This window comes from Labeo rohita, chromosome 23 (genome assembly GCF_022985175.1).
Source record: "Labeo rohita strain BAU-BD-2019 chromosome 23, IGBB_LRoh.1.0, whole genome shotgun sequence".
Classification (NCBI taxonomy): domain Eukaryota; kingdom Metazoa; phylum Chordata; class Actinopteri; order Cypriniformes; family Cyprinidae; genus Labeo; species Labeo rohita.
The window spans coordinates 25,402,405-25,474,493 of NC_066891.1; the positions used below are offsets into that span (position 1 = coordinate 25,402,405).

General features: G+C 33.9%; 3 protein-coding genes across 3 annotated transcripts in view; 2 read left to right on the forward strand and 1 right to left on the reverse strand.

The window, feature by feature from the left end:
* The first annotated feature begins 13,935 nt into the window (after positions 1-13,935).
* Positions 13,936-41,346, forward strand: prpf6 (PRP6 pre-mRNA processing factor 6 homolog (S. cerevisiae)). The gene is made up of 21 exons (XM_051096859.1): positions 13,936-14,169; positions 14,994-15,156; positions 15,387-15,505; positions 15,585-15,663; positions 16,279-16,455; positions 16,620-16,760; positions 16,847-16,941; positions 18,223-18,379; positions 21,451-21,613; positions 26,211-26,329; positions 26,434-26,652; positions 26,898-27,020; positions 29,239-29,360; positions 29,660-29,798; positions 32,730-32,849; positions 34,682-34,858; positions 34,990-35,123; positions 37,816-37,907; positions 37,995-38,109; positions 38,242-38,368; positions 40,809-41,346. Exons 1-21 carry the CDS (start codon positions 13,979-13,981, stop codon positions 40,959-40,961), a joined length of 2,925 nt encoding a protein of 974 aa, XP_050952816.1. The 5' UTR covers positions 13,936-13,978; the 3' UTR covers positions 40,962-41,346.
* An 11,346-nt stretch (positions 41,347-52,692) lies between these two features.
* edem2 (ER degradation enhancer, mannosidase alpha-like 2) lies at positions 52,693-65,274 on the forward strand. Its single transcript, XM_051097374.1, is given in 13 exon segments — positions 52,693-52,908; positions 53,189-53,299; positions 54,542-54,581; positions 55,432-55,537; positions 55,848-55,973; positions 57,728-57,777; positions 57,779-57,940; positions 60,715-60,771; positions 60,773-60,857; positions 61,747-61,871; positions 62,013-62,157; positions 63,236-63,357; positions 64,733-65,274. Coding segments are annotated over 13 exon segments (1,692 nt in total). The 5' UTR covers positions 52,693-52,801; the 3' UTR covers positions 65,189-65,274.
* A 2,555-nt stretch (positions 65,275-67,829) lies between these two features.
* LOC127154978 (NUAK family SNF1-like kinase 1) overlaps positions 67,830-72,089 on the reverse strand; it is a 12,740-nt gene continuing 8,480 nt past the window's right edge. Inside the window, exons 5-7 of the mRNA XM_051096868.1 lie at positions 70,888-71,007; positions 69,654-69,786; positions 67,830-68,467 (exon numbers count right to left, since the gene is read on the reverse strand). Coding sequence (XP_050952825.1) covers positions 67,887-68,467; positions 69,654-69,786; positions 70,888-71,007 — 834 coding nt within the window. The 3' untranslated portion in view covers positions 67,830-67,886. The remainder of the gene's footprint in view (positions 68,468-69,653; positions 69,787-70,887; positions 71,008-72,089) is intronic.

Sequence of the window (72,089 nt, forward strand, 5' to 3'; positions counted from 1 at the left end):
AGGGGGGGAGTAGAATAACCTATAAATTTTTGTTCTGAAAATGGACTTCACCTTTAATCGCTGTTAATGCAGTGGATGACCAATGGCTCTTTGGATTCACATTGTTTGAAGGAAGGAAAACCCTCCCGACCACCAGAGTCCTGCACAAGTCCTGTTTGATAAACTGACGCCACAGTAATTAACAGATCACCCGACCCGGTATCCGACAGTAACACTAATTTAATTCTGTACCCAGCCTGACCTGTTTGACATAAAAACTGACCCGAACCGCACTTATATTAAATCTCCTACATAAGGTAAGCAAAACTCATTTATTTTCTCTTGTAACACAAGCAATAAACCATGAGACATTCTGCATTAATGCATTTAAGAAAAATTAACAGACATGCAGCCCAAAAGAGAGAGGGAGAGCGTGACATCTATTGTGTAAACAATATAAAACTATTGCATACATCATGTGAACAATCTATTTTGAGCAAGTTGTGTATATTATGTATATTTGACTGTCCTCTTTTAGCAGCATGAAAAATAGGCTAAAACTTTTATTCAAATTATGAATAGATTAAATACAGAAAGAGAGCAAAGAGGCTCCCTTTAATATCAATACTACAGCTGTCAATCAGTGGCAGTGCGATTGGCCTCAATGCTCAGTGCTGCAAATCGCACTGTAATTAGAAGCCGGTCTTCAGACAGAGCATGGGACAATTTGAAAACAGCTGCCTATCAGCGTGTACCAGATTGAGTCAAAGTAGTCTTGTCTATTGGACCCGCAATCCACCCGTGCCCATCACATAAAAAATGAAGAAAGACCTACTGTGTGATCCATGGATATTTATCTATATAGGATGAATATTAGTAGAATGAAATTCAGATCTACTACATCCAAGTTGTTTACCAGCATCAGCTGAGTCATTTCATAAATCCTCTCCCATGGCCTCATGGGATAGTAAAGTGTCCATCGTATGCACACTTCAGAATCCTCTCAGAAGTAGTAGGTCTTCCGGGTACTTTTCGCCAACTGTTTTTCAAATACTATGTATTCGGATATATCACTCTTTTGGTGTAAGCTATGCATTAAGGTAGTATTTGAATTCAGTAGCAGTGCCAGACTCAGCTTTGCAGTAATAATAATCATAACTAGATGAGTAAAGTTCGCAAACAAACTTTGAAGTTGGCTTGTAAAAGCCTTGATTGAAAGTTTGTTGTAAAAGTTTGAAGTTTTAAAGTTTAGACAGATAGATTAGACAGTTTCTAGCTTGTTTAGATAGCATGTTTCAAGCAAGATTAACATGTATTTGGGATGCTGCTAGCATAATTAACATGTTGCTAGCATATTTCTAGCATGAGAAGCATGTTGTTACCACGTTTTAGCATGATTAGCATGTTGCTAGCATGTTTTACCATGTTCAGCATGTTGCTAGAATGTTCTCGCATGATTAATATGTTGTTAACATGTTGCTAGCATGTTGCTAACATGTTTTAGCACAATTAGCATTTTGCTAACTTGTAGCATGATTAGCATGTTTTTAACATTACTAGCATGTTAACACGTTTCTTGCCTAATTAACATGATGCTAGGCATGTTTGTAGCATGATTACCATGTTATTAGCATTTTTTTACATGTTTTACATTTTTTAACATGCTTAACATATTGTTAGCATGTTGGTAACATGTTTTAACATGATTAACATGTTGCTAGTATTAACGGTTTTAACATCATTAACATGTTGCGAGTATGATTGGCATGTTTTTAACATCATTAACATGTTCTTATCATGTTTCTAGCATGATTAGCCGTTTTTAACATTAGCATGTTGTTAACATGTTTCTAGCATGATTAACGTGTTGCTAGCATGTTTTAGCCTAACATGTTGTTAGCATGTTTTTAGCATTTTTAACATGTTTTAGACTAATATGATTAACATGCTTTTAACATGATTAACATGCTGCTACATGTTAATATTGCTATATGTTTAGCATGATTAATGTGTTGCTAATATGTTTCTAACCTAATTAAAGTGTTGCTAACATGTTTCTAGCATGATTAACATGTTGGTAGTATGATTAACATGTTTCTTAACATGATTAAGATGTTGTTAACCTGTTTCTAACATCATTAACGTGTTGCTAGCCTGTGTCTAGCATGATTAGCATGTTTTAGCATAATTAGCATGTTGCTAGCATGTTTTTAACATGATTACTATGTTGTTGGAATGTTGTTTGGCACGGTTAGCATGTCGGTAATCATGATAAAAACATGATAAAAACATGTTAACATGTTAATCATGCTAACACGTTCTTATCATTATTAACATTATCATTGTTATTAATATGTTTCTAGCATGATATATGTTGTTAGCTTGTTTTAGCGTATTTTAACATGTTCCTAGCCTGTTGCTATCATGATTAGCATGTTGCTAACATGTTTAAAGTTGTTTGTGTGCTTCGATTTTGAGTGTTGATGTGTACAAATTTTTTAATATCTGTGCACTAATAGAATTACAAACATCCCCATCACACTTATCTGTAAGAAAATACTTTTGTTCTCTAAAAATAGTATTTGTGCAACATCATTACATTACATTTTATTTGTGCTCTGCTGTCCAGTAGTACATGCTTTACTCACCCTCACACTTCATCAAGTCTCAATTTAAGGTGATTGAAAGTTTGTTGTAAAAGTTTGAAGTTTTAAAGTTTAGACAGATAGATTAGACAGTTTCTAGCTTGTTTAGATAGCATGTTTCAAGCAAGATTAACATGTTTGCGGGATGCTGCTAGCATAATTAGCATGTTGCTAGCATATTTCTAGCATGAGAAGCATATTGTTACCACGTTTTAGCATGATTAGCATGTTGCTAGCATGTTTTATCATGATCAGCATGTTGCTAGAATGTTTTCGCATGATTAATATGTTGTTAACATGTTGCTAACATGTTTTAGCACAATTAGCATTTTGCTAACTTGTAGCATGATTAGCATGTTTTTAACATTATTAGCATGTTAACACGTTTCTTGCCTAATTAACATGATGCTAGGCATGTTTGTAGCATGATTACCATGTTGTTAGCACGTTGTAACATGATTAGCATGTTTTTAGAATGTTTCTAGTATGATTAGCTGTTTTAGCATTGGCATGTTGTTAACATGTTCTTAACATGATTAACGCTAGCATGTTTTTAGCCTAATTAACATGTTATTAGCATTTTTTACATGTTTTACATTTTTTAACATGCTTAACATATTGTTAGCATGTTGGTAACATGTTTTAACATGATTAACATGTTGCTAGTATTAACGGTTTTAACATCATTAACATGTTGCGAGTATGATTGGCATGTTTTTAACATCATTAACATGTTCTTATCATGTTTCTAGCATGATTAGCCGTTTTTAACATTAGCATGTTGTTAACATGTTTTTAGCATTTTTAACATGTTTTAGACTAGTATGATTAACACGCTTTTAACATGATTAACATGTTGCTATATGTTAATATTGCTATATGTTTAGCATGATTAATGTGTTGCTAATATGTTTCTAACCTAATTAAAGTGTTGCTAACATGTTTCTAGCATGATTACTATGTTGTTAGCATGTTGCTAACATGTTTTTAACATGATTAACATGTTGGTAGTATGATTAACATGTTTCTTAACATGATTAAGATGTTGTTAACCTGTTTCTAACATAATTAACGTGTTGCTAGCCTGTGTCCAGCATGATTAGCATGTTTTAGCATAATTAGCATGTTGCTAGCATGTTTGATAGCATGATGTTAATCATGCTAACACGTTCTTATCATTATTAACATGTTATTAATATGTTTCTAGCATGATATATGTTGTTAGCTTGTTTTAGCGTATTTAACATGTTCCTAGCCTGCTGCTATCATGGTTAGCATGTTGCTAGTTTAAAGTTTGTTGTTTAAATGTTTAAAGTTGTTCGTGTGCTTCGATTTTGAGTGTTCATGTGTACAAAATTTTTAATATCTGTGCACTAATAGAATTACAAACATCCATTGATGCAACACTCTCTTTAGTTTACGTATTATAGTCTGATGTGCTTTTCATGAGCTCATGTCTTTCCAGTCTTTCTCTCTTCTTTTTTCTGTGGTCCAGTTCTCTCTAATCTCTCAGTGTCATTTCCAAGGCCTGGTTATGGCCACTGTTTTTACACATCTGTCAAACACTGTCTGATAAAAGCACAAAACCTCACCGAGGTAGGTCCGGAAAATAAGACGAAGGGCTCCATGCATGGTTGAGAAGATCTATTACGTTGGAAATTATGTTCAGAGTCTCCTGTAGGCATTACTCCCTGAAAATGCATTTGTCAATAGACTCAATTGATAGCCTCTGTGTTTCTCACCCATCAAAATTAGACGAGAACTTGATAGAAAACACGAAAAGGATCAGAATAAAACTCAGTTTCGAACTTAAAATCGATATTATTCTGAAGCATGTTTACTAGAAATGAAAGAAGCCATTAATCTTTGAATTGACGCATTATGTAACCTATCATTCATTCATGCATTGAATGCTCAGTGGGAACCGGGTCTTGTGTGTCATGCCTCATTCAAACACCCACACACAAACCTACCGGCCATGGATTTTTATTTTTATTTTTTTGACCTGTTTTACTCTTCCTCTTGCTGTCACTTCACATATTGAATTGCTCTTTCTCCGTCTGTGTGCTGAAATTTGCTTCCGTACTATTCTGACATCAGTCTTTTTTAGTTTTTGTCTGTGCATACAAGCTGTTTCAGGATCAGTGCTAGCTGTTGCCCTCTTAAATGTCTCCAGACTATTTCATTTTCCCAAGAGTTCGTGCCAGTGATAAAGACAGCTTGTCGTTCAGCTGGCACAGTTGTTGGTTGCCCAAGGCCTTGCCATTATTAGAACAATGTCACCAGTATTTACAGTTGCCTTCAGAGCGCTCGGCTTTGCCAGACTGACCTCAATGCTGTCTTCATAAAATAAAATGTTGTTTATAAGCCTTCAGAGACATTACGACCTTTTCCCCATTTAATTTTAAATGATTTGTCTAACTACTTGTCAGAGGCGGTTAACATGAGATGGTTGTCTTGTTTTTCAAGAAAAATATCTGCAACATTCTTTAAGAAAATTCAAGATAAATTAATTAAATATCAAAACAGAATAAGATAATAATACATATTTTCAAAGTATATATGCCTAAACTTAGAATTTCATAAATATATATAGCATAAAAAGCATGTTATTGGTTATTTAGTACTGATCTGAATAAGATATTTCACATAAAAATGTTTACATACAACCCACTAGAGAAAATAATAGTTGAATTTATAAAAATGACCCACTTCAAAAGTTTACATACGCTTGATTCTTAATACTGTGTTGTTCCCTGAATGATCCACAGCGGTGTTTTTATGTTTAGTGATAGTTGTTCATGAGTCCCTTGTTTGTCCTGAACAGTTAAACTACCTGATGTTCCTTCAGGTCCCACAAATTCTTCGGTTTTCCAGCATTTCTGTGTATCTGAACCCTTTCCAGCAATGACTGTATGATTTTGAGACAACTGAGGACAACTGAGGGACTCATATGCAACTGTTACAGAAGGTTCAAATGCTCACTGTTGCTCTTAATGCATTGTGTTTCCTTCGGGAGTATCAGTGATCATTTGAACCTTCTGTAATAGTTGCATGAGCCCCCAATAACATGCATTTTTAACATTTTACAGTTGTAAACACGACGGCTTTCTTCTTTCGTGAGGAGGTTTGGCATCACGGCATCTTTGTTTCCAGGCGGAACATTAAAGAATGCGACACACACATCTCCTGGAAATCCTGTATAATTCAACCAATCCGATGAAGACTTTGAAACTCCTGAAGTATTACCATTTTTGTGTGTCGTATACAGGGCCTAAAAATTAACACTTGCCAAGCGCCAAATGCGAGAAAAAATCTGCGTTGGTGAGTATATGTTACAGTGTCAGTTGGCAGTTGGTGGGATGTAGCCAGTAGGCGGGATGTTTGCAATGTAGTGAAAACAATAGCCAGTTTTTAAAGAGATTCGTTGTTTCTGACGTATGCGAATAAAATAATATTTTCCGAACACAAGATCATCATTATTAGCTGTTCTGTCATAAGCAACAAGAGCGAATCAAATAATGGAATACAAACGAGCTGATGTGAGAACAGTGTGATGGCCAGCTTGTCCCTAAACACAGTTCTAATAACTTTTACCTGAGAAGATACTGCTGCTTCATTTCAGAAGAATAACTTTTCCCTTCTTTATTCATCATAAACCGAGAACACATACCAGGGGTTACGCCGCCTAAATGGTGCAGTAAAATACAGTTTGAAAGTTTGCACTTTCGGCTGTATGCAAACACTGAGCCACTTTAGACAGCGCACCAGTAGTGCTTCAAATGACGAAAACACACACAATTATGTCAAAATGCACGATTTTGTTGAGTTGCCTCATAAACGTATTCTTTAATGAGTTATGAGAGTGGCGGAATTTGATATGTGCCAGATCCGCATCATGTGCATCAGGTTTTAAATAGACCGTGCTGATTTTAGTGAAACCAAACCTGCTAAAGATTGTCACTGATGTAAATCAAAGAATAAAAGAAAAAGAGAAGTCACTCAACTGCTCTAGTCGCTGATTAACTTTTCTAGCTTGAATAAAGATTTATCTGTATAGTTTATGCATACACAATTTATAGTTTATGTGAAGATTGTTTTAAAATCACTTAAATTAAAAGTTGTTATATATTTCCTATAAAAGCCTAAAAATATCAAATAATAGCTTTAAATTACACTGTAATGTTGAATGGCTATAATTAATAGGTAAAATTGAGGGAGAATGCATTTAATACAGACACCAGTAGCAGGACAAATTAAAAACATTGTAAATATATTTAATCATTGTAGTAGTAATAACTGCCTGTTTTTGCAAAAAGCATTTCACGGACGTTAAAAAGAAAATTTGGCTGGTAAATTTTATCACATCATCGGCCACAGGCAGGTAAAGATAGGTTTAGGCCCTGGTTGTATACATCAGACGTTTAACCAGCGGTCCGTGGGTGTGACGTCTGAGGCTGAGACTACTGCCCAACCATGAAGCAATGCAAATAGCAATCATAGTATAAAATTTTACATCTTTTAATATTTTGCAATAAACTTCAAATAGCTATTTTGTACTTAAAATTAATGATTTGACTACAAGTCATTCATTGAAAGTATAAATAATAGCATTTTATATAATATAATTTCTGTAGTTTGTATTAGGGCTGTCACAATTCCTCAATTCTATTTTAGTATTCGATTTTAAAAAAAAAATCCTCAACTGCATTTTGCCCGTGTCGAGTAATCGGCAAAATACCGGAAGTGGCATATTCCACAGAGGAGAACCCATAAATAGCATTATTAAATGTTTCTAAGACCTGCATTAAATATTAAACCCATTAAAAAATAACAATCAAGCATAATGCTATTGTGAATTCACAAATTAAATATATGCAGGTTTAATAGCTGTAATTATTTACATGCGTGTAGGTTACATATTTGCATCTCAGAGTGGCTCCACAGTAAATAGTGCTCTACACGAATTGTTATCATTTCTGTGTGGAATATCTCAGTCTCCATCTCAGCATATATTAATGTTCATCTGGGAACGCAATGCTCGCATTTCATTATATTCGTAAAGTAAATAATTTATAAACATATGCAAACACAGGATTCATTATCTTTCTCAATATACTAACTGCTCATCGCAGTTTCAAAATAAAAACTCATACGCTCACTCTGAGTTTACATATTTTAATGTCCACATATTCAAGGAAATACAGTGGCTGTAGCATTTCTATCATAAAGAAATGATTAAATATTAAAAATTAAGTGGACATTTAAATGAAATGTTGTTTAGTCAATATTAAACAAGGATTACACCACGCAGTAAAGAGTAAAAACAGTTGACAGGCTGTTGGCATCTCTGCAGTCATTTGATATAATGCGTAATGTATTAGTTCTATTGTTTATAATACTTTATGTATTTTCACAGTTTTGTTTAATACAACCACATGATTACTTGCTTTTGATACTTTATTTCAACCAATTATTTCTTCATTGCTATTATGTATTTTAAGTCATTTTAAAGGCTATAGTTGGCTTACGTCTATTTTTATTACCTCAAAAAAGTCATTATAATTATCTGATTACTTGATTCATTGTCAGAATGATCAACCGATTACCAAAATAATCATTAGCGACAGCCCTAGTTTGTACAGATAAGTATTTGTGTATTTCTTGAAGCTGGCTGGTGAACAGGAAATATTTTTCAGGGATCAAGGCTGCTGAAAATATGGCAGTCACTATTGCACCCTATTGCAATATATCCGGTCTTGGAGAAAAAGAAAATAAGAACGTCTCTAGAAAAAGATTTACTCTACGCTACACTTGCACCCGGCACAAAAATATGGGCCGCTCACAGCGCTGCTACAAGGCTGTCTGCGAGCGTGACATGAGAACACCGTAAATGAAGAAGAGCTGGGAAGACGGCTGTTCCAGATGGAGAAATGTCCTGCAGCTACAGATGAAGAGTGGAGGAGGAAACTCATTAGCCAGGCAGAGGACAAAAAGCCCTGCCGTAAGGACTGCTGCCACACTGGCGACGGCACAGGTACAGGATCTGGCACAGCCAGTCACGATCACATCAGTCTGATTATTCATGGTTGACATCATTTCCTAGAGCGCCCAAGGAAATTCAGCTTTTGTACATCATTTGCTACAACGTTTCAGCAAAACGAGAATAGTGGGAATTACACAAAACTCTAAATGAATGTGTCTGGATTCAGTTAAAAGAATATGGGGGGAAAGTTCTTAAAGAAATAGTACACCCAAAAATGACAATTTGTGACAAAATGACAGTTTGCTTCTCCATCAGAACAGATTTGGAGAAATCTAGCATTACATCACTTGCTCTCTGGATCCTCTGCAGTGAATGGGTGCCGTCAGAATGAGAGTCCAAACAGCTGATAAATACATAACAATAATCCACAAGTAATAGACACCACTCCAGTCCCTCAGTTAACATCTTGAGAAGTAAAAACCTCCATGTTTGTAAAGAAAAGACGTTTTTATCTACAATAACTCTTCCTCCATTGAGAAAGTCTGTTCCCCGTTGTCCTCTCACATTGAAATCCAGTCTTTTCATTATTAATCAAATTCTCTTTCTTCTTTGTTCTCATCTGCCATAACAAAGGATTCTCTATCGATCACCCTTTCTTCACCTCTCTGATGCGTTTCTCAGGTCATCTGGGTCAACTAATTGCTGGTTTGTCCTTATTCGAACCCTGGATATCAGCCAGCGTTTTGTAAATCAATGAAACTTCAATTGGCTGTTTGTTACCTGGGAAAGATCTGTGCAGCTGTTTTAATGGAGTAGCCGTAATGGCATTTGCCGCCGTCCCCTGCAAGGACAAAGCGCATTTCTGAGAGTACAAATGCAAATCATTTTGAAAAGAACTTTTATGTAGTAATGCGCTGCATGCATTTTTTTATTATTCTAAACTATAATGGATGGTTACATTTCAATGTCAGTTTCAAGTACAGTGTTCTGGCATGCTCTCCATCTCTCTCTCTCTCTCTCTCTCTCTCTCTCTCTCTCTGTCTGTTTTAGGTTGGTACATGAGCTGTTTGCTTTGTGATGATGAGTTGATGGGGATGAGGGCTGCTGTTTGTTTCCTGCTCTTTGCATTCTGGTTTTGTCAATAGTAAATGGACATTCAAGTAAAGACAATGAACACTGTGTCAATAAGGATGCAAATTACAAGGGTCCGCATAAGGTTAGGGGGCTGAATGTACATACAACATTGGCTGACTTTCACTGCATGAGCTGGAATTTAAATGGGAATAATAGGAAGTAAAAATCACTGAATTGCAATTTAAAGAAATTGAAAATAGTTTCACAATGGAGAAATAAGAAATAAGATGACCATAATTTAAATAAAAGTTATTACTATAATATAACTATAAAATGATCTGTAATTTATGATGCAGTATAATAAAATAGTAATAATGTACAATAAATATTCATTTAAAATAAGTTCAATACAGTCAAATTAACAGACAGTGCCATACAATTTTAAAAATGTCGACCTTTTTTTTTTTTTACAAGTAACGATAAAGTGTGTGAAATATAAAATTAATACTGCTTGTTTTAGTAACTTTTTATGTTTTTTAAGCAGTCTCATCATCCTCACTAAGGATGTATTTATTTTATGAAATATACCGTAAAAACAGTAATATTGTGAAATATTATTACAATTTCAAATAACTGTTTTTGATTTATATATATTTTAAAATGTAATTTATTCCTGTGATGTAAAGATGAATTTTCAGCATCATTACTCCAGTCTTCAGTGTCTAATATGCTGATTTACTGCATTTTGTATTATTATCAATCTCAAAAACAGATGTGCAGCTTGATATTTTTGTGGAAACTATGATATATTTTTAAGGATTCTTTGATGAATACAATAGGAACAGCATTTTTTTGAAAAATAAAAATCTTTGTAACATTATAAATGTCATTTTTGATCAATTTAATTTATCACAATTTAACACATCTTGCTGAGAAATTATTATAAGTAATAAAAATATTTATTCAAAAAACCTGACTCCAAACTTTTGCCGAAAGTGCATTACTTTTAATATTTTTATTTTAAAATATTTATATCTATATGTATATAGTATATTATATACTGGGAGTTTGATAACATTTTACTGGGACACTATTACAAAAATCTATTAAAAACCACACTTATGCCAGTTTATTTATTTGTTGGTAATGCTTTACAATATGCTGTCATTTGTTAACATTAGTTAATGTATGTAACATGAACAAACAATGAGCAATACATTTATTACACTATTTATTCATCTTTGTTAATGTTAGAAAATAAAAACACAGTCGTTCACTGTTTGCTCATGTTAGTTCACAGTGCATTAACTAATGTTAACAAACACAACTTGTGATTTTAATAATGCATTAGTAAATGCTAAGATTAATAAATGCTGTGTAATTATTGTTCATTCTTAGCTCATGTTAACTAACGTAGTTACCAATTTGTTTTACTGTTTTCATCATTGTAAATTAAATAATTATATATCTACACTCATGAGCTTCCACTTGAGGTTTTGCCATACCATGGAAATGTGGATTTCACACAATAAATCTCTCTCAGGTATAATCTGCCTCTGACCCTCGTTCACCTGTTTTTTCCACTGCTGTCCTCTCCCTCTTCCTCCCAGGCGTTTTTTTCTCTCTCTCTTCCTGCTTCATTGTTCAGGGTTATGTGTGGAGGAAAACCAAAGCCAAATGCTCCATGGGAACAGATCAAAGAGAATAATTCCTTTCCTGTTCCTCTCCTCTTTACCTCCTCCAGAGGCTCAATCCTTGGGCTCCACTCGCATCATGTGTTTCAGTCCTGGCCTGCGCATTCACAATACAGAAGCGATGATAACAGGATTACGTTTTAGTCCTGATTATCACAGGGTGGCATACAAAGGACACGTCTGAAAGAATCCCAGGCAGAAATCTTTACGTCTCAATCATGAAAAACACAGACTGCAGAACTGTAAATGTTCTGTAAAGCGTCTGGTCTGGATTGGCAAAACATGAAATTTGACTTCAGTGCATTTCTGTTTGTAACACTTCAGAACAATCTGTGCTAATGGTAAAAAAATCTCCTGACTTTTCTGAAATGTTACGTATATTGAGACTGGCAGTTGAGCTTTATGCCAGCCAATTCTTTTGACATTGACTTCATACCAGTAAGGGCAATAGAGAAGAATGGAGAAAACTTTAATTCATATTCAAGTCTGTACTTCCAGGTCTTAGGCAATTTCATTTAGCCAGGCCACTGAAAGCAATGGATTTCATATTGTATTTGAATAAGTTGCGTGTTAAATGCAGGCATTTAGGTTTAAATCTATAAGCTTTCAAGAACGGTCTTCTCAGCCCAGCTGATTTTTCTGATGTTGTAGGCACATTTATTAAATTGACCTGCCGAAAGCCCTCGAGTCTGATGTGACAGTGTCTGCTTTCATTATCGTCCATACAGAGAAAATATATAGCTGGAGCACTGAGGTAGTGTGAAGATGCTTGATAGATCCCATTTGATGAAATATGAGCTTAAAATTAGCTATTTACTTGCACTGGTTCAACAGAGTGATTTTATTTAACAATCACAAGCACAGATTGAGCTTTAAAATATGAACTGTACTGATCAATGTATGACACCAATAATGGAACCTTGAAGCTCCATCAAAAACTCCATTAAAAACCATAAAATTGCATTAAACCACTTTTTACACGTTCACAAAGTTTTAATATTAAAATTTAAGACTTTTACTTTAGTATTTGAAAGTACTTAAGGAACAACTTATAAGAGTGAGTTTATTTATTTATTTATTATTTTGCAATTATGTACATATTAATACAAATATATACATCTCACAACAGAAGTAGAAAAAGGGTATACAGAGAGAATAATAAAAAAAAAAAGACAAGTGCATGTTCAAGTGAGATTATTATTTATGCGCCACTCCTGTGACTAAACAGAATCGCAGGTTTCCAAACACTCCCCTCGTCTCCCATTGGTCGGAATAACCGAAAGCCCTCACCATTGGTTGAGCCGACATCACAGTAATGGAGCAAGAGTGGTTACACTTTTCAGGGCAATCAGACTACAAATGGTTCAAATTTAATTGTCTAGGCATATTGGGCTAGAATAAAAGTAAGTATTCTAGTACTAAAAACATAGACTGTAAAAACTATGGACGTAGTGTCCGTGACGTCACCCGTAGGTTTCTGAAGCGCATTTTTGAATCTGTTAGTGGGCGGGAATCGGCCGTCGCCATTTTGTAATGACGTCACTGTACGTCACTCCCGGATAATCGAAAATGGGCAAAGAGGCGGGGCGTGGGTGGAGCTGGTTGCTGAAACCACGCCCGCCTAGCGCGACTGTAGTGACAGCAGCGGCAATCCACCTGTCACTCAAGTGGCCACGCCCTAAATTATGCAGAACTTTAAGGCTTAATATAATTTAAACGGATGAGTTACAAAAAAATTCACCACTCCTCACAGTTGACAAGAAGGGCACAATTAGCTAGACCAAAACCACTTTTTGTACCAGGCTGTAAACATATTTTTTTCTGCTGTAAATTTGGCCATTTTAACATGCGGAGACTACTGAGCCAGTCTCTAGCGGCCCGTCGATTAATTGCAATTTAAGTCACTTCCGTGTTGCACTTTAAGTGCTGTTCTGAAATAATTGTCACCACAGAAATCAAGCCTCTGCTGCCCTCTGTAGATAAAACTCAAATTGGTGAGGTATTCTGTCTACAAATGACATTAAGCTTTAAGATACTTTAAGATACTATTTTAGCCAAAAATAACTATTTTTATTTTTTTATTTAAAAAAAAAAACAACAACAAAAAAAAAAAAAAACTCAATAAAAATCCTAAAGGATATGTACAGATCAGGATAGATATTTCAGGATCGATTGGAATTCCATCATAATTTTAAACCAAAAGGATCCTAGTAGCATCAAATAATACTTATCAAATTCCATAAATCTAACAATATAAAATTAAAACAATGCTTTTTTACTCTTTCGTGATTCTTTGATTATTTGATTCTACAGTAAATTTGAAATCGAGTAAGTTACACATGCTTTAAGATAAAGTCCACCAAAATACACAATATTTCTAGGTATTTTTTTCGTGTCATGTCATCCTATTTCTGGGTATGACAGAAACAGTCAACAACAAAAGCACAAAGAGCAGGTGAATTTAGGTCAAGCTACTTCACACCGCCCGTCCTGTGAGAGCGCTATAGGACCGCGAACAGATTTTAAAAGCAGACTTTTATGTCACAGGAAGCGCGACTGTTGTTGTTCCGGAAGTGAAGCGTGTTGTCGGCAGCGCAACGATGGCGAGCGCTACAGCGAAACAACCCGCGAAATCTGCAAGCAAAGCCCAGTCCGGAGGGGCTGGCGGGGCCGCAGGTGGAGCACCGGCAATGCCGCTCGCGTCTCCGCTCATGGGGGGCTTGAATAAGAAGAAGAAGCCGTTTCTCGGCATGCCTGCGCCGCTGGGTTACGTGCCCGGTCTGGGTAGAGGGTGAGAGACCAATATATACATACAATAATTATGACAGTCCAAAGAGTGTGAGACGCCTCATTCACTGCATAAATTAATAATTATAATAGCACTTTCTGATTTTCAGACAGCTATATCAAGTTATAAACGCAGTGCTGTTTGTTGTGATGTCTCGTTAATACGTAATTTGTTTTTATTGATGTTGTTGTAATGTTACGTATTGTGTTGTGCTGTGTTAATGTGCTATTTTAAGATGTATTATAATATGTTATGATGCTTTGCGTTGTTCTATGTTATAAGATCTCTTGTAATTTCACACTACTTTGAAACTTAGGCTCTCTTATGCTCACCATGGCTGCATTTATTTGGTCAAAAGTATAGTAAAAGCAGTAATATTGTGAAATAATTCTACAATATAAAATAATTGCTTCATATTTTAATGCTTATTAAAATGTAATTTATTCCTGCGATGCAAAGCTGAATTTTCAGCAGCCATTACACCAGTATTTTCAACAATAATTATAAGAAATGTTTCTTGTGCATCAAATCAGCATATTATAATGATTTCTAAAGAATTATGTGACAATGTAAGCTTGAGTCATGATGCTGAAAATTCAGCTTTGCGTCACAGGAATGAATTACATTTTAAAACATATTCAAATAAAGAAGCAGTTATGTCAAATTGTAATATTTCACAATACTCTAGCCTTTGTGAGCATAAGAGCCTTATTTCAATTACATTAAATATGTAAAAAAAAATCATAATTAGTCCAAAATTTTCACAGGTATTACATGTTGTAATATTTTATGATATACACTGAACGGTGATGTATTGTGCTCCTCAGTGCCACGGGTTTCACCACGCGATCTGATATCGGTCCCGCTCGTGATGCAAACGACCCAGTGGACGATCGGCACGCACCCCCTGGGAAGAGGACGGTGGGCGATCAGATGAAGAAAAACCAAGACGATGATGACGAGGATCTGAATGACACCAACTACGATGAGGTACACCTGCAGTTTATCATGAATTGTGTTGACCCCCGTGTAATTGCATGCAAAAAAATGCAATAGAATATGCAAAATTATGTTTAATAAATATTAAGATTCATTGATACCACATGTGTCTGACTGTGAAAGGAAAAGCACTTAATTTGTATTTAACTTCATTGGTATATTTGTAAGATATGACACTAGTTTGTACTATTAGTCTGAATCTGTTTCTCTTTATACTTTAGTTCAACGGCTATGCAGGCAGTCTGTTCTCTAGTGGGCCGTATGAGAAAGACGATGAGGAGGCGGACGCCATCTACGCTGCACTGGATAAGCGCATGGATGAAAGGCGCAAAGAAAGAAGGTGTGCAGACTTTCTTTTCTCATCTACACTTGTTTGTTTTTGTATGATGTCTCTTATCTCATTTTGATCGTGTCTTTAGGGAGCTGAGAGAGAAAGAAGAGATCGAGAAATACCGTATGGAGCGGCCCAAAATTCAGCAACAGTTCTCAGACCTAAAGGTTTGTGTGTAACCTAGTGTCCAAAATTGTGTAAATTTTTTTTTTTTTTTACTTATGCACTACTGTTCAAAATTTGGGGGTTAGAAAGATTTATTTTTTGAAAGAAAATATGCTTTTATTCAGGAAAGATGCATTTAATTGATCAACAGTGACAATTAAGAAATTTATATTATGTTACAAAAGATTTGTGTTTCAAATAAATGCTTTCTTTGTGAACTTTTTTTTTATCAAGCAATCCTGTAAAAAAAAATCATAGTTTACACAAAAATATAAAGCAGCAAAAATGTTTTTGACATTTTTGATAATAATAGATGATTCTTGAGCAGCAAATCAGCATATTAGAATGATTTCTGAAGGATCACGTGAAACTGAGGAGTGGAGTAATGATGCTGAAAATTTACCTTTAATCAATTAAATAAATTACATTTTGAAATATATTCAAATAGAAAACAGTTCTTCTAATTTGTAATAATATTTGACAGTATTATTGTTTTTACTGCATTTTTGCTCAAATTCTTGTAGACTTTGTGAGCAGAAGAGACATTTCTCAAACCCCAAAGTTTTGAACAGTAGTGTAGATGCTAACAATAATGTTGTATTATTTCTGCCTTCCAGAGGAAGTTAGCTGAGGTTACAGAGGATGAATGGTTGAGTATTCCTGAGGTTGGCGATGCCAGGAACAAACGTCAGAGGAATCCCCGCCATGAGAAGCTCACACCAGTGCCGGACAGCTTCTTTGCCAAGCACCTTCAGACTGGAGATAACCACACTTCTGTTGACCCTTTGCAAGGGGTGAGTAACATCTCGTCAGCTTTCGCAGTGCATCATTATCTGTCAGGAAAATATGAATATAATCAGAGCACAATGCATTGCATCGCAGGATCCTGTGCACTTTAATGTTTAATTGCAAAATACAAAGCAATGCAATTTCTAATTGAGCCTGTTTCCTTTTTCAGCAATTTGGTGGGCTAACGACACCTTTTCCGGGGGGCCTGAACACACCCTACCCCGGTGGCATGACGCCGGGTGCTGGAGAGCTGGACATGAGGAAAATTGGACAGGCCAGAAACACTCTGATGGACATGAGGCTCAGTCAGGTGACACACCACAGCATTTTAATTGCGAACTTAATTACCTTAAAGAAATCCAAAAGTTTCTGCAGTGTTTTTGTTGGTGTCTACAGGTGTCTGACTCTGTGAGTGGACAGACAGTTGTTGATCCTAAAGGTTATCTCACTGATCTCAACTCTATGATCCCCACACATGGAGGAGACATCAGGTACTGAGTGTTTTACCTAGGGCTGGGTGATAATTCGATAACGATAATTATCACGCCATAATTTTCCTCGATAAAACGATATGAAGAGTTCGATAAACGTATACTATAATTTTTATGTGCCAAAAGTGGAACGAAACAGCACGACTCATTTGAATTGCGCCACACAGACCGTTTGTCCGCTTGGACCAAAGTTCAAATTGCCACGCTGCGCGAGCACGCTAGAGAAAAAGCATTTATTATCTCGATGCGGCGTGGACGCGCCTGGAATGCGCATTAACAATAATAGCGCAGCTGCCACGCGCCGACATTTGAAATAACGAACTTGAGCGAGCAAAAGAAGATATGTGAATGGCTCCATGACGCGAGCACTAAACAGCGCTGTGAGATCCAGTGTGAAACACTTGAATTCAGCATGAACACATGGCTGTGATTCAAACTAGTTTAAAGCTGTGTGCAACGAGACATTCAGAAGGCTTTTCAGTCTACACATTGCCATCATTTACCATGAATTTACTGTAGTAATACTCACTGCACCATGGTATTGTGGCAGCAATGTGGGATATTCACATTTTTTACAGGAATAATGGTATATAATTATAGTATGTATTTGTGATTAAGCATGTGTGCATTTATACTGAATGTTATTAGACTACCGTTTTTCATACAAATAGGCTACCTATAAAACCATGTAGTTATATTTTTACCATGGTATTGAGGTACCATTATGTGTGGTTTTAACTGTGTTTATCATGATTTAAAATGTATGCTTGCTACTATGGGAGACCAATGCTTAATTAAAAAAAAAAAAACTGGGTCAGAATAAATTTAACCATGTAAAACTGAAGTTGCTACAATTTTTACTAATGTTACTGATTGATAATGAACAAAAACGTACCTCTGAATCCTCAAGCTACTATCAAATGTGCATTTCTAAGAGACAAAAAAGTGATATTATTATTATTATTATTATTATTATTATTATTATTATTATTATTATTATCATTATCAGACAACCCAAACCTGTTTCTTGATTTGAAACAATATAACTCATTAGCACATGCAGAAATTATTTTTTCTGTTTAGATATTTATTTTAAGGAAAATTAATGATCTGGTTTCTACAACTTTCACTTTATAGTGATAATTCTCAATATCGACTGATATGAAAAAATTGTCGTGATAATTTTTTGCCCATATCGCCCAGCCCTAGTTTTACCATTATGAGCTCTATATCTGGACTGTTTGTGTTGCATTTTTTTAATGTCATTCTGTATGTGTGCAGTGATATTAAGAAGGCTCGTCTCCTACTGAAGTCAGTGAGAGAAACAAACCCTCACCACCCACCCGCATGGATTGCTTCTGCTCGTCTGGAGGAGGTGACTGGAAAGCTGCAGGTGGCCAGAAACCTGATCATGAAAGGCACTGAGATGTGTCCAAAGGTGAAGTGCAAAAAGAGTGAGGAAAGATTATGTACTAGGGATGTGACTGTACTTGTATTCATACCGAAAATTTTCAGTACGAGCCTTTAGGTTCAGTATGCATGTGTACCAAACAAGTACAGCATTTTTTCCCCCAGGAAATTCAAACAATAATGCGTTTTGACAGTCTTTGATGTGGTGTGACAGATCGCCGTATAAACATCTCGGAAAGCTGCTTCTGGGATGGTTCAGAAACGTGCTGGTTTAAACATAAGCATTGACTAGAGTGGATGCGATCAGCTCCGGTGGCCGTGTCAGTTCTGTCAACTCTTCTTAGACTTGCGCAGTATAAATGAGGTCTGTTCAAATGGCAGCGTGCGAGCGAACGTGATCATTCCTTCCTCAGTACTACTAGTATTCACAAAAATCAATCAACATCTCACACCACATGTAATCGCTCAATCAGTGTTTCAACCGTGGAAAGACGTCAACAAAACAGCATGGAAAAAAAAACATCAGGTATCATTTCGTTTACCTCAGGCAAGTCATCAGTGTCCACAGCTTGTTTGTTCACTAGAGAAATGAAGTCTAGAGAAGAGCATTTCGCAAAATATTATACTAAGTACTCATTATATTGTACATATTGTACTCTACCTGTTAGTCTTAATTAATGTATGTTTAAATTAATCTGTTAGAAAACATGTTATGACAGCCACTGTGAAACGGAATATGTTTTAAGAAATAGAATTTTTATAATTTATATGTTTAATTTCAAAAAGTAATGGTAATTAAATTTAAGTTTGGGTTAAGGCTCCCTATGGTTTAAAGCATAAGCTGAAGTAGATTTTTATCACATAAAAGAGCATTTTAATTATAATTGAATGTATTTAAAGAAAGAGCAACTTGTTCAGTAAACCACTATTTATTTAAAATAGTGGCGTACCGAAATCATACTGAACCGTGAAGAGGTACGAACTGAACCATCATATTTGTGTACCGTTACACCCCTACTATGTACAAATAAATTATGGCCCTGATATATTTAAGGTAAAGTTCATTATTCACTTAGTGGTAAACAGAAGTTTGAAATTTCTTAGCAGTGGTTCACTGTTAGTGAACATCCCTATATTCACTACCAGTTAAATGTTTTTGAACAGTAAGATTTTTAATGTTTTTAAAGAAATGCACCAAGCCTGCATTTATTTGATCCAAAGTACAGCAAAAACAGTAAAATCTTGAAGTATTTTACTATTTGAAATAGCTGTTTTCTATTTGAACATATTTTAAAATGTAATTTGTTCCTGTGATTTCAAAGCTGAATTTTTAGCATCATTACTCCAGTCACATGATCCTTCAGAAATCATTCTAATATTACGATTTACTGCTCAAAACATTATTATTATTATTATTATTATTATTATTATTATTATTATTTAGTTGAAAACAGCCGAGTAGAATTTTCAGGTTTCTTTGAATAGAAAGTTCAGAAGAACAGCATTAATCTGAAATATAAATATTTTAGCATTATAATTGTCTTTATCATCACTTTTGATCAGTTTAAAACATCCTTGCTAAATAAAAGTATTAATTTCTATAATTTCTTTCCCCCAAAAAAATTATACTGACTCCAAACTTTTGAATGGTATAGTGTATAATGTTACAAAAGCTTTTTATTTCAGATACATTTTGATTTTTTTAGATCTATTTATTCATCAAAGAATCCTGTAAAATGTACTCAACTGTTGTAAATATTGATAATAGTGATTAAAAAGTGTTTCTTAAACAGCAAATCAACATATTAGAATGATCATGTGACACTGAAGACTGGAGTAATGATGCTGAAAATGTATCTTTACATCACAAAAAAAAAAAACATTTAAAATATATTAAAATAGAAAGCAGTTATTATAAATATTTTCACAATATTACTGCTTTAGCTGTATTTTGGATCAAATAAATGCAACAAAAAAAATCTTACTGTTCAAAAACTTTTGACTGGTACTCTACATACTCTGCTGAGAGTGTGTAAATGTTGTAAGCTTTCCTCTCAGTAACAAAGAAACATATGTTCCAAACCCATAAGACCTTTGTTCATCTTTGGAACACAAATTAAGATATTTTTGATGAAATCCAGGAGCTTTTCAGACATCTTATGGGTTTAGAATGACATGAGAGTGAGTAATTAATGATAGAATTTAAAGTAAAAAGACAGTCCCTTTAAAGTAAGAAGAAATACTTTTTGTTTGTTTGACTATGTCCAGTAGGGGGCAGTATGTGTATGAGCCATTGAAGTTTTACAGCTTTAGGAATACTGCCAGTGTTGACAGGTTGTCATAGCAATACATTTACGACCTGCAAAAACCCACTTCCCAAAATGCTGTAAATATACTTCAATAACAACATGTCATGGTGAATGAATTAAGCCTGGTTTATGTAAGCTGTGTCAGTCAATTTATTAGTGCTGACTTTGGACTCTGAGAGAAAGAACTGGAAATGAAAACAGTGAGCGGAAACAATGTCAGGCCCTTTTGCTCCCAGTGTGTGCACAGCTTCATTAAGTGTTGGGAAATTTCGGCAGGCTCATTAATCAAAGTTCAGCTTCGCAGTTCAGCAGAAGAACAGTGACACACTGGCTGCGCCTCAAAGCCTAGTGAGCTGCCCACTTAGACAGGATGTTTGGGCGTGATCAGTACATTCAGTCATCCAACGCCTGTGACAAACTAAAATGCTGCTTTGGCAGCTGATTCTATAAATCATTGAGCATTCATTTTTAATAATTCACCAGCCAATTTTCAGTTATTCCCTACATGTTAACTATTGCGCATGGCTCCACACACAATTCAAAATCTAGTCACCACTTGGCAGTCATTTAGGACTTATTTGCAAGCTTTGGTGTCCAATTCATGTAAAAATGAACCAGTTCTTTTTGAGTCAGTCAAACTGCCTCATTGACTGATGATTTAGTGTTTTGCATAGTTTACTCTGCTGAAGATGTTATCTGTTCTGAGTAACTGTGTTTAAGAGTGTTTATGTGTCTGTATTATCTTCATAGAGCCATTGTGTTTATAATCTGTGCTGTTTTGTCTGTTCAGAGTGAGGATGTTTGGCTAGAAGCCGCCCGGCTCCAGCCTGGAGATACGGCGAAGGCTGTAGTTGCCCAGGCGGTGCGTCACCTCCCTCAGTCTGTGCGCATCTATATCAGAGCCGCGGAGCTAGAGACGGACATCAGGGCCAAGAAACGAGTGCTCAGGAAAGGTCAGTGCCTGTCTGTGTCTTTGTCTGTTTCTCTTCCGCCAAACCTCTTTAGGTTTCTCTTTCCACTGTCGCCTGCTTTTTTTCTGCCTGCATACCTGTGTGACAGAGACAGATGAATTGCTAGTTATGTATGAATACTCTATCAGTCTCAGCTTGTTAAAACCTCCTGAATTTCTCCTTGTAATAAAGTATGTCTTTAAAAAGGTTGGCGGTTCTACTATATCAATGTCTCTGCCTTAATTAGCTTGTTAACTCTATAAAGTAATGTGCTTTAAGCGAAATAATTAAGTTGATGTTAAAAATCTGGTGATTTTTAGTAACAGTTTGATTATTATTAATGATGTGATTTCTAAAAAGTGTTTGCACAGCTGTGGTTTTTGCATTTCCTGAAAGTTTGAGAAAGTTGAGGAAACTGATATTCGATGGGTTTTTTTATATTACTGCCTGAAAGTGGAATTTACAAGCAGAACTAGCTGTAGTCAACTGCTGTATTGCTGCTTGTCCTCACTGTACTGTCAGAGAGTGAATTAGCGTTTTCTTTAAGCCTGTCTGCAGTTTTTGTTCAAACTGATTATATATAACATGCATAAGCATTTATTAGACTGAAACCTCATTTATGAGGTTTATCATTTGATACAACTTTTTAGGGGTTCATATGCATAGCGCTAAAACCTTATTGTAATTGCTAGAATGGTCACGGATCAGCAATTTCTAAGTAAAAGTCGTATACGTCTGCACCATAAGTCGTACAGACTTGAAACTTGGAGGGGTGGTAGTACTCACACCGCTGACAACGTGACCAAGGCTTGCCTCATTCGGCCTGACTGGACGCTGCAACGATCAAAAGTACAAAATCGCTCATAACTCCTAGACCGTCAGTCGTAGGTTTAAGTGCCTAACATAGTTTGCCTAACATGGACTCATTGGCTCACGCCGGACAAAATGCATGCTGTGATCCTGGGGAAATTTTTGGGTATTTCACATTTTTTGAAAAAACTGTTGTTGCGAACTATTCCTAGGTTTTTCGCTCAATCTGGAAAAAAACACTGCAGTACAATTCACTGGACTCTCTAGGCCAATAATTATCAAAAAATGTTTACATTTGCCCTTTGGGAAGCTATAATCAGGTAATTTAGAAAATGGTCCTGTCCAAATTTACCCAAAATCCTCTAAAGCCTGAAGTAAAAAAGCTTTCAGAGAGAACGTTTCAGCTGAACGTGTCCCTGGTAAGTGGCAAACCTGGTCACCCTTTTCTATGATAAATTACCTGGATTGCCAAAAATGATTTTAGTTCAGTTTATTCATTTATAAAGCACATTTAAAAACAACAGGTGTTGAAACCAAAGTGCTGTACAACAAATACAACTTCACTTATTGCTGAAAAAGCCTCTTTAAAAATACGAGAAGGCAAAACATCAAAGTGACCTTTTAATTATTAATTTAGGTGGGTACAGCCTTGTTAAATGATATGTAATATTATTAGTCTTTTTCCATATATGCTTAAATGCCTTAAGGACTTGATCCCCGGTGTAATTGCTGCTTGCAGCTTATTAGGGCCCGAGCACTGCAGTGCGAGGACCCTATTGGAATTGCTCCGTTTATTATGTCATTTATTTTTTTGAACTCTAAAGTTGTTTAAATCTTACTTTTTACAGTCGTTTTACAGTTTAGGATGTTACCGTAGACATTGTAGGGTTGGGCGATATGACCACAATCTCATCCCATTTAATCCCACCGGTCACAATTGTGACCAGTGTTAGTCAAGTTACTTCCAAAATGTAATACATTATATATTACTAGTTACTGTCTTTTAAAAGTAATTAGTTACATTACAATATTACTTTCTCTGAATTGTAATGTGTTACACTACTTTTAAGTTACTTTTGAGTTACTTTCACCAAAATTTCCAAAGAAGTATGACTAGGCATTATAAAATACCAAAATGTAGTTTATTGCTGCTCATTATAGTGCAGGGTAATAAAGTAGGTCAATATAGCATAAAATTATAAAATCATATTTAGATACTTAGTCTACATATTTAGTCTACATTAACACTACTTGTAGTTTAGGTTAAACACAAATAAGCACAAAATTATTACATTTATAAATAACGCCGGTAAATAAAGTGAATTTTTATAATGTTCAACAGGGGCGATTCTAGGATTTTCATTTTAGAGGGGCTCAGCCCCCAATGAGGGTATAATAACAAAAATTAAATTAATAAATAAATAAAATAAAATAAAAAAATTGACTAATAGGGGTGGTATGCTATGCTTATTGCAATATTCCACTATATTGTATAGATAGGTATAACATTTGATTACTGAATAAGCCAAATACAAGTCTTTCTGATCTCACACACACGTTTACTGTACAAATACAAAATTTTACTGTTTGCATTTCTAGTACAAGCCTCTTTCCTTAGCTGAAGTGTGCAAACCTCTTTGCCACATGCACTAGAAACAATTGAAAGTTAAATTTTCAAATGAAAATGGCAACAGGATCGTTTTATAAAGTATGCGTTAATGTGCGTCATTTTAGCTGGAGGAAACTGTGGTGTGATGAGGGGTGAATACAGCGGAAAACTTAGGCTACAGTAGATGCGTCATATTCTGAGTTTGCATTTCACTGTTTTTATACTGAATCTGTTTTATGTGAGTGAGATGAATTAATGCATGTTCACATTTAGTCTAGAATATAGTAACATTATGTTTACTCCCAGTTTCCCGACAGGAGACTTATCAATCAATAAATGGGGAAAAAAGTAACTGGCGTTACTTATTTGAAAAAGTAACTCAGATATTTTCTTAGAAACTCAGAAGTGATGCGTTACTTTACTAGTTACTTGAAAAAAGTAATATTATTACGTAACTTACATTACTTGTAATGTGTTACCCCCAACACTGATTGTGACTGTAAAAAAGGTTTTCATTTATAAAGTTCTGAAAACCTTACTGACTGATGTTTTAGGTGCACTTCCTGCAAATATGGAAAAAATAAAGCGTCACAATTAAATCTGTGCAGTTTCACATAAGTGCAAATTGTCACATAACCGGAGCAGTTTATATTCTGTTTGCACCTTGAGAAGATGACTGCGTCAAAGCTCCAAAAGAAAGGCTAATAAAGTATGTTAACATGAAGAAATGTAAACTTTCGGTACTCATTATCTTTCGGGTGTCTAGTATCAATATATGAATTCACATATCTTCAGTTTTGTTGAGTGTGGTCATAGAATAAGTAAACATGTTGATGGTCACAATAGTGACCGGTGGTAACTTAGGTATATAATAAAAATCCAGTTGCAGTTGTTAGTGAAAATTACACAAAAATTTTGCAATGACAAAATATTGCACTAATTTACAAATTCAGATGTTACAAAAAATGCCAAATATTGATGTTGTAATGCTGGTAGCACTAATATTAAAATTTGATGTTATATTTTACAAAAAAGTAACAATGTTGATGGCTGTATAGTTTTTTTTTTTTTTTTTTTTTTCTTTTATCTTGGTGTTCCTATCAAAGTTTTTTTTTTTATACATAATAGTAAACCTAGAAGGTAATCAAAGAGTTTAAAATAGCTGGGCTAAGATATATAACAATTTTTATGACTGCAGAAATGTTAATTCAATACACACATTATCCCACCGGGATAATGTTAAAAACCATTTATAATTATTGATTGTTTCAAAGGGTTACTAATGACACATCATTTAGATATTTTCATGTCTAGGAAAAAAATTGGGATTAAACGGGTTAAATCACGACACAAGTAATTATATTTCATGGTAACAGTATATATCACAATATAGTTGTTTATGCTTTAAATAAGGTCTTGACGATATCATCAGTGTCAGTATTACAAAAAATTAATACTAGCCTAAATTTAAACAAATAAATAAATCAAGCTCACCAAAGACAAGTAAACAGTCAACGATTAATTGAGAAACTAATTACAATCAATAGGACAAAAAAAACTACAGTAGAACAAATAAATAAGAAATGCTACATGCATTGCAGGTAATCAAATGTATAAAAACATATTCTGCATATTCTTCACTGTGTAAATTTAGATCATTAGATGATTTAGTCAAGAGCAACGAGAGACTTTCTCTCTTTTGTTGTTTGATTTAATGTGAATGACAGACAGCAAAAATTTTAGGCTACTGTCACTTTAAGAGCTGCCTGAATCTAATATACTGTTACACATGTGTTTTCTTTCACAGCTGTTTGCTTTCACTTAAGACCTAAGTTACTGTGCATACTTGCAAGGACGGGCATTTTGACACATGCGAGTGTGTGTATTTAACCGTTCAAAGAACACCCAAAAAATGGCAAAAATAACTCTGTTCAATACTCCCACGCTCTTTGAGCACTGTCTTCATGTGCGCGTGCCTTTTTGACAATGCTCAGAAACAGTCTCTTAACCACGTTACATGAACGTGTTTAACTCTTTATATTTGTAAAAAAAAAAAAAAAAAGTTAGTTATTTAGAGAGATTGTGCGAATGATCCCCAATATGAGCAATATGAGGCTTGATACTTTTTGTTTAATCATTAAATAACCCTTCTCTCTATACTGCCTTTTGTCCAATATCCAGCTCTGGAGAATGTGTCGAAGTCAGTGCGTTTGTGGAAGATAGCTGTTGAGCTGGAGGAGCCGGAGGACGCAAGGATTATGTTGAGCCGAGCAGTAGAATGCTGTCCTACCAGTGTTGAGGTACACAAACACACACGCAAACATTCTTAATCAGCCAGAACCACAAACCTCTTCACGGGCCATAAATCAGACTGCTCTAACAGTGTTGTCCTTGTCTTCCGTAGCTCTGGCTGGCTCTGGCCCGATTAGAAACGTATGAGAATGCCCGTCGTGTTCTAAACAAAGCCCGTGAAAACATTCCCACTGACCGGCATATCTGGATCACAGCTGCCAAGCTGGAGGAGGCCAACGGCAACACACAGATGGTGGAGAAGATCATCGACAGAGCCATTACCTCCCTGAGGGCCAACGGCGTGGAGATAAACCGTGAACAATGGATTCAGGTCTAACACACTATATATTGTTTAAGAGCTCAGATGGCTCAAATGGTTTCAAATCTTTTTCTTTTTTTTTTAATTAGAGTTATGCGCAGAGGATGTTTGGTTTACGGAATGAAAAAATGTGATGTATGCGAAGACAGATTTTAGTCTTTACGTGATTAGATTTCTCAGTTAAGCTGCATTGCCGGATATATGAGAGGCGATGTTAAATCTGGATTGTGTTTGTTTAAACCTGATGTCTGTTTCAGGATGCAGAGGAGTGTGATAAGGCTGGCAGCGTGGCCACATGTCAAGCTGTGATCAGAGCTGTGATTGGGATTGGCATTGAAGAGGAGGACTGCAAACACACATGGATGGAGGACGCAGACAGTGTAAACATCCTCTCACCTTTATGCACCCACAGTCTGTTTTCATTCAGTACCACGTGTTTGTTTATTACAGACATTTCTGAGCATTTATTTATGATAATAACACGATGTATTAGAAGATTTAAAGGGCTTGTTCACCCAAAAATGAATATCTGCTGTTAAAGGAGAAGTCCACTTCCATAACAAAGATTCACATGTAATGTACTCCAAGTACACTGTCATCCAAGATGTCCATGTCTTTCTTTCTTCAGTCGAAAAGAAATAGTTTTTTGAGAAAAACATTTCAGCATTTTTCTCCATATAATGGACTGATATGATGCCCTGATTTTGAACTTCCAAAATACAGTTTAAATGCGGTTTTAAACGATCCCAGATGTGGTCGCAAATGAGTCCAGCCGAGGAAGAAGGGTCTTATCTAGCGAAACGATCAGTTATTTTCATTAAAAAAGTGCAATTTAAATACTTTTTAATCTCAAACGCTCATCTTGTCTTGCTCTGCCTGAACTCTGTGTATTCTGGTTCAAGACAGTTAGGGTATGACGAAAAACTCTGATCATATTTTCTCTTTCAACTTCAAAAATCATTTCAAAATCATCCTACATCATTGCAAAAGTACCGACCCAGTCTTTGCAAAGTGAACATGCAAAGAAGATCAAACACCCTTAACAAAAAAGGTAAAACGGCGATATAGGATGATTTTGAAGTTGAGGGAGAACATGAGATGGGAGTTTTCCGACATACACTAACTGTCATGAACCGGAACAAAAACAGTCCAGGCAGAGTAAGACAAGACAAGTGTTTGGCATTAGAAAGTATATAAATTGTATTTTTTTTTTTTAAATGAAAATAACCAATCATTTTGATAGATAAGACCCTTCTTCCTCAGCTGGGATCGTTTACAGCCGGATTTGTGATCGTTTAAAGCCACATTTAAACTGCATTATGGAAGTTCAAAATCGGGGCACCATATCAGTCCATTATATGGAGAAAAATGCTGAAATGTTTTCCTCAAAAAATATAATTTCTTTACGACTGCAGAAAGAAAGACATGGACATCTTGGATGACAGTGTACTTGGAATACATTACATGTGAATCTTTGTTTTGGAAGTGGACTTCCCCTTTAAACACAAAGATGTTTTGAAGGATGGTGACCAGGCTGTTGCTGGAAGCCATGTTTTTCCGTTCTTTCTCTGCTTGTTTTGTGTTCAGCAGAAGAAAGAAACTCATACAAGTTTGGAACAGTTTGTGGGATGAGTAAATGATGCCATTTTTTGACTTTTTTGGGTGAACTATCCCTTTAATGATTTTTATTTTGTTTTAATGCTATATTACATAGATGTGTATGTGTATAGCGCAGCAGCCCCAAAGGGATTTTTAGCAATGGCTTAAAAACCTGTAAAGACAGATGTACTTTGAACTTTTTTTTTTTTTTTTAAATCATGTCTAACATCTGAATTTGTGTTGAAAACTACAATGGCCATGATTTTGTAACAGAACTTTTTGTCTGACTTTCAAATACTGCTTTGCTTAAAATTTTAAAGTTTAAAGTTTTAAAGTTGTGATTCACCTTGTAGCTAGACAGTTTAGTTCATGGCTTATAAAGCCATGGCTTTAAAGGAAAAGTTCACTTCCAGAACAAAAATTTACAGATAATTTAATCACCCCCTTGTCAACCAGGATGTTCATGTCTTTCTTTCTTCAGTCGTAAAGAAACATTTGAGAAAAACATTTCAGGATTTCTCTCCATATAGTGGACGTCTATGGTGCCCCCGAGTTTGAACTTCCAAAATGCAGTTTAAATGCAGCTTCACAGGGCTCTAATTGGTCCCAGCCAAGGAAAAAGGGTGTTATCTAGCAAAAAATACAATTTATATACTTTTTAACCAAAAAGGCTTGTTTTATCCAGCTCTGCGTGAACTGTGTATTCCGGGTCAGTACAGTTAGGGTTTGTCGAAAAACTCCCATCTTGTTTTCTTCTCCAACTTCAAAATCGTCCTACGTTGCTGTTTTAACTTTTTTTTGTAAAAGCCGTTTGATCTTCTTTGCATGTTCACTTAGTAAACACTGGGTCAGTACTTCTGCAGTGATGTAGGATGATTTTGAAGTTGGAGGAGAAAATAAGATGAGAGTTTTTCGGCAAACCCTAACTGTACTGAAAATATAGGCTCTAATGTACTCTGTTTCCATGATATCTGCTGCTGATTGTTTGTTTTGTTGTAGTGTGTGGCTCATGGAGCTCTAGAGTGTGCGCGGGCCATCTACGCTCATGCGCTCCAGGTCTTTCCCAGCAAGAAGAGTGTCTGGTTGAGAGCCGCTTACTTTGAGAAGAGCCATGGTACACGGTGAGAAATATTCACTAACTGCCTAGACACTGCTGAAGAGAATTTAAATCAGCATTCATTGGCTCTGTCTGAAAGTTTGCAGGCAATTTATAAAGGCAGGACAACAACAAGGCCTATTTGAGCTTGCCCACTTAAATTCATTCTAGATCATTAGACTTTAGCGTTATTGAAGCCTTTCTGAAACCAGTGTCCTTTAGAGGCACCTTCATACATTTAAACACTTGTATATAATCTAATTATTTGAATATATATTACACAGTTATTGACAATGTGTATATTTTGATCTATCTCTCTTTCAGAGAGTCATTGGAGGCTCTGTTACAGCGGGCCGTGGCTCACTGTCCTAAGGCTGAGGTGTTATGGCTTATGGGTGCTAAATCAAAATGGTTGGCGGGAGACGTTCCTGCAGCCAGAAGTATCCTGGCTTTGGCTTTCCAGGTGAGTGCGGCCCTGTGTCCCCGTCAGCTCTTCAAGCCCCATGACTACATTATTAGCAGCAGGCATCATTATTAATGACATCATAGCATTGTAATGTTGAAGCAACAGCATAAGATATATTTCTTTGTACTGGATATTTACAAAAGTAATTCACAAAAGACCTGTACAGCATAGTGGTAAATAGTGGTAGGCTTCATACTTGAATCTCTCTTTTTTTTATTGAAGTTTATTAGCAGTTCAAGCGCATAATACTGAAACCCTTTTGTAATTGTTAAATTGTCCAAAAATCAGCATTGCCCCCTATAAGTGATCAGGCAGACCAAACTGTAAGTCGTAAGGACATGAAACTTGGAGGGATAGTAGTACCGCCTGTAACATCACCCCAGTTGACTTCACAGGGACGCTACAGCGATCAAAAGCACAAAATCGAAAAGTCCTAAACCGTTAGCTGCAGACTCAAAGACCAACTTTCGTGAACTAGTCCTAGGTTTTTTTACCCGATCAAAACCAAACAAGCGCAGAAAGAATTTCTGGAGATTGAATTTTAGTGTTTATCAAAAAATATTGAACTGTCAACTCACGGTCGCGACGGGACGGCAAAATGTTCATAAGGGGCGGAGCCGATTTTACTAAAACAGGTTCAACTCTTGAACGGAAAGAGATGTTTTTTCCAAACTCAGAACACATTGTAAGAGCTCAGTATAAGGTCACAAAAAAAAAAAAAAAAAAAAAACAACAAGAAGTTTGCACAACAAGACACACCCGTTTGCAACATCAAGCTGCAAAACAAGCTTTTTGTGCAGCTAAAAATAGCTGAAAGTGGATGAGACCGGAAGCCAGACACAAAAAATTTACAAATGGCTGCACCTACTCTTAATGGGAAAAATAAAGTGGTTAAGTCTGTAGGTATGTTTAAAAGAAATTAGCCACTAAGCACATCATGGTTGCAGAAAATCTGAGAGAGATAGCCTTTACGGCTATAGAATTACACAGATACAGTACAAAATAGTTAGATTTAAAAAAGATTATAGATTATATTAATTGGGTGTCATTTTCAAAATGTTCTCCGCATATTACAAGAGCTTGTCACTCAGTGATAAGCACTGTTATTCAACAAAATTGATGTTAGTTTGTGGGATAGTCTTACAGATTCGAAACCGGGATTACCTTTTTTTTGGTGGGCGGAGCCTATCTGGGGACAGAAAATGATGGTAAATTTGATTTTATATTTCAAAATTCTGACTTTATTTTCGCAATTCTGAGATTATCTCACAATTCTAAAAAGGAAAAACAACTCTTCATTCTCTCTTTTCCCCTCTTTTCCCCAGTTTATATCCCACACTTCTGGCTTCTAACTCACTATTTTTGAGTTAAATTGGGGTTATGAAGTCCGAATTAGGAGATATAAACTTGCATTTGCAAGGGAAAAAAAAGTCAGAATTGTGAGATAAATAAATGTTATGTAAAAGGTTTAAATCATATTTCATGCTTTAACTGTAGGGCTAATACAATATGCCCCCTATGAACAGCATATGTGAATATTATGTTGATCTATTGTTTAAATCCAGTTTATAGAGTAATCATAGCAGTTTTCATCAATAGTATGTACGTTTAAACATCTGCATTTAGCTTCAAATGGCATCTTTGACGACAATGTTCTATAAAAATTATTTGCATTCCGATTTTGACATCAAAAGGTACAAAAATATTTTTTTTTCTGTTCCATGGATTTTACCTGATTACCTCCACTTGTTACCAGTGTTTTTCTGCAACCACTATGCGCACAGAGCTGCAAGTGACATAACTGTGGTACTCCAAATTGGTTTATAAATCCGAAACGAAAACTCAAAACTTAATGAAAGTAGGTGAGCATATGCAACAGATGATTTTACACAAGCATGCAAAGTTTTATGTGAATCTGAAATCGGTTGGCACTATAACAGTCATAAACATTAAAAATCGTCATATTTCTATGGTAAATTACTTGGATTTGCCAAAAATGTTTTTTAGTCATTGATTTAGTTTAAATGCCTTAAAACGCTTTAACCCCAATAATTGCTGCGTGCAGCTATGTTTTTAAATGCACTTTTAATAGACAAAAACAAATAGTTCTATTACTGTTCAAAAATTTATGGTTGGTAAAATTATTTATTTATTTTAAGTCTCTTATGCTCGTCAAGGCTGCATTTATTTATTCAAAAATACCATGAATAAAGGAAAATTATGTAATATTATTGCAATTAAAAATAACAGTTTTCTTTTTAATATATTTTCAAAATTTAATTTATTCCTATGATGCAAAATTAAATTTTCAGCATCATTACTCCAGTCTTCAGTGTCACATGATCCTTCAGAAATCATTCTAATATGCGGATTTGTTGCTGAAGAAACATTACTAATTATCAATGATGAAAACAGTTGTGCTGCTTTGAATTTTTGTGAAAACCATATATATATTCAGGAAATGTTTAAAATGATGTGATGAATAGAAATTTCAAAAGAACAGCATTGATGTGAAATTAAAGTCTTTTGTAACAATACAGAGCTCTTTACTCTCACTTTTGAAAAATGTAATGCATCATTACTGAATTAAAATATGAATGTAAAAATTGTATGTATATGTAGGTAAATAGGTTTTCGCTTCACAATCAGTTTGGAAAAAAAAGGTGTGAAAAAAAAACAGCAAAAACTGTAGATTCAGTGTTGGACCTGACTGAAAGAACACCAAACTTGCAAGAATCGTATGCAAAACTTCAAAGTAAAGAAGCAGAACAATGGAAAAAGAAAAAAAAAAAAAAAGATCAGACTAAAAACTGCATATCTGTGCTCATTTCCTGAAACTAAGCAGCTTTTACTGTATCTAAGTGTTCACTGGGACGATGGCCAGTAAAAACTCATGCCGCCTCTTTCTGTCTTTCTCTTTTGTGTTAGGCTAACCCCAACAGTGAGGAGATCTGGCTGGCTGCCGTGAAGCTGGAATCGGAGAATAACGAGTACGAGAGGGCGCGCAGGCTGCTGGCCAAGGCCCGTAGCAGCGCCCCCACTGCCAGGGTGAGCGGCCCAATGTTCAGATCACCCCCTTGAGTGTCAAATACATGTAACCGCTGCTGTGTCATGCTGGGGACACCCATCTGCCGGGAACACATCGTTTCGCTTTTGCATGTTATGATTTCTCTTTTGTTTTGATAGCGAGAGATAAGTGATGAGATCAGTTGATGAAGGGTGAGTCACCCTCTTGAAGTGCTTGTGCAACAGGGTGTTGAATGTGACACTAGCACGAAGGCATGGCTAATCAAAGTCCTTTGCCGTTTTGCATGTATGCATATCGAGTTTGTGCATGAAAGCTAGGCTATGCACCTGTCAGCAGACTTGAGGTCAAATGCAAAGTTGAACTAATAATCCTTATTATATTTAATCAGTCCTCTGACAGATTAGGTAGCATGTCATATCAAGGGTTAAGTTAAATCATTGCTGAATGTGACTCGTTTACGTTTCAGTTAAACAAATAAAAGAAGTATTGGCTTAGGCACAGGCTGTTTTGAAGAATGTTATTATAATAAATCATCCAGGAAAAGGTTTATTGTTCAGAAACGTTGTGTAACAGAATTTCAAAAAGTACTTTCCTGCTTGAACCGCTGACTCTGCTTACCCCAAAGCATCAGACACACTTTTCCACTGAACTATTGCTTTAATAAAATGCCTAATTTAGTAATTCATGGCAAATATTTAAAGGTAATAATAGTATAATTGAGATACTATTATATTTTTAATGTATTTTTAATAGTGTTTAATTAAATATAATTAAAATGTATTTAAATCATTCTAAAATTCATTAAGCTTTTATTAATATTTTGAATTCATTTTTATTTTATGTTTTCAGTTATAGTAGGTCTATATTATTCATTTTTACTTAGTTTTAGTTCTTTTAATACAAAAGCTTAAACTAAATGAGAAATGTTCCCCGTGAAATAAAATAAGATTTTTATTTCACTTATTGTTTCACTTAAAGAAAGAATATTTTAATGGTTTTATTTCAGTTAAATATGATATTTATATAGTATATGTTATAATAATAATAATAATTATCATATTTGCTTTGAATTTAAATGCATTTAATTTTCCATGGAAATTTACTTACACGTTTTCGTTTAAAAACAACAACTATATAAGATTTCTGACTCTATTACTGCTTTACCCACTGACTCATTTTACCTCACACTCCAGGTAATATATAAAGTTAAGCATTGAGATGTGACTTTAACTTGTCCTTTCATATTGCGTCAAAGTATGAACGTATCTGCCTGTCAGTGAGACAGATGCACCTGCCTGTGCCAAAAGTTGACAGCAAAACTGTAAAAACTGTTTATGGATTCCAGGTGGTTAATTTTGCACACTATTGTTTTTACAAGATGTTGGCACCGAATTGTGGTCAGAGATTATGTCAAATGAGGTCTGTAAGCAGATATGCTTGCTCTTTACCCTATAAAAAGAGCGTGGGATTTTTGGGAGTAAATGGTGCAGATGGAAGGTGTTTGAATGGCCTCCTGCCTGGGCTTGTTTTACTCTTGGCTCCAGGAAAGAGTGTTAGCATCTAGACAAATATCACAGGATCAAATGTACCTCAAGCACTTGGCAGGATTCCTCATAAGTGATAATGTTATCAAAAAAAATACACACAATTATGTTTTTCCTGCATCTATGGAAACTAGCCATGTGAGCTTAATGCGGGAAGAAGATTATGAAAATTTCCCTGCATGTTTCTTTGCACATAATGACACCTTTATGCATTTTACACATAGTTAATAATCATGTACAGGAGGCTTTAAGGATTGTTAAAAGCATTATATGAGTTGTCATAACTGTTTTCTGTATGGCGTTTGCAGGTGTTTATGAAGTCGGTGAAGCTGGAGTGGGTGCTGGGGAATATTGAAGCGGCACAGGAGCTTTGTACGGAGGCCCTGAAGCACTATGAGGATTTCCCTAAACTTTGGATGATGAGAGGACAGATCGAGGAGCAGTCAGAGAACATCGATAAAGCACGAGACGCCTACAACCAGGGAGTACGTTTATGGGGCTCTAGAGAAAAGGCCTTACTATAATTTAACATTTTAGTGTGAAAAATGCCCAATCTGTGTGAAATGTGACCTTTGTAGTGTTCCTCTAATGCCTCCTCTCTGATGTGTCCGTCTAGCTGAAGAAGTGTCCTCATTCCATGTCATTATGGCTCCTTCTGTCTCGGCTGGAAGAGAGAGTCGGGCAGCTCACGCGCGCTCGAGCCATCTTGGAGAAAGCTCGCCTCAAGAATCCACAAACCCCTGAGATTTGGTAAGAAATCATGCTAAATGCACTGTTGTTATTGTTAAAAGCAAAAGCTATTTAGTTTAAATGTTTTATTATACCTAAACTTAAAAATTTAAAAATGTCCTTATGGCAGCTAACTGAAAGAAGTACTGAATTTATTCAAACTAAATGAAATAAAATAAAATACTATTATAGTATATAAATATTACAATAACATTAGTCAAATGTACTTATACCCTATACTAAAATATGACCAATGGTAATTTTTTAAATGTTTCTTTACAACAAAATTAATAGACAAGTGGCAAAATGATACAGTGTCCTATAACAATAGCTTAGCTAATGAATATTAATTAGGTAGCGTTGACGTTGGCACAGTATATTCCAGAAACATTCAGTCACGGAACTTAATTAATATTCATGAGCAAAGCGTTTCATTTGCCAACTTTCTAATAGCCGACATTTGTGTCATTTCTGCCACCAACTAATTAGTAATGTCTGCAATTTAGCAGATCACTTACAAGGATTAGATCACTTCCAAAATAAAAATTGATAATTTACTCAGCCCTTTGTGATCCAAGATGTTCTTGTCTTTCTATCTTCAGTCGCATAGAAATTAAGGTTTTTGAGGAAAACATTCCAGGACTTTTCTCCATATAGTGGACTTCAGTGAGGATCGATGTGTTGAAGGTTCAAATTGCAGTTTTTTTTAATGCAGCTTCGAAAGGGTCTGCATGATCTCAGCTGAAGAATAAAAGTCTTATCAAGTGAAATGATTGGCCATTTTTTTTAAACCAAATAAAATTGTATATACTTTTTAACCACAAATGCTCATCTTGCACTAGCTCTGCAATGCGCATCTATGTCTTCAGGCATTACGTAATCACGTTTGAAAGGTCACATGAGGTGAGCTCAAAAAAGTACGGTAGGGCAAAAAACTCCATCTCATTTTCTCCAACTTCAAAATCATCTGGCATTGTTGTTTTACCTTTTTTTGTAAAGGACGTTTGACTTTCTTTGCACGTTTGCTTTGTAAACACAGGGTTCGTATGGTCATGAAAAACCTGGAAAAGTCATGGAATTTTAAAACAGCAGTTGGCAGGCCTGGAAAAGTTTTGGGGAAAAAAAATCAACCCAGAAAGTTTTGTAAACTTTCCGGTTCGCGTCGGGTGGTTTTTTGTCTCCACATCGTGCATTTAAAATCCTTTAATGCACAGCAAACCGTTGATTATCCCTTAAATAAATCATCAGTTAAAAAATATATTGTTTGCACATACACTTTTTCAGTTTTATTAAGCCATACAGTACTCATGCGCTCCAAAGGCGGTTTTCTGTGCACTCACAGTCACATCCAAATTGTGTGTATGAGCAGCCTTGTGAGAACCAAATTAAGTTATTCTTCGCCGTTTGTTGTGCTTAAGTGGCCAAATACACAAAAATGATTCCTAAATGGCCGTCCTGCCGAGTATCCGTAAAAACAGTTGGTTTTGCCTTAAGTAAATGTAAACAGCTGAAAAAAACGCATGTGTATCAGTGCACTGGCTCTTGTGTCAGCAGTCTAATCAAGCGGTGCCATCTGTTAATGGTAATCAAAAAAAGACAGACAAAATCACTCACTGCTCTTGACTGAAAAACGTTTGTAACTTTAATGTTTTTAATTTACAGTTTATTCAATTTCTGTGTATTGCTAGACCTGTAAACTGTTCTCTGCATATCGCTGGCGCAGTCGCAGCTATTATTAAAACAAATAGAAGCAAACAAGTAGCATTAATAGTCATTCATTTTTAGTTAACTTGATACATTTTAACAGATTTTTATTCTTATTGTAAAATAATGGAACATTAGGTCATGAATATGGTCTCAAAAGTCATGAAAAAGTCTTGACTCATGGAAAAAGACTTTTACCATGAGAAAGGACATTTTTTGGTTAAAATGTGTACAAACACTGTAAACACTAGGTCGGTACTTCCGCTTACATCACATGTGACCTTTTTAACATGATTACATAATGCGTGAAGTCAAACTAGTGCAAGACAAGCATTTGTGGTTAAAAAGCATGTAATTTAAGAAAATGAACGTTTTACTAGATAAGACCCTTATTCCTCAGCTGGGATCATGTAGAGCCCTTTGAAGCTGCACTGAAACTGCAATTTGGACCTTCAACCTGTTGATCCCCATTGAAGTCCACTATATGGAGAAAAATCCTGGAATGTTTTCCTCAAAAACCTTCATTTATTTACGACTGAAGAAAGACATAAACATCTTAGATGACGGGGGAGAGCAAGTTATCAGTAATTTTTTATTATGGAAGTGAATTAACCTTTTAGGCTGAGTTTAAGTGCAGGGGTTTCCAGTTCTGCTCCTGGCGGGCCACTTTCTGGCAGAATTTGGCCCCAACCTCACTTAAACTCACCTGAACCAGCAAGTCTTCAGGATTATTAGAAACTTGTTTTAGAGCTAATCTCTGCTGGAATGTGCATGCCACTTAATTAATATTCATGAGCCCAGCCCTCATCACAGTAGCACGTGTAAATTCACCTCTGGGTGCTGTGTGATTGACTGCTCGGCATGAACTTGGATCCATCCAAGACTTAACGACAGAACTACGTGCGGTTGTTTTCATTTAATTACTTAATAGTCTAAATGTCATGACAAGATCTCGAAAATCTCACTAAAACACTAACTTTATATGCAATTATCTGAATTTCTCTGGCAGGCTGGAGTCTGTTCGACTCGAGTACAGAGCGGGATTGAAAAACATCGCCAACACACTCATGGCCAAAGCCCTTCAGGAGTGTCCTAACTCTGGTAAGCCATCACTTTCATCGACCCTGAACAGATCCGTCAGGAGCCACTGCACATTTTCACACCTCAACACTCACTTCTTCCCGTTAGGCATACTGTGGGCTGAAGCCGTGTTCTTGGAGGCCAGACCTCAGCGCAAGACCAAGAGTGTTGATGCTCTGAAGAAGTGTGAACATGATCCTCATGTACTGCTGGCGGTGGCCAAGTAAGACTCCTGCCCGGTCTCTTGCCAAAATTCTCCCTGCCTTAAATTCCAGTTTACCCACCCACATTCCTCCAAGAACTGTCTGATCTTTTTAGTTACATTTGTGCCATATCTGTGTTTCACTCTCTGCAGATTGTTCTGGAGTGAGAGAAAGATAACAAAGGCGAGAGAGTGGTTCCTGCGGACGGTAAAGATTGAACCAGACTTGGGAGACGCCTGGGCATTCTTCTACAAGTTTGAGCTTCAGCACGGGACAGAAGTAAGATGTTTTATTCTCAGATCATGCTGTTGTGATGCACTTGAGGGCATTTTTAGAGATTCAAGCACGTAGCGCCGAAACCCTATTGTAATTGTTCGAATGGTTACGGATCAGTGATCTCCACACAAAACTGATTGTGCAGACCAAACCGTAAGTCGTAGAGACTTAAAACTTGGAGGGATGGTAGTACTCACACCGCCTACAACAAGACCAAGGCTCGCCCCAGTCAGCCTGACAGAGGTGCTATAGCAATCAAAAGTACGTTTTTGCTCATAACTCCAAAACTGTCAGTCACAGGCTGGATTTTTTTTTAAAAACCTACCTTTGCAAACCGGTCCTAGGTTTTTGGCCAATCGGAACCAAACCAGTGCAGAAAGATTCTCTGGAGAGTATCAGTAATTATCAAAAAAGTTGAACTTTCGACTCACCGTGGCAAAGGGGCGTCAAAACTTTCGAAAAGGGCCAGGGCCACTTTTAGTAAAATGCCTATAACTCCTGAACAGAATGAAGTATCTTCACCAAACTCAGAACATCTATGTAAGAGCTCAATCTGAGACCACAGGCCACTTCAGAGCGCTATAAGAGAGGAAAAAAGAAAAAATGGCTATAACTACGCAATCCTTTGTCCTATCACCATGTAAATCGATATGCACAGTCGTGGTCCAAAGTGCCACCATTGTCTATGAGGACATTTGAGTATCTCAAAAAACATGGTCGCCATTGGCCAACGAAGTTTGAGTATCTATTAGACAAGGTTAACAGAGGCTGATCGGAACGAAACTCGTGGGCCTGTTTGACTCGTGACCCCACAGGTTTGTGAGAAATTTGAAAGAAATCATCCACTGGGGGGGGACAACTCATTCTGGACAACTTTGCCTCTAGAACCACTGCTGTCAATCAAATCGTTTGTTAAATAATTGAGAAGATGTAAAAAACATACTTTTGTCTACTAGTCCTAGGTTTTTTGCTCAGTCTGGGAAGAAAAACACTGCAATACAATTCTCTATAGGTCAGTAATTATCAAAAAATGTTGAAATATACCCTTTGGGAAGCTATAACAGGGTCGTTTAGAAAAGGGGCTTGTCCAAATTTACCTCAAATCCAATAAAGCCTAAAGGAAAAGTCAAAACTTCACAAAACCTGGTGAGCACATGAGACATCTGATTATAAACAAGCATGCAAAGTTTTAAGGAGATCTTGACCACAGCTGGCGCTATAACAGTCATAAACGTAAAAACAAAAAAAAACACATTTCAATGGCAAATTACCTGTATATGCCAAAAGTGCCTTTTTCGATCATTGGTTTTGGTTGGTTATAGGCTTTGTAAACAATGTTTTTTTTTTTCCATATTTGCTTAAATGCCTTAAAGCGCTTGAACCTGGTAATTACTGCTTGCAGCTGTATTATTATAATATTGTTTTTATGTAAAATATTATTGTTACTATTATTATTATTATTAATACTATTGTTGTTTAGTCTCATGACTGTGGTTTCAAGGGCTGTTTGTCTTCATGAATAAAAGATACAAGGGACTGTTTATGGAAACTCAACGTTTATGAGATGTTTTTGTGAATCATCATCACCATCAGTTCGTCCAGAAGACTACTTCTACTCTTCACTTTCACTGGCTTTTTCCCTCAGTTAGCTGCTTTTCTGATAGAAGTGTTTGGGTACTTTGGGTACCAGACAAGACCTCCTGTTAACAGGTTTTGGGTATTAGACTACTTTGCTGACAAGTTGATTTGTTACTAGACAAAACATTTTCTGGTGGGATCTGGTGTCCACGGCTGGATCTTAATTGTCTACGCATGGAGGCACAATCTAACAAACTCATACAATAGAACTCCTTATTCTGTTCAACTTTACCTCTAGAACCACTGCTGTCAATCAAATTGTTGTTAAATGATTGACAAGATGTAAAAAAAAAAAAGAAAAAAAAAACTCTGCAAACTAGGGTTTTTGCTCAATCTGGACAAAAACACTGCAGTACAATTCTCTGGACTCTCTAGGTCAATAATTATCAAAAAAAAAAAGTTCATTAATCCTTTGGGAGCACATGCGACAGGTGTTTCTAAACAAGCATGCAAAGTTTTAAGAAGATTGGACCACAGCTGGCACTATAACTGTCATAAACATAAAAAAAAAATACATATTTCTTAGGCAAATTAGCAGTATTTGCCAAAAATCTTTTTTTTTTTTTTTTTTTTTTTAATCAGTGATTTAGGTGGTTACTGGTATGCTAAACGTAATCTTTTTCCATATTTGCTTAAATGCCTTAAAGCACTTAAACCCCAGTAACTGCTGCTTGCAGCTGTTTTTAAAAAATTGTTTAGTGACTTTCTTTCGTGGAATCACAAAGGAGATCTTCTGAAGGATGTACTGCTTCCTGTTTTCCATCCTTGGCTGAATCTCCTAACTCTGGTGTTGTTCTGTCCTCAGGAGCAACAGCATGAGGTAAAGAAACGCTGTGAGAACGCAGAGCCACGGCACGGTGAGCTGTGGTGCGCTGAATCCAAACACATTCTCAACTGGCAGAAGAACATCGGAGAGATCCTGGTCCTCGTGGCTTCAAAGCTTAAAAACACCTTCTGAACTGTGGGACTAATAGCAGATTCACAAATCTGAGCATGTTTGGTTTAGCACGTGTGTTTGTTTTTAGAGAATCTGTGGACAAGATTTGTTTTTTGTTTTTTTTGTTTTTTTTTTTTTTTCTACAGCTATTTTTCCACTTTTAGTGTATTTGCCCCTTTGGAACAGTGGTGATTCAGGGCTGTTTTCATTACACATGCTGTTATGTTCAGAGTGCTGTAAAGTCTAGTCACACCCTGTGATATGAGTCTGTTTTGAATATTAATATCTGACACCCTCTTACTCTGCTTCGCATTATGCTAATGTGTAAATGTGCTGCTTATCAGAAAATAAATGAAGTCCAGTCTGTTTCAGATGCTCACGTGATACAGTGCTGGTGATTTTGGTATTTCTCAGTGTTCCTAGTTTTATGTTGCCTTGATAAATTCAACATCCTATTATTGTGCTAATTTATGTTTTTGTTTTATTTTTTTACATCATCAATCTCTAACCCCTTTCTAACTGCATATTCTCTTGAAGCTTTTAAGCTACATCCACCAAACTTATGAACTGAACTTTTTTTTAGCTGATTGCACCTACTATTTTCGCTATTAAAAATACAGAGCCCACATATGACAAGGAGGGCCAAAAAACTCAACGTTTGACCATGAATTAAATTAAATTAAAAGGTGCAGTTTATTACAACGCATCCATGATTTAACTAAAACAACTGAACAAATGAAACATGGCCAAGACACAAGTTGTGAAAGTGGATTCCTAATTTGTGGGGACAATTTATTTATTTTTTTATTTTTTCCTTTAGAGCATGTGTTGTGCTTCCCACAAAAATGTCTGCTCAGAAGAATAGATCACACTAAAATATTAAACTTTCTAAAAATGTACTCATCCTCATGTCATGCTAATGCTTAAGCAAAAGTTTCTTTTCCATTTGCATTAGCATTACAGTAGGATTACATCACTTACCAATGGATCTTCTGCGGTAAATGGGTGCCGTCAGAATGAGAGTTCAAACAGCTGATAAAAAATCACAATAAATGCATCCATCATTAGGAGATGTTTTAACTTTAAACCATCACTTCTAGCTAAAATGTGACCCTGGACCACAAAACCAGTCTTAAGTTGCTGGGGTATATTTGTAGCAATAGCCAACAATACATTGTATGGGTCAAAATTATCGATTTTTCTTTTATGCCAGAAATCATTAGTATATTATGTAAAGATCATGTTCCATGAAGATATTTTACAAATTGCCTACTGTAAGTCAGGGTTCCCACGGGTCCTTGAAATCCTTGAAATTTTGTGAATCTGAAAAAAAAATTCTAAGGACCTGGAAAGTTTTTGAAAATAACCATGCATATATATAGTTCTTAAAAAAAAAAGTCCTTGTAAGGTCCTTTAATTGGAAGTTAACCAAGGTGTGGGAACCCTGGTAAATATATAAAAACTTAAGTTTTGACTAGTAATATGCATTGCTAAGAACTTCATTTTGATGACTTTAAAGGGGATTTTCTCAATATTTTGATTTATTTTGCACCCTTTTATTCCAGATTTATCTTGGCCAGGGTTGCCAGGTTTTCACATGAAAACACACCCAAAAACTAGCCCAATTGCGCCTCGAGGGGAGTCCCCCGTTAAAATCACTCTCCATGAAATAAAATCCAAGTTTTTGGCAGGAATTCCCTTATAAAATTCATATTTCAAGGGGATAAATATCACATTACTGGAGTCGCTTCAACCCGCGGCAACAGTGTAAAAGTAGCCCAGTTCCATGGAAAAAAAAACTCGTACTTGGCAAGACTGATTTTTGCCAAATATTGTCCTATCCTAACAAACCATACATCAATGGAAAGCTTATTTATTCAGCTTTCAGATATTAAATCTCTGAAAATCTAATATCTGGTTTTGTGATCCAGGGTCAAAATCCTGCTTCCTGCTGTGAAAAGTTGCCTCATCTGAATCAGGAGAGAAATATACACAGATCAAGCACTGTTTAAAAGCGAAAACAGTCCAAAACAGCTCTAAACAAATATGTGACCCTGCACCACAAAACCAGTCATAAGTGTAAATTTCTCAAAATTGAGATTTTTACGTTATCTGAAAGCTGAATAAATAAGCTTTCCGTTGACGTATGGTTTGTTAGGATAAGACAATATTTGGTCGAGATTTAAACATCTGGAATCTGAAACCAGAACACTGAGAAAATCGCCTTTAAAGTTGTCAAAGTTCATTGCAATCCATATTACTAATCAAAAATTAAGTTTTGATACATTCACGGCGGGAAATTTACAAAGTATCTTCATGGAACATGACCTTTATTTTATATCCTAATGATTTTGGCATAAAAGAAAAATCGATAAATTTGACCCATACAATGTATTTTTGTCTATTGCTACAAATATACCCGTGCAACATAAGGTTTTGTGGTCCAGGGTCACATATGTCAGTGGCTTTTGATGTGAGAGGACAACAGAGAATCGAATTTTTCACTGGATGAGGTGTTATTATAGATTATGGACTTGGCCAGAATCAATTGTTCAACGTCTTAATGATGGATATATTTCTTACAAACGCATAGCTTTTCACAAGATGTGAATTGATGGACTGGAGTGGTGTGGATTATTCTGATGTTTTTATCATCTGTTTGGGCTCTCATTCTGACGGCACCCATTCGCTGCTGAGGATCCAAAAGGATACAAATCTGTTCAGATGAAGAAACAAGCTCATCTACAAATTTCCATTTTTAGGTTGATGCACAAAGGAATGTTCTCTTTAGGTGTGGAACGGTATGTAATTTTGGTTTAAAAACTGTTATCCTTAATTAAAGTGAAAAATTACCTAAACTGCAGCTTTGATGTAATATGCTGATGACATAATGTGTGCGAGGTTCACAAACACAACCTGAAGAGAGGCTCCAGGACAGTGTTCATTGCTAATTAAGATGACATAAAGGCAGAGAAAATATTTTGTGTAACGTTTCAAGCACGAAATCCCAATGCAAATCAAATAAGCGTGAGACACATGCGGGATGTAGTGATTTCATCGGCTGGATACAAACCACAAGGCCACGCTGAATTACTGTGCGCGATGAAACCTGACACAAATGTCTGGACACAGTCAAAAAAAAACTTAAGGATTTGTGTGTGCACATATGAATGAGTTTAAATAAGGAGTCATTTCCTGATCACAGCCGTGTCCAAGTCTTGATGCAGCCCGCACACTTCGTTCCCTCAGCAGTGGACCCTTCAGAGCAGCAGTTTTATAAAGTGATCTCCAGCCGAAACCGAAACAAAGCGCAAAGTTGATTGATCGCGGAAGTTTTCTCGACTTGATCAGACTAGAGATCTGCTGAAATCCAAAACGCGATGCCAGCAGCCCTTGACGGCTGAGACGCATTAGAGCCTCGCCACATTTCTCTCGCCATGAATGCTGGAATGGACGCGGTTGAGCCTCATCGACGCGCCTCTCGCCGGAGCACCAACTCCAACTAGAGCAAAAAACGCGTATTTAAGGTTGATTTCTCGTTTTCTATCGGAGCGTTCTTCAAGTTTTCTGTGAGAAACATGTAAGAGGCGTTGGACGCCGCTGGACCATGTCCACCTTCCCAAGCCTTGACTGGTGCGCGCAAGAGTCCCTCATCATCCCATGGTCAATGGTAAGATCACACCGCATCACTGCGCACTTACACTGCTTCTCTTCAGCCTCTCAGTCTCGACAGTATAAACTAGAGAAAACTAACCTTAGCAAACTGTGAATTAACCAAGTCCAAAACTATGAGCAGAGAAGCGAACACGTGCATGAACCCTTACGAAAATTGAGCATGGTAGTAACTGTTTTGGGCGCATTGATTGCCATTTGTATAACCACAGTTTTACTAGTTTTACTACAAATACCGTGGCTAAACTATGGTTAGTGTACCTAAACCATGGTTCATTCGAGGTAACCATGTTATTTGGCTTTATTTGTAGTATTTGTAGTAGGGGAGTGGCAGAAACTTGATGATTTTAGTAAAAAAAAAGTTACGTATGTATAAAAATATGTGTTGTAATCTTCTATTGTATGAATGGAAAACCTCAAAACAAAAAAAAACTTAGTCCAGTAGCTCAATACAATTAAATAAGTAACCCGATTTGGTTTTTAATTAGGTTTAATGCATCAATACTGCTATTATTTGTTTCATTTATATATATATATATATATATATGTGTGTGTGTGTGTGTGTGTGTGTGTATATATATATATATATATATATATATATATATATGTATATATATATATATTTATTTTATCCTTTTATTTTATTTTATTTTATTTTATTGTTTTATTTTATTGTTTTATTTTATTATTTTTTTATATTTTGTTTTATTATTTTATTTTACTTTATTTTATATATATATATATATATATATATATATATATATATTATTTTATATATTTTATTATATTTAATGTATTTGAGTTTAACAATTCTAAGAAGTGTTTTTGGAGTATTGGTGTGTGTGTGTATATATATATATATATATATATATATATATATATATATCCATGTTTATATATGCTGTGATAATATAAGTAATAATAGTAATAAAATAATAAAATTATAGGCCTGTAAAATAAATTAAAAATAATACACAAAATAAATAAATTAAATAATAGAGCTTTCTTGTGGTATTTATTTATGTGGTATGATAAATGTGGTATTTTATTTATCTATTTATTTATTTTCCGAATAATCTAATAATGTAATAAAATAATACTACAACAATAATAGAGCCTATGCAATTTATTCTAGTAGTTGTTGGCCTACATGTGCATAATGGCATGTTTTATAAAGTTTTGACAAACATCAGCTCTGGTCATGTGTTTTATAGCAGCTATATAGCAAATGCACTTTGATTTGTAGCTGACAAGTCTGTGTAAAATACTCCAAAAACACTTCTTAGAATTGTTAAACTCAAATACATTAAATGTAATAAAATATATGTATTCTATATATATTCTCAAGTCTAATAAAACTATACTGGTGCGTTTTTGCGGACTGCAAAATAAAATAAAATAAAATATAAAATGAAGTAAAATAAAATAATAAAACAAAATATAAAGAATAATAAAATATTAAAAGATAAAACAATTAAATGAAATAAAAATAAAATAAATATGAAAATGAAAAATAAAATAAAATAAATATAAAAACTTTAAAAAAAAATAAGAATAATTATATAAAAAATATAACACAAATAAAATAAAAAAATAATAAAATAAAATATGAAAAAAAAGAAAAATAAATGAAATACAAAATTAAATAAATATAAAAATTAAATAATAATTACAAAATTAATAAAATAATAAAACAAATCAAATAAATCAAATAATATATAAAAAATAAAAATAAAATATGAAATAAAATATAAAAATTAAATAAATATAAAATTAAATAAATATTAAAACTAATAAAAATAATTTATTACAAAATTAATAAAATAATAAAATAAATAATAATATATAAAAAATAAATTAAATATAAAAATTAAATATAAAAATTAAATAAATATGAAATAAAATAAATATTAAAAAATAACAAAAATAAATAATTACAAAACAATAAAATAAATAAAATATTAAAAAATAAAATAATAAAATAAATAAAATAATATTTTAAAAAATAGAAATGAAAAATTAATAAAATATAAAAGAAAAAATTAAATATGAAAAATAATAAATATAAAAATTAAAATATTTAATTTTAATTTTAAAATTTTAAATAAATAAATTAAATACTAAAATAAATTAAATAAAATATAAAAAATAAAAATTAAATTAAATTAAATTAAATTTAAAATAAATAAATAATATAAAATTAAATAAAATGAAAACAAGGTTGAAATAGTACATAGAAATGTTGAATACAAATGTTAAGCTCAGTGTTGATGATGCAGATGTGTTGTGTGCAGTGTGTGAACAGGCCTGCTGTCTGTGTGACTGTAATGCTGCTGCTCGCAGTGGCCCACAGTAAACGCGCCTGTGATTATTCTGCCATCATCAGCACCTACAGGGCTCTCATCCTGGTTGAGCTCCAAAACCTGGTGAGTGTCGTATCTCATAACCCTCTTTTATTCGTTCAAACAGGCTGTGTACTGCACTTCTAGAAAATCTGACTTGCAGTTGCTGTTTGATCATCGAACACGTTATATAAGCATTTTTGTTCCATTTAGAGTAAGAAGTATTTAGGGCGTAGTGAGCGTCTGTGGTCACTTGCTGCCCTCTTCTGGTGATGTGTGGAAGATCAATGAGTGTTTTTTTTCTCTCTCTCTCTCCTCTCAGAATCTGACTGGTACGTTTGACATATCAAAAGAAAAGGACCATTGTCCTTCTGAGAAGGTACAGCCACCTGTACATGACTACATGTATGTTTCCTTAATACAACATTTGGTCTTTAGATTTTAGAGGCAGTTGCCACTGAGCTTTGTTGTGTTCGGTGGTGTCTTGATAATCCATACAGTGTGTGTTTGCTGGTAGGTTCACCGTATCCTGCGATATATCTATAATATGACCCAAATCTTCAGCTGCTTGAGTGAAAGCCAGAGACTCCAGCATGCAGATCGCATGTCAAAGGTGGTGGAACAAATGGAGCTGCTCATCACACGAAACTGCCGCAGACCAGAAAGAATGGTAGAATATTGTTTGTTTGTTTATTGATTGAATAACCAAAATACTGCTGATTAAAGTATCCAGCAAAATAAGGTTTAATTGAATAATTAGAATCTGATCTAAACAGAGGATGACATTGTCTAGAAAATATTTATTTATTTACTTTGAATAATTATAATCTGAAATATACAAAGGAAATTTGTTTATTAATTCATTTATTAATCAAAATGTATTTAATCGGAATAATTATGATCTGAAATAAACAGAGGATGATGATCTAGAAAAGTTTTTATTTGTTTGTTTATCTAGCAAAATAATACTTAATAATTGTGAAATTCTGAGAAAAAGTGAGGATGATGATCCAGAAATATGTTCATTTATTTATTTATTTATTTGTTGACTGAATAATCTGTCATAAACAAAGTATTACATGATCTTGAAATGTATTTATTAATTCTTTAAGTAATTAAAATCAGTTGAATCTGAATAATTATGATCTGAAATAAACTGAGGATGACAATCTAGAAATTTATTTATTTATTTATTTAAAGTTAATCTTAATAATTATAATCTGAAACAAACTGAGGATGATGATCCAGAAATATGTTCATTTATTTATTTATTTATTTATTTGTTGATTGAATAATAAAAAAAATATGTATTTATTTAATCTGAATAATTATAGTATGAAATAAACAAAGTACGACATTATCTATAAACGTATTTGTTTATATATAAATAATCAAAATAAATTTACTCTGAATAACTATGATCTGAAATAAACTGAGGATGACAATCTAGAAATGTAATTATTTATTTACAGTTAATCTTAATAATTATAATCTGAAACAAACTGAGGATGATGATCCAGAAATATGTTTATTTATTTATTTATGTATTTGTTGATTGAATAATAAAAAAAATATATTTATTTAATCAGAATAATTATAGTATGAAATAAATAGAGTATGACATTATCTATAAACGTATTTATTTATTTATTTATTTATCAATTAAAATAAAGTTAATCTTAATAATTATAATCTGAAACAAACAGACTGTGGAGGGCCAAATTACTCAAAATTTAATCATTAAATAAATGTTGAAATTTATTTATTTATCAGTTTATTTATTCACTTATTTATTTAAATATTCAATTATTTATTTATTTATTTTATAAATAAACAAACAAATAAATGCACAAATAAATAAATACATATTTTAATGACTATTTAAATAAATTAATTAAATGAATTAATTAGTTAATAATTAAATAAATATTTATACATTTATTTATGCTTTCAATAATTAAATTATGCATTTAATGATTTATTTATATATATATCAACATTTATTTAATTATTTAATTTTGAGTAATTTGGCCCTCCATAAAACTGAGGATGATGATCCAAAAATATATACATTTATTTATTTGTTAATTAAATAATCATATTTTTTTATTTATATGAATAATATAATCTGAAAAAAAAGATCACATGACCTAGATATTTATTTATTTATTTATTATACCAAATAAAAATTAATCTGAATAATTCTGGTATGAAATAAACAGAGGATGATGATCCAGAAATGTATTTATTTATTAAACAATCAAAAGTTATTATTAGTTTTTGTATGTGTGTTTGTTTCTTACTTGAATAATCAAAATAAAGCTAATCTGAATAATTATAATTAAAATAAACAGGATAACATGATCTTAAAATTTATTTATTTGTTTTCTTTCTTGCTTTCTTTCATTTTCTTTATTAAATAATCAAAACAAACATATCCAAATCTAAAATAAAACAGAAAATAATGTAGAAATGTATTTGTTTGTTTATTAATTTCTGATTTAATTATCCAAATGTATTTATCTTATTTGATTGAATATTCCAAATAAAATTATTCTGAGTAATTATAATCTGACATAAACAGAAGATGGCATGGTCTAGAAATGTATTTATTGATTGATTCATTCATTCAAAATAAAGTTAATCTGAATAATCATAACCTGATGTAAACATTATCTATCAATGTATGTATTTAAGTAGTAAAATAGTTGTTTGTTTGTTTATTAAATAATCAAAACAAAGTTCCTGTTATCTGAATAATTCTAATAATCAGAAATAGAGAGAGGATTTAACTTGATGTGGAAATATGTGCTATTTTGCAGGCCAATAGACGTAAAAAAGCATCTTGCAAACCGGGGAAGAAGCGAAACAGAAGACAGCAGCGGAGAATGAAAATGATGGGAATGCTTATAAACTGCTGGCAGAGGCTGCTGAGTGTGACGGCTTATTAAATGACAGCATACACACTCGTCTCACTTCAGCGCCACTACACATTATTTAAAACAGTATGCACAATTACTTTCCCTCTAGCATTATTTATTCACTTTCTCTTTTTAATAAAAAACAAACACCGAGTGTTTTGTATAATACTCCTTCAGTCAAACAATAAGCTGACATTGTGTCGAACACATAAGACACCGTACGGTTATATGTTTCTACTTCTGGTTGAGTATCTTTTATTCTTATATATGTTTATGTATAGCTATTCATGTTAAACAGTTACATGCACAGTTAGATGCACATATATGGACACTCACATCTGGTGCTGCATATTGAGCCAAAATGACAACTGTACTAATAATTTAATAGTTGACAACGTTATTCATGTTCTCATGGTTCTAATGCTAAACTTGTACATTCACAACATAATAACTCAAAATAAGCTGTCTCAGTAACATATCTCCTACCTTTTCAGTGGATTCATCTTTTAAAACGTATTGGGTAGAAGAAGATGCTTACTTGTCTGAATTACTTTGTTTGAAGTTTTATTGGATAGTAATAGATGATATTTTGGAAACTGTCATACTACATTTTGCTGCTTTGGTGCTGCTGATTTGTCTTGTTTTGTTGATTCCCTCTATAAGTACACTTTTCCTGTAAGTAGATTTAAAAATTAATGAATAAAACTCTGAAAAGACTTCAGTAGTGACATGCGTCTTTTTCAAACTTTTTATTTTGTTATTTTGTTTTGTTTCATGTTGTTATTTTATTTTATATCATTTTATTTAACTGTATTTTTATTTCATTTTTTTTTTGTTGTTTCATTATATTTTATTTTACTTTAGTTTACTACATTTTCTTTATTTTATTTTATTTTGTTTGTTTTATTTTATTGTATTTTATTTTACTTTATTTATTACTTTATTTACTTTATTTATTATTTTTTAAATAACAAATAATTTCATTTTATTGTAATCATTTTATTTTATTTTGTTGTATTTTATTTTATTTTAACAATGTATTTTCTTTATTTCATTTTATTTCGTTGTATTTGATTTATTCTAATCATTTAATCTTTTTTATTTTATTTTGTTTTTTGTTTATTTAATTTCATTTTTTCATTTATTTTCATATTTTGTCATTTCATTTCATTGTATTTATTTTAGTCATTTTTCTTTCTTTTATTTATTTTTAATCATATTATTTTAATCATTTTATTTTATTTCATTTATTTAAATTTGTTGTATTTTGTTGTATTATATTTCATTTTAATTTATTTATCATTTGTTTTCTTTATTTGATTTCATTTTATTTTTAAGCATTTCATTTTATTTTAATCATATTATTTTATATTATTTATTTAATTCCGTTATATTTTATTTCTTTTTTGTTTTGTTTCATTTTACTTTAATCATTTTGTTTTATTTCATTGTATTTTATTTCATTTTATTTTGTTGTATTTTATTTCATTGTTTTAATCATTTTATTTTATTTCGTTTTGTTTATTTTAATAATTTAACTTAATTTTATTTTGTTTAGTTTTTTTTACATTTTATTTAATTTTTATAATTTTTTTCCTTTTATTTTATTTAATTTTTTATTATTTGTTTTATTTCGTTGTATTTTATTTTTTATTTTAATCATTTTGTGTTAATAATTTGATTTATTTCATTGTATTTTATTTTTTATTTTATTTTGTTGTATTTTATTTCATTGTTTTAATCATTTTATTTTATTTCGTTTTGTTTATTTTAATAATTTAACTTAATTTTATTTTGTTTAGTTTTTTTTTTACATTTTATTTAATTTTTTATTATTTGTTTTATTTCGTTGTATTTTATTTTTTATTTTAATCATTTTGTTTTAATAATTTGATTTTAGTTCATTTTATTTTTTTGTTTTTTTTTATGTTGTTTTAATCATTTTATTTTATTTCGTTTCATTTTATTTTAATAATTACATTTCATTTTATTTTGTTTATTTTTTTATTTCATTTTATTTTAATCATTTTATTCACTTTAATTTATTTCGTTTCATTTTATTTTAATAATTACATTTCATTTTATTTTTATTTTTTTTATTTCATTTTATTTTAATCATTTTATTCACTTTAATTTATTTCGTTTTTTTATTATTTGTTTTGTTTCGTTGTATTTTTTTGTTTTGTTTTATTTTAATCATTTTATTTTATTCATTTTATTTTGTTTTATTTTATGTTATTTGAATCATTTTATTTTATTTCGTTTCATTTTATTTTAATAATTACATTTCATTTTATTTTGTTTATTTTTTTTATTTCATTTTATTTTAATCATTTTATTCACTTTATTTTATTTCGTTTCATTTTATTTTAATAATTACATTTCGTTTTATTTTGTTTATTTTTTTTATTTCATTTTATTTTAATCATTTTATTCGCTTTAATTTATTTCGGTTTTTTATTATTTGTTTTGTTTCGTTGTATTTTTTTGTTTTGTTTTATTTTAATCATTTTGTTTTATTCATTTTATTTTGTTTTATTTTATGTTATTTGAATCATTTTATTTTATTTCTTTTCATTTTATTTTAACAATTACATTTCATTTTATTGTGTTTATTTTTTATTTCATTTTATTTAAATCATTTTATTTTATTTTCGTTTCATTTTATGTGAATGATTTTTAGTTTAATTATTTAATTTTATTTCTTCACAATCGTGTTTGTTAGTACCGAGGACTTTTATTTTCTCAACCTCAGTCGTAGGGCTTTTATTTTAAACTCGACGGCACGAGCTACCAGCACGTCAGCATTCGCTCACACGCATGCGCGCTACGTGCACTTCCTATTGTCAGTGTTTGTAGTATTTGTACACATCCATGTCGCTTGAAATTACTGTATTTTTTGCCTCTGCTCACATCTCGTTACTTCATGCTTACTTTCCTTTTCTCCGCCGTTTTTTGCGCCACATACCTGTCTCCGATCATCAGTCATGTTAAAGGCAGAGATTTTACTGAGCAGGAAATGTCCCATTACAGGTGAGGTTTATTTATGATATGCTAAATTCAGCATGAAATATTAACGTCTGATAAGTGGGTCAGATGATCAGGAGACCGTACAGAGTTGATTAGATATTACAGCTGCTCTAACAAGTATAAATAAACGTGTTCACTGTCAGTTAATCCGCTTTGTCATGTGCTCATGTGTAAATACAGTCATGTCAGCAGTGAGTATGAATGTAATACCTGACACTGAAGTGCGTTGACACGTTGATCAGTTGTGGTTAATGCTGTTCGTTTGTTTTATTTGTCTTAACAGGGACAGAATAAAGTCCATGTTTTATCATGCATACAACAGCTACTTGGAGAACGCGTATCCTTATGATGAGCTGAGGCCGCTGACCTGTGATGGGCAGGACACATGGGGCAGGTATATGAGCACTAACACTTCTCTCGTTCAACAGAAAGAGATGTCTTCGTCAGGTAGTCAGAAACATTAAAACTGAATAATTTCCACCACCTCTTCTTGGTATCTTTAGTTGTTCAGTAGCAGAGGCTCGTGCTTTTAGTCTCAGCCCTAGAAAATGTAGAAAAATATAGAAAATGGATAAAAGCAAAATTTCCTATTCTGCACAGACCCAACATCTTGCAAATCTGTAGAGACTTGACCACCCCAAAATTATAAATAGTAAAAAATTATAAAAGTAGATATTTTTTACACTTCCGTATCTCTTTTCACATGCTTTTATTTATTTTTAGTAATTTCAAATTTAGGTATTATCGATTTTATTTTTGCTAGATTAATACAAAATTATTTATACAATTTAAAAATACATAATTTACTGGACTGCAGTTTTTCATGTAAATCAAGTTTTACTCAAAGATAAAAAATATCAGCTTAATACATTTAAAGTATTTAAATTAAATGTTAAAAAATATAATATTTTTGTTTTGTTTTGTATTAATTGTAAATGTTTTTATTTTATTTATTTATTATTTATTTCTATTTTATTTTATTTATTTTTTTATTTGCTGTTGTTGTTAATTGTATGACTTGTTATTCACTTAGTATGAAAAAAAAAAATGTTTTACAGCAGTCAGGTCTTTTGATCAAACTTTACCGGTGTAAAATTGTCATTTCACTACTTTCAATAATTTCTTTGGCTCAAAGTACCACTAGGTATGATTGTATCCACATTATTTTTTACCGTAAGAGCAGGCCGTTTGGAAATTTAATGTGTCTGACTTCCGCTCTCATTTGTGTCCAGCTATTTTTAGCTGTACAAAACAGCTCATTTTGCTGCTTGATATTGCAAATTGTTGTGTCTTACCATATTATTTTAATGTGTTATCTTAATTATGAGCTCACTGGTTTGTAGTGCAAACTGTTTTGTTATTTACTGGATTTCGTTATTCTTCTCGTTATTTCCATATAGTGAATAATGAACCGTAAGTCTCACACGTCACCAGAAAACAGCTTACTTCCGCATTCAAAAATAAGGTGGATAAAGCTGGTACAATTGTATTTTTCAGTGGCATTACTCAATCGAACAACAGCAACTGAACAGTTTTGTCTGTAATGTATTATCTCTTACATTGAAGCATATAATTAAGACAGGAAGGTTTAGAAGTCATATTTCCTCGTTATAACCTCTCTATTTGTTTCCTTCAGTTTCTCCCTCACACTCATTGATGCTCTGGACACACTGCTGGTATGAAATTTCATTTAACAAGTACATTATTGTTTTATTTTATTTTATTTTATTTTATTTTATTTTATTTTATTTTATGCTGTTTTATTTTATTTTACTTTACTTTGTTTTGTTTTATTTGGTTTTGTTTCATTTTATTTTATTGTTTTGTTTTATTTTACTTTTTATTTTATTTTATTGTATTGTCTTTTCTTTCAATTCAGTTTTGTTTTATTTTATTTATTTTTGTTTTGTTATTTATTTTCATTGTATTTCGTATTTTTTATTTTATTTTATATATTCATTTTATTGTTATTTTATTTAATTCCACTTTATTTTGTCAGTTAGTTTATTTTATTTTGTTTTTTGTTGTTTTTTTATTTTATTTCATTTTATTTTAATTTATTTAGTTTTATTTCTTTTTGTTCATTTAATTTTATTTTGTTTAATTTAATTTATTTTGTTTTATTTTATTTCATTTCATTTTTTTTTGTTTTGTTGTTTGTTATTTTACTTTGTTTTATTGTATTGTATTTTATTTTGTTTTGTTTTATTTTATTTACTGTTTTATTTATTTCATTGTATTTTGTTGTAATATTTTTGGTTTCATTTAATTTTATTATGTTATTTTATTAAATTTCACATTATTTTATGTCATTTTATTTTGTTTTATTTAATTTTATTGCATTTTATTGCATTTTACTTTATTTAATTTCATTTTATTTCATTTTATATTTCATTTTATCTCATCTCATTTTTTAAATTTTATTTTAGTTCATTTCGTTTTATTGCATTTTATTTTTATTCAACAAGATTGTTCTGTGCCATGCAGTGTTCAAATGCAGAGAATATTTTTCCTTTCTGATCACAGATATTGGGAAACCACACAGAGTTCCAGCGTGTGGCCGCTCTGCTCCAGGACACGGTTGATTTCGACATTGATGTAAATGCATCTGTGTTTGAGACCAATATACGAGGTAAAGTCATTAGCCGTCTTGGATGAATACCGCAAAGCTTTATTTCAAAATATACACAAAAATGATGTGTGCGCCTATAAATACTTTTATTAAATAATTAATTTTGCGTTGCTGTTCAATGTAGTAATATGCATTATTGTCATGCAAAACAGAGCATTGTATATTTTTCTTTACATTTTTTGGGGTGAAATATGACCCGAACATGTTTTTGGCAAACTTACTTACTTATCCTGTAATACCGGTCTGTAATCACTGACGTTCAACCAGTTTCACTATTGTATGTGTTTTTGTTCTGGTCACTGTTTTGCAGTGGTCGGTGGGCTCCTCTCGGCTCATCTGCTCTCCAAGCGTGCCGGGATGGAGGTGGAGGAGGGCTGGCCCTGCTCCGGACCCCTCCTGCGCATGGCAGAGGACGCTGCCCGCAAACTCCTGCCTGGTGAGGCAGCTAACATATACTTCAAACCATATTCAAGAGTAATAGGCCACTTACATCACTGTCTCAAACATATTTAGCACGAACAAATGCTGGCAGATGATGTAAAACACATAATCAAGCAGAGTCACATCTCCTGGGCTTTTGTGAAAACGATAGATTGTACTTATACATTTTTGTATCCCTGCTCACATATTGTCTGATTGAGCCCCTTGCATTATGGGTAGGAAAACATAGATGACATTAAAGAAGCTTTATTTTTAAGAGTGTCTAGAAAGGATAGCGCCATCTGAACCCCAAACACGTTTTATCAAAAAAGCCGGTATTGTCCACTTTCAAGGCATCGCGTGTTCACGTCTTACCACAGAAGACAACGAGCAGGGTTGCCAGGTTTTCACAACAAAATCTGCCCAGTTGCTACTCAAAACTAGCCCAAAACTAGCACAATGGGGTTTCGTTGGGGCATAAAATACACTTTTTTTTGTCGGGGTAAATTCAAATTTCAGGGGCTTAATATGACGTTATTGGGGTCGATTCAACCCTCTAACAAAAACAACCCATGGCAACAATGTTTAAAGTAGCCCAATTCGACTTGGTAACACTGCTGATAAGCGCCCTTGTTGTTTGTGAACAGAAGCCGATAAGTCAGTTTTTGCAAATCAGCGCGCTGTATTTATTTAATCTTATTTTGTTTTATTTAATTTAATTTTGTTTATTTAATTTGTTTCATTTCATTTTAGTTTACTTTATTTTATTGTTTTGTTGTTGTTTTACTTTATTTTATTGTATTTTTTATTTTGTTTATTTTATTTAACTGAATTTGATTAATTTGATTATTTTATTATTGTTTCGTTTTATTTTATTTTTTTTATTTTGTTAATTTTTTATTTCATTTCATTTTATGTAGTTTTATTTTTTATTTTATGTTGTTTTATTTCAATTTTTCATTTCATTTCATTTTTAATGTTATGTCATTTTATTTTACTTTATTTCCATTTTTTATTTAATTTTTTTTTTTTTTTTATTTGGTTTCATTTAATTTTAGTTTACTTTATTTTATTTTATTGTTTTGTTATTGTTTTACTTCATTTCATTTCATTTTATTGTATTTTTTATTTTGTTTTTTATTTCTTTTAATTTTATTTTATTATTTCATTTTATTTTATGTTATTTCTTTTTTATTTTATCTTTTTTTTAGTTTTGTTATTTCAGTTTATTTTGTTTCGTTTGATTTCAGTTTATTTTATTTTGTTTTATTATTTTTTTATTTAATTTAATTACATTTTATTCACATTTTTAATTTAATTTAATTTAATTTTAAAATACATGATTTAAAAGCTGAAACCTTTTCACGAAACCTTGCAAAAGCAGAACGTTACAACGGTGAGGGAAAAGCTGCTCCCTGTATTGCGTGTAATCACAATTATAGTGTCTATGATCACGACAACAACGTCTACATTGTCTGCTGATGAGATTTTTTTTTTTATAATTGAAACGTGGAGTGTGGAAATGTGGAGTTATCTGCTTTCGCCAAAAAAAAAAACATACTTTCAATGAATTTTAATTTTGTAAGTTACCTGTATTTGTTTAATTTATTATTACTTAATCAAAACAACCCAACTGCAGTTTGAATAAAATGCACAATAAAAAAAAACTATCTGTTTTTGCAAATGAACTCTTTATATGTGTTCTTCATATGATGATTGAATAATGCTGTCAGATTTACAATAATGGTGATTTATCCTGTCTCTTCTCAGCTTTCCAGACACCCACAGGGATGCCATATGGCACAGTGAACCTGCTGAGGGGGGGTGAACCCCACCGAGACCCCAGTCACCTGCACTGCTGGAGTGGGCACCTTCATCCTGGAGTTCTCCACCCTCAGCCGACTGACTGGAGACCCCGTGTTTGAGAACGTGGCTCGCAAAGCTCTCAGGGCCTTATGGAGAACACGCTCAGATATTGGCCTGGTAAGATCGTTTGATCTGGATCAAGCCATTTGTAGGACAATCATGACATTATGCAATATTAAAGAAATAGTTAACCCAAAAAAGAAATTTAGTTGAAAAAGTACTCACCCTCAGGCCATTTGAAATGTAGATGAGTTTGTTTGTTCATCAGAACAGATTTGGAGAAATTTAACATTACATCATTTGCTCAACAACGGATCCTCTGCAGTGAATGGGTGCCGTCAGAATGAGAGTCCAAACAGCTGATGAAAACATCATAGTAATCCACACCACTCCAGTCCATCGGTTAATGTCTTGTGAAACAAAAAGCTTGTATGTTTGTAAAAAGAAAAACAAAACAAAAAACAAAAACAATTTTTCAGATGTTTTAACTTACTTAAAATACGAGTCCATAATCTATAGTAACACTTCCTCCAGTGAAAAAGTTAATGTCCTATCATCCTCTCACATTAAAATACACAGATATATAACTGTTTTGATCTGTTTTCACTTGTAAATGGTGTTGGATCTGTGCATATTTCTATCCTGATGCAGATGAGATCGGTTTTAAGTTAAAAACATTTTAATGATGGATTTGTTTCTTACAAGCGCACAGCTGTTTTGACAGCTGATTATTGTGATGTTTTTATCATCTGTTTGGACTCTCATTCTGACGGCACCCATTCACTGCAGAGGATCCGTTGGTGAGCAAGTGATGTACAGTAATGCTACATTTCTCCAAATCTGTTCTAAAGAACAAACAAACTCATCTACAGTATATCTTTGATGGCCTGAGGAGTACATTTTTCAGCAAATTTTATTTTAACAGAATGCAATATTAACTTATTCACTGGTGCCTTGAAGAGCAGGTCATGTGGTATTTTAAAGTGTCCTAATATTGTGTTGGAGTCCCCTACAACAGGTCATTGTAATTTTCTCAGAATATACATTTATACACAGTCATTTCTCAGTGATTTCTAAACAATTCGTTCGATCAGTTTTGAGCGTAATATCTGTAAGCCCCTCCCTTCCGTAAGCCTACTCTGCTCTGATTGGTCAGTGGGCCAAACCTGTTGTGATTGGCACAGAGAGGAGTACTTGAACAAGTTAGCGAGCGCTGCTATCAGTGTTGCCAAGTCTGCGGTTGTTTTTGATGTCCGCAGGTTTAAGCGACCCCAATAACGTCATATTTAGCGCCTGGAATGCGAATTTACAAGGGGAACCCTGACAAAAAAATGTGTATTTTACACCCTGCAATGCTATTTTTAATGGGGGACCACCTTGAAATGCAGTTGGGCCTATTAGGAAAAGTTTTAAGTAGCAATTGGGTGGTTTTTGTTGTGAAAATCTGGCAACCCTGGCTTCCATTGACAATGATATTGCTCCAATCCATTCTTTAACTGAACAGTAATGGTGGATACATTAGTCAAGTACTAACGTGATGAACTGATGAAACAATATAGTTTGTAAACCAAAATATGTCTAAGTTACATTCTTTATAATTAAACAAAGTAATTGGAGCAACAACAGTCTACGTTATTCAACATATTCTTAGGAAATTGTGGGTTCACAGCAAATTATAAGAATTTCACTCACTTGGAAGTATACACATAACATAAAATTGTACTTACAGGTTGTGGTTCGGAGATGCTCGTTAGTCCAAATAAAGAAGATTAGAAGCCAAAGAAGATAAAACTGCTCTTTAACATTTTACTTGTACTATGATGCAGAGTATATGAATGTAATTTGTCCTGAATGACCTGCCTTGCACACAACAGTCCTACTGACCGCAGACGGTTAGTAGAAGTTAAACCACTCAGAAATTAATCGCTTTAACTGCAATTATTAGGACAGGGTGGCTGAAAGGCAAAATCTATGTTTATGTTTGTCTGTTGTATACAACCAATTATCCCTGAGTTCACAGAAAACAGATTATTATCCCAGTTTCTACGCCATAACACTTACAGAAATCCAAATCTGATTAACACTTAGCATTTTGCAGTGTAGCAGCGCTGGACATATTTGCAAGTTGATTAAATTGGCTTATATACATTTTTTAATTATTTTTTTATTTCTTTTTTAAAATCATTTTATTTATAATGTTAGCGATTGTTTTGCACCAAAATATGCTAATTTTAAAAACATTTTTTTGCCTTTTATGCCCTCTGAAGTTAAGTAGGGCTTTAGGATCACAATGTAAACCCTCTTTGCATGTGAAAAAGTAATAATGCTCACACACATGCAGACATTTGGTATGACCCCAGCTGTATGGAAAAGCAAGGGATTTGATTTTAGTAAAACACAAGTCTGGATAAGAAACATATGTGCCTTACAGTTGAGAGTTTCTAAAGACAAATATGTCATAATTTATACATGTTATCAAATTTATTATTTATTATGTCCCTTTTTACAAGATGTAATATAAGTCTTAGGTGTCCCCAGAATGTGTCTGTGAAGTTTCAGCTCAAAATACCCCACAGATTATTATTATATCATTTTGAAAATGCCTATTTTGAGTGGAAGCAGAAACAGGCTGTTTTCATGCATGTCTCTTTAAATGCAAATGAGCTGCTGCTTCCCGCCCCCTTTTCCAGAACAGGACTGTGCCTTTACAGCTCATACCTCAGATGGTCTAACAAAAAACATCTGTTTGGTTTTGATTATCATATCTATCACGCTGAATGTAACCTATGTTAATGGTTGAATTTTAAAACTATTTTATAGAAAATGTACTGAAGTCTGTAAAAGTATTGAATCCAGCATTCAGTGTTCACATAACCTTCTCATCATTTCAGGTGGGCAACCATATAGATGTCATAACCTCTAAGTGGGTGGCTCAGGACACAGGGATCGGGGGCGGGAGTGGATTCATACTTTGAGTATCTGGTAAAGGGGGCCATTATGCTGCAAGACGAGGAGCTGCTGACAATGTTTAAAGGTAAACCTGACATGTCAATTAAAGGAGGAGTCCACTTCCAAAACAAAGTGAGCACATATAATGTACTCACCCCCCTTGTCATCCAAGATGTTCATGTCTTTCTTTCTTCAGTCGTAAAGAAATTGTTTTTCAAAGAAAACATTTCAGCATTTTTGTCCATATAATGGACTGATATGGTGCCCCAATTTTGAACTTCCAAAATGCAGTTTAAATGCAGCTTCAAACGATCCCAAATGTGGTTGTAAATGATCCTAGCTGAGGAAGAAGGAAGTGAAATGAAAGTTATTTTCATTTAAAAAAAAAAATACAATTTATATACTTTCTAATGTCAAACGCTCGTCTTGTCTTACTCTGCCTGGACTGTTTTTGTTCCAGTTCATGACAGTTAGGGTATGTCGAAAAACTCCCATCTCATGTTCTCCCTCAACTTCAAAATCGTCCTATATTGCTGTTTTACCTTTTTTGTTAAAGGTGTTTGATCTTCTTTGCATGTTCACTTTGCAAATGCTGTGTCGGTACTTCTGCAGTGATGTAGGATGATTTTGAAATGATTTTTGAAGTTGAGGGAGAAAATATGAGTTTTTCAACATACACTAACTGTCTTGACCAGAATACACAGAGTTCAGGGAGAGTAAGACACGTAAAACGTTTGAGATTAAAAAGTATGTAAATTGTATTTTTTTTTATGAAAATAACCGATCGTTTCGCTAGATAAGACATTATATGTAAGTCTTTGTTTTGGAAGTGGACTTCTTCTTTAAATAATAACTGCAGCTGATACTTATTAGTTTTGATAATAATAGCTAATCATAATTTCCACTAACTGCTGTTTATCTTTCCTTATCTTGCTCATATGAAAGCATTATCCACTTTCAAATGTGTGTTGCAGAATTTGATAAGTCCATAAAGAACTACACTAAGTTTGATGATTGGTATCTGTGGGTGCAGATGCATAAGGGAACAGTATCAATGCCTGTGTTTCAGTCTCTGGAGGCGTTCTGGCCTGGACTGCAGGTGAGGAAGCTGTACGCTAGTCCACAGTGTCACAAGACAATGGAAAAGCACCAGTTTCACTAGTTTTATGTCTTCTGTTATCTATATATGCTCGTGAGAGTAGATTCCTGTGGCAGCTAGTAATGCACATGTGTTTATCAGAGTATGATAGGTGATATTTCCAGTGCCACAAAGACCTTTCATAACTACTACAGCGTGTGGCGGCAGTTTGGAGGACTACCAGAGTTCTACAGCATTCCTCAAGGTTACACAGTGGACAAACGAGAGGGATATCCTTTGCGCCCAGGTATCTATAAAACACATTGAATAGAGCTTTATATTCATTCCTGAACATTTAAAAAATTGAAGTGAACAATCCTTTAAAACACAGCAACGCAAACAGCTGCTGGGAACACTCTAGCAATGCCCTAATTTCCCTTAAAGGGGTCATCGGATGCTAAGTTCACTTTTACATGTTGTTTGAACATTAATGTGTGTTGGCAGTGTATGTACAAATCTACCCTATAATGATAAAAATCCATGCAGTGGTTTTTAATTAATCTGTAAAAATAATATCCCCTTTTTCAGATCGAGTCATTCTCAGATGCCTGTCGTTGTGGCGTCACACAAACAGAGGCCGCTCCCACGATAGTTGATTGACATGAGCGTCTTACCTCAGATCAGCTGTGACAGTCCAGTAACTTTCCTTGTTTTGATGCCGGAGCAGGGATGTAAGTTAGACAAGAATATCTCAGATTGAGCGATTGAGGTGTTGTGTTGCTGGATGTAATAATGAACATAGTGGTCGTCATTTACTCCTGACATCTGAGCCGCTGAAGATGCAGTGGATTACGTTTGTTTGTAAAGAGAATGCGCCTCCTGATCTACATATATCCGTCTGTGTTCGCGCGAATCATTCATTATCCAGCTTCACTAACAGCAGAAGTGACTATAAGGGGTTTTTTTTACGAATCTTTGTGATCACCTTTCCTAATAATGTGCTAGTTAGCAAGTATAAAGGTTATGTTAAACGCGACTAAATGCGGCTAAAGTAAACAGGCTCATCACTCCACAGAGAGAAGAGAGGGGCAGGGCGAGCAGAGCTCATTTGCATTTAAAGCAGCCTCGACCAGAATGAAATGATTTTTGCAGAGCTGTTTTTGTTTTTTGACAAAACCATTGAGAATTTTTAACCAAAGTACATTATAGACTTTTTAAGACCCTAAAGAATCAGATCAACTTGTGGAAAATGGGCATCCGATGACCCCTTTAATTACACCTTAGCAAATAACGGGCATGTTGACATGTTTTTGTTGTGAAAATGTTTCATTTATATGATTGAATGAAAGTGAAGTAACCACTCTGTGTGTGTTTGTGTTGTACAGAGTTGATTGAAAGTGCCATGCATCTGTATAAGGCCACCGGTGACCCCACATTCATACAGCTTGGCCGGGATGCAGTCGAGTCAATTGACAAAATCAGCCGGGTCAACTGTGGCTTTGCTACTGTGAGTTTCTCAGTGTTACAGTGCCATTCAACAGTTTGGGATTACTGGGAAAAAAGATTTGTAATGTTTTTAAAGAAGTGTTTTTTGCTAATCAAGGCTGCGTTTGTTTGATTAAAAATACCGAAAAAAACTATAATATTGTGAAATATTATTACAATTTAAAATAGTGGTTTTATATTTTAATATGCTTTAAGGTAGAATTTATTCATGTGATGCAAAGCTAAATTTTCAGCATCATTGCTCCAGTCTTCAGTGTCACATGATCCTTCAGAAATCATTCTGATATCCTGATTTATTATGTTGGAAACAGTTGTCCTGCTTAAGAAAAATTTTGGAACGTGTGATACTTTTTTCAGGATTCTTTGATGAATAAAAAGTTAAACAGAAATCTTTTGTAACAATATACACTACCGTTCAAAATTCTTTCTTTCTTTCTTTCGTTTTTAAAGAAATTAATAATTTATTCAGCAATGATGTGTTAAATTGATCAAAATTGATAGTAAAGACTTATATTGTTACAACAGATGTATATTTAATATATATTTAATGTATATTTAAAAGTTGTGATAATATTTTATAATAATACTTTTTTCTGTATTTTTGATCAAATAAATGGAACTTTGATCATAAAAAAATGCCATTAAAAATGTTACTGATCCCAAACATATATAAACAGCAGTGTACATTTCAAAATGAGTCTCAGAACAATATTGAGGTTGAAACCAGCACAGTCCTTTAAAACATTGTAATATTTATGTTGTTTTGTTATAAAGAGAGTAGGTTTCATAAACTTCCAGTGTTTTGAGCAGTCATGAGTTACACATTCAAAGAATACTTCCTGATTTCAGTAAAGCTAAAGGAATAGTTAAAATCTTCTCATAATTTGCTCACTCTCAGGCCATCCAAGATGTAGATGAGTTTGTTTCTTCATCAAAACAGATTTGGAGAAATTTAACATTACATCACTCCACTAAAGGATCCTCTGCAGTGAATGGGTGCCGTCAGAATGAGAGTGATAAAACAGCTGATAAAAACATCACAATAATACACAAGTAAAACACACCACTCCAGTCCATCAGTTAAAGTCCACTTCCAAAACAAAGATTCACATATAATGTACTCACCCCCTTGTCATCCAAGATGTTCATGTTAATTGATGGCCTGGAGTGGTGTGGATTATTGTGATGTTTTTATCAGCTGTTTGGACTCTCATTCTGACGGCACCCATTTACTGCAGAGGATCTGTTGGTGAACAAGTGATATAATGCTACATTTCCCCAAATTTGTTCCCATGAAGAAACAAAGTTTTTTTTTCATATTGAGGCTAAAACCAGCAAAGTCTCTAAACATGCTCATCTTTTTGTTCCTGCCAAAGGTGAAGGATGTAAGGGACCACAAGTTGGACAACCGCATGGAGTCCTTCTTCTTGGCCGAGACCATTAAATACCTCTACCTCCTCTTCGATCCTGAAAACTTTCTCCATAACACGGGCACAGAGTTCGAGCTGGGCGGCCTGCAGGGTGACTGCATACTCAGCGCGGGCGGCTACGTGTTTAACACGGAGGCTCATCCGCTCGACCCCGCCGCGCTCCACTGCTGCAGCCGATATCAGGACGAGCGCAGGGAACTACGGGACATACTCCTCAGCTTCTCAGAACCACTCAGGCCTCCAACGGACCAATCAGAGGAGACGCCCGGCGCCGGCGGCTCACAAGAGAGCATTGCACTGAAGCCGGGAGAGAGGAGAAAAGCCCGGGTGCTCTCCTGTCCCACACAACCCTTCAGTGCCAAACTGGCTGTCATGGGTCAAGTCTTCTCTGACAACTCTTGAACGGACTTTCTCGCTGTCAAAAGTGTGTAAAGATGTAGATTATGTTTGTAATTTAACTTTGGAGAGATTAAATGTTTTTCTAAATATGTGTGGATTTTTTTCCACTCTTTTTATTAAAGTTTTAGATGAAAAGTGTTGATCATTTTGATTATTTGGGATTCAGGCTTTTTTCCACCCCAGCCGTTCTCGAAAGATGAATTTAAATGAGGTGTTTTACAAACACTGCACATATCCTCTCATTCATTCAAACAATGAAGGGAAAAAAGAAGAAAAATGATCCACTTAATAGGCCACACAAGACCAAACAGCGCTGCTTAACTGAGATTTTAATACTAATTCTACTGTGTCATGCTAATTAGTCTACAAAAGCGTATTTTCTCTTCACGTGAGAAAGCGAATGAGAGCCAGAGAGCAAAAGTTTGTAAGAACTTGCCCTCAAAGTCTTGCCCGTTTTGTATGCCAGCATAAACTGGGAATGGCACGACTGTAGCGTCGTACAAAGCCTCTATTCTTTTAAGGCTGGGATTAACGGATTCATAGCTGCTTTAACTTCCTTTGAGGCAAATAAACGAATTGACCTGGGTTATTAGCAATTTCACAGTACACATTATCTTAGCTGTGCTAACATCTCAGGTATTTGGTTGTGAGTTTTTTTCGAAAGCATGTTCTGCTGTTGTGATTCCTTGATTTGTGTTACATCAGATAAAGCAAAGTCTCTTCTGCTCACCAAGGCTGCATTTATTTAATCAAAAATATTGTAAAAACTGTAATATTGTGAAATATTTTTACAATTTAAAAAAGCTGTTTTCTATTTTAATATATTGTGAATTGTAATTTATTCTTGTGATGCAGTGCTGAATTTTCAGCATCATTACTCCAGTATTCAGTGTTACATGATTAATCAGAAATCATTATAATATGCTAATTTGCTGCTGGAGAAACATTTATTATTATTGTTACACTTTTTTTTACACTTATCAATGATACATTTTGCTCTTCAGGATTTTCTTAATGAATAAAAAGTACAACATTTACTTTAAATAGAAATCTTTTGTAATATGATCAGTAAAGTCTTTTAGAAATTTAATGCATCCTTGCTGAATAAAAGTATTTCGTTAAAAAAAAGTGTTACCAAAGTTGAAGTGTTAGTTAAGAGTTATATATGGTAATACTTAAAAATTAAATTTTAATTCTTTAACATTATTTAACAGTACTTATGCAGCATTTATTGATCTAGGTTTATTTCTAATATATAATATGGAATTAATAATAATGTAGTTTATACTTATAATTTGTCATTTAGAATTAATGCTAATATAATTTATAATATATATTTAAAGTTGTATAACATTAATATCACAAACATGAATTAACATTGACCAGTAGTATATTTATTAATTAAATAAGTGTAAAAATAACTTTTTTATTTTCATATTTCATAGTACTGGGCAATGATTCATTATGATTAATCGCATCCAAAATAAATGTTTTTGTGTACGTTATATATGAGACCCTGGACCACAAAACCAGTCTCTGGGGTTTATTTGTAGCAATAGCCAAAAATACATTGTATGGGTCAAAATTATTGTTTTTTTTTAATGGCAAAAATCATGTTCCATGAAGATATTTTGTAAAATTCCTACTGCAAATGTATGAAAACTTAATTTTTGATTAGTCATATACATTGTTAAGAACATGATTTGAAGAAATTTTAAGGGAATTTTCTCAATATTTTTAAATAGCTGTATCTCAGCCAAATATTGTCCTAATAAACCACACATCAATGGAAAGCTTATTTATTCAGCTTTCATATGATGTATAAATCCCAATTTTGAAAAAATGACCTTTATGGCTGGTTTTATGATCCTGGGTCACATATGTGTGTGTACTGTGTATATATTTAAGAAAAATGTTGGTTATATATTAAATATATTTATATATAAAATAAATTATAGGAATATAAATATATATATGTAAATATTTTCAAAATATATACTGTATGTGTCTTTATGTATACATACTAAATATACACAGTACACACAAACACATTATGTACACAAAAACTTTTATTTTGGATGTGATTAATCGTAGCCCAGCATTAATATTTTATAATTATACAAGAATACAATAACATTAACCTAGATTAATAAATGCTACATAACACTGTCGTTAAACTTAAAGGGACAGTTCACCCAAAAATTAAAATTTTAATAATAAAAATTACTCACCCTCATGTCGTTTCAAACTGGTAAGAGCTTCGTTCATCTTCAGAACACAAATTAAGATATTTTTGATGAAATCAAAGAGTTTTCTGACCCTGACAGCAATGCAACTGACACATTCAAGGCCCAAAAAGGTAGTAGGGACATTGTTAAAATAGTCCATGTGACATCAATAGTTCAACTGTAATTTTATGAAGCTATGAGAATACTTTTTGTGTACAAAGAAAACAAAAATAACAACCTTTTCATAGCTTCATAACATTACGGTTGAACCACTGATGTCACATGGACTACTTTAACAACGTCCTTACTACCTTTTTGGGCCTTGAATGTGTCAGTTGCGTTACTGTCTATGCAGGGTCAGAAAGCTCTTGGGATTTCATCAGAAATATCTTAATTTGTGTTCTGAAGATGAATGAAGGTTTTACCCGTTTGAAACGACATGAAGGCAAGTAATCAATTCAATGCATTTATAGTCATTGTACTGGATCGAAATATCTATTCTGTGGAAAATGTAGGTCTGTAGACTCGTGTGTTTTCCACAGGGAGATCTTGATCTCAAACTCCATCTCTTGCTGCTCATCTCCATTACACTCTTGACTAGTTTTGCTGAAACCATGTGACCACGTAGGAGCTGACATGATTGGAGAAACACCAGAGAACTTTCCGTTACACTTAAGAATGCCCTTCCTCTTCCTCCCGCTATCTGTCCCAATTCTTTCTACATCTTCGCAAGTCGCTGCCGTACCATTCCCAGCAGAGCCAGACCTGTCTGTGTACTCGAGCTGATTGTAGAGATTCTTCAGGATGCCCTTCTTCGGCAGTTTCGTAGGCTGGTTGTGGGAAGAAGATTCAAGAGGCGACCGCAGAACGAAGCTGCTGTTTGAGATCAGTGTTCTTTCCTTATGTTTCTTTCTGGGTAGGGTGGAGGCGCAAGGTTTACTCTCTGTAGCTTTGGGACGGTTGAAGTTTAGCCACCAGTGGTTAGCGATGTCTTCCACTGTGGCTCTGTCTTCTGTTTGCACTGTGAGCATCCAGCCAATTAATGAACGGGCCTCTATAAGAAGAATTGAAGCAATTATGGTAAATCCTCACTCATAATGTTACTTTATTGGGCATGTACAGTTGAGGTCAAAAGTTTGCATACACCTTGCGGAATCTGCAAAATGTTAATTATTTCACCAAAACAAGAGGGATCATACAAAACACATGTGATTTTTTTATTTAGTACTGACCTGAGTAAGATATTTCACATAAAAGACCTTACATATAGTCCACAAGAGAAAATAATAGTTGAATTTATAAAAATGACCATGTTCAAAAGTTTACATACACTTCATTCTTCATACTTTGTTGCTACCTGAATGATCCACAGCTGTGTTTTTTTGTTTAGTGATAGTTGTTCATGAGTCCCTTGTTTGTCCTGTACAGTTAAACTGGCTGCTGTTCTTCAGAAAAATCTTTCAGGTCCCACAAATTCTTTGGTTTTTCAGCATTTTTGTGTATCTGAACCCTTTCCAACAATGACTGTATGATTTTGAGATCCATCTTTTCACACTGAGGACAACTGAGGGACTCATATGCAACTATTACAGAAGGTTCAAACATTCACTGATGCTTCAGAAGGAAAAACAATGCATTTAAGATCTGGGTAAATTTAACTAATTTTGTCTTCTGGGAAACATGTAAGTATCTTCTGTAGCTTCTGAAGGACAGTACTAAATGAAAAAAAAGAAAGATATTTAGGCAAAATAAGAAAAATGTACACATCTTCATTCTGTTCAAAAGTTTTCACCCCTGGCTCTTAATGCATAGTTTTTTCTTCTGGAGCATCAGTGAGTGTTTGAATCTTCTGTAATAGTTGCATATGAGTCCCTCAGTTGTCCTCAGTGTGAAAAGATGGATCTCAAAATCATACAGACATTGTTGGAAAGGGTTCAGATACACAAAAATGCTGAAAAACCGAAGAATGTGTGGGACCTGAAAGTTTTTTCTGAAGAACAGTGGGAGGTTTCACTAAACAAAAAGACACAGCTGTGAATCATTCAGGTAACAACACAGTATTAAGAATCAAGTGTATGTAAACTTTTGAACGGGTCAGGTCAGGTCAGTACTAAATAAAAAAATCACATGCATTTTGTATGAACCCTCTTATTTTGGTAAAATAATTAACATTTTCTAGATTATGCAAGGTGTATGTAAACTTTTGACCTCAGCTGTATATGGGGGTGCATCAGTCTCACCTGACAGGACATCAGGGATCTTATATCGTCCGTGGCGGATCTGCTCTTTAAGGATGCTGTAACTGGTGCCATCAAAAGGCATGGAGCCATAAACCAGAGCATATAACAGCACACCAAGAGACCAGCAATCCACCTAAGACATAAAAAGAGGAAAAGCATTATTTAAGATAGTTCACCCAAATATGAAATTCTGTCATTAATTACTCACCCCCATGTCGTTCCAAACCCATAAGACCTTCGTTCATCTTCGGAACCAAATTAAGATATTTTTGATGAAATCCAAGAGCTTTCTGACCCTGCATTGACAGCAACACAACTACCACATTTAACTATTTCTTCTCTTCCGTGGCAGTCTTCAACGTGCAGTCACAAGTGTACCACAACACATGCATATTGTGCTGCTGACGGAACTCGTTATTTTTCTTTTCTTTGCACACAAAAAGTATTCTCCTAGCTTCAAAATATTACGGTTGAGCCACTGGTGTCACATGGACTATTATATCAATGTTCTTACTACCTTTCTGGGCCTTGAATGTGATAGTTGTCTATGTAGGAACAGAAAGCTTTTGGATTTCATCAAAAAATTGTTAATTTGCCTCTGAAGATTACGGATTTGGAACGACATGAGGGTGAGTAATTAATGACAAAATTTTCATTTTTGGGTCAACTATCTTTTTAAAAAGTTTACTTTGTAAAGTCCATTTTAAACCACCTTTTAACAATCATTTGTCATTCTTTAAGGAAGTACATTTATTTTAAATATGTTGACTAACATTGATTAAAATTTTAACTGTAGTGTGTTACATGATACATGTCAAATGTATGTAAAGTGCAACTTCATTACACCTGCATGTGTAATTACGAATAGATCTAAACACATGACCTATAAATTTCAATAGAAATGACATTAAAGTACATTTCTCAGTACATTCAGCAGTAACCTTTAACCATAATACAAAGACAATCGAAGCAATTTTGAAATTACATATAAAGCCTCACCTAAATGGGTTAGAAAGCACTCTAAAGTTCAGCTAATTGCATTTAATATAATTAACTATAATACATAATTGAATTGCAATTAACATGCAATCATGTGTCAAAACATGACATTCAGGTCACACTTAAGTATATTATGTTATTTGCATAATAAGCACTCTTTTAAAAGCATGCTATATTCTACTTCTTTTTGACAAGGGTGTGCAATAGGAGTGACTGGTAAGACTGGAAATCACACCTCAGGGCCGTGGTAAGGAAGTCCATTGATGATTTCTGGTGATGCATACAGCGGGCTCCCGCAGAAAGTGTCCAGACACTGGCCTCTCATGTAGCGGTTGGACAAGCCAAAGTCAGCTAACTACAACAAACAGAGCATTTATGGATAAAGCAGTTCTGTATTAAAATGGGTGACCTACTTCTGTTTATTTAATGGAATCTATTTCTGATTCATAGAGGGTGGACAAAAATAGCAGACACCACATGAAAGGAGGTTAATTTTGAATTAAAATTATAATTAGAATTGGAGTAGCAGAGATGAAATCAAACATTTGACTGAATTTATTCCTCTCATGAGCTACTGATATTAATGTTTATGCTGAATTGCTTGCAGTTAGATTTGTAGACAAAAACAAATAGTGCATACAAACAAGAAAACCTCTCTCATTCAGATTCTGCAGGTATTTAGGGGCACTGCTCAGAGATACATAATCAGGTGTCAGAAACGTAAAACGCAGAGCCCTAAATAATGGATGAAAGTCATCTTTCATCATATTTCCTACATCCCGTTACCATATGGAGACAAAGGATGCCTTCAACCTGTCTGTTACCAGCTATGAAGCATACGCAGGTATACGCAGCTAGTCATCTGATCCAGTGATTGCTCTATATGGATTTGGAATGACCATGGAATGTGGCTGTTCTATTGTGCAAAATAATGCAACATTGTTTCCTCACAATGTTCTCATATTTTAGAACGATGACACTTCTATACACAGTGCTCAACAAATTGAAGAGTGATTTCATAAATGCCAGGATGAAGTCAGATTCATTCCATGGTAAAGAGATCTACACATCTTTAAAGGTTTAGTGTACCCAAAAATTAACATTCTGATATTATTTACTCAGCCTCTTGTCGTTCCAAACCCATAAGACCTTTGTTCATCTTCAGAACACAAATTAAGATATTTTTTAAGAAATCCAAGAGCTTTCTGACCCTGCATAGACAGCAACACAACTGACGTTCAAGACCTAGAAAGGTAGTAAGGACATTGTTGAAACAGTCCATGTGACATCAGTGGCTCAACCATAATGTTATGAAGCTATGAGAATACGTTGTGCGCAAAGAAAACAAACGTAACAATTTTTTCACCCCTTCTCTTCTGTGTCAGTCTTCGACGTGTGTGAACGTGTCAGTTGCGTTGCTGTCTATGCAGGGTCAGA

What these genes read in the sequence shown, in the direction of transcription:
- prpf6 (XM_051096859.1), top strand. Translation starts at nt 13,979, where the DNA reads ATGGCGAGCGCTACAGCGAAACAACCCGCGAAATCTGCAAGCAAAGCC. An exon ending in GCTGTCCTACCAGTGTTGAG is followed by an intron (nt 26,330 to 26,433) that starts GTACACAAACAC and finishes TGTCTTCCGTAG; the next exon opens with CTCTGGCTGGCTCTGGCCCG. An exon ending in TCAGGAGTGTCCTAACTCTG is followed by an intron (nt 37,908 to 37,994) that starts GTAAGCCATCAC and finishes TCTTCCCGTTAG; the next exon opens with GCATACTGTGGGCTGAAGCC.